The sequence below is a fragment of the Rhinolophus hipposideros genome (genome assembly GCF_964194185.1).
Source record: "Rhinolophus hipposideros genome assembly, chromosome: 9".
In the NCBI taxonomy this organism is placed as follows: Eukaryota; Metazoa; Chordata; class Mammalia; order Chiroptera; family Rhinolophidae; genus Rhinolophus; species Rhinolophus hipposideros.
In genome coordinates, this window is record NC_138055.1 from 18356932 (window position 1) to 18417879 (window position 60948).

The 60948-nt window shown below is 36.6% G+C and overlaps 1 protein-coding gene across 1 annotated transcript; it reads right to left on the reverse strand.

Annotated features, from left to right (window-relative positions):
• Positions 1-19328: 19328 nt before the first annotated feature.
• On the reverse strand, positions 19329-55977 carry GAS2L3 (growth arrest specific 2 like 3). The gene is made up of 9 exons (XM_081059233.1): positions 55547-55977; positions 44403-44449; positions 38888-39056; positions 37616-37731; positions 35592-35733; positions 30252-30315; positions 29438-29576; positions 25533-25640; positions 19329-24021 (listed from the first exon to the last, which is right to left on the reverse strand). The coding sequence occupies exons 2-9, from the start codon at positions 44418-44420 to the stop codon at positions 22720-22722; spliced, it is 2058 nt and encodes a 685-aa protein (XP_080915359.1). The 5' UTR covers positions 44421-44449; positions 55547-55977; the 3' UTR covers positions 19329-22719.
• Positions 55978-60948: the final 4971 nt, after the last annotated feature.

Genomic DNA, 60948 nt, shown 5'->3' on the forward strand with positions numbered 1-60948 from the left:
AAGAAAAATATTTTAAAGTTCATGTGAAGCAATCCACAAAGATGACTATAAAATAACTTTCACAAAGCAGTAGTAATATTGTTGGTGGGGTAGACAAATGGTGGTGAGCAGTGTTACATAGAAGATTCTAAAGCAATATTTGAAATAGTGTGGTAATTTAAGGACAGATCACCAGATTACAATAAACATAAAAGTTGTAGATTCTACTACATAGAAGAATTGAACATATGATTTTTCACAAAGGCAGTGCCAGATACTATAGAAGAGAAGAATAATTCAATTAATGGTGTTAGGAGAATTGGTTAGCAATTTGGCAGAAAAATCATTATTTAAACCTTTATCTCACATATGCATCTCAATACATTTCAAATGGATTAATTCCTCATTTATTAAAATCAAACCATAAAACAAGTAGAAGAAAAGAAAATATAGTTATCAAACTTTGGGGGGCAGTGCAACTTTACCAACTTGGAAGTGACTGAAGAAATCACAAGAGTGAGAGATTTCACTGCTTACATTTTAAAAATCTCTTCATATAAAAAATATCACCAAATGAAAGACAAACAGACTGTGAACACACACACACACACACACACACACACACACACACACACACACTCTAAGGCAGGGGATGTTTTTTACCGTTATATAATAACATTTATGCAAATCAGCCAAGAGACCACTAAGACTGAATGAGCAAAAGGACACTAATAGAAGAAATTGTTCAGTCAAAGAAATGAGAATGATAAGAACAACGAACTAGCATTTTCCATTTCTTAAGCTGGAAAAAAAAAACAGATTACTACCCAGAGTTAGAGAAGAGAGAGAAGTGCTGTGAAAGGTATGTTTTTATCGCTCTGGTGGCACTGGAAACCAAAAAAACATATGTGAAAAGCAGCTGGCAATATTCATTAAAAACTACAAAAACATTTGTTAACATTGGCTGGTAATTCTAATAAAATTAAGGCATTTCTGACAAGTGAAAATATTTTCAGATTAGTTGCACTAAAGGATTCTTCTTGTTTGTAGCCACTACCTATAAAGTAACCGTGCAAACTTTCTACCTATCTAGAAAAAACATTCCTGTTGCTGGAACTACTGTTCCTTATAGCACAACATTTTTGTTCCTCACATGAATGCATTTGTGGAGGATGTGAGCCTGAATGTAAATCAGAGTAATGAGGAAATCTCAAGGAGGCTTCAAGTTCTTTCCTTCCTCAGTTATATGACTAGTATTTCCCCTAGCAAGTATTTATTGAGCACAATCTGTATGCACACCATTGGGAGGGGTACATAGATTAATGAGACCCAATTCATGCCCCCACAGGAAGTTTTTGAGCCTGCTAAAAGAGCTTATACGGCATGGTTAGGAGCATCCAAGCAAAACACCAAAGTGGAAAGAAAAATTCACTATTAGAAGTACCAACTGTTTTGTAACACTTGTTTTTTAAAGTATCTAGCTAGGCACATCACACCCTCTTCAATGCAAGTTTCTAGAATGATATATGCAGTGCCAGTCTCATGTTACTTCATTAGTAAATGAAAAAGCAACCGAAACTCAGTAGAGATTCTTTGTAAAAGGCATCGTGACATGAACATGCTTGTCAGAGGCTCAGATATTGCGAGCGAAAATGAGCCATTGAACATGCACCCTGACAGTTCCAGGAGAGAAGCGGGAGATGTGGGAAGACCCAGACAGATACCAAGCTGCTCCCTTCCTTCTGGGATTCACCATGTGGCACCTATTCTGACCTGCACAGAAATGAGTTTTGTATTCTAGCATGTGAATCAGCAATCTACAAGACCCGGGATCTGCAAATACACATTCACAGGTTCCCCAGCCCTGGTCCAAAGTGTGTGTGGGGGGGTCTCCTTTTTTGATCATAAATTCATCTTTAGTTCCAAATGAGAAATTTGCTAAACTTCTTGCTTCGGTAAGGAATCGTATTCTGCTTTTACCTGTATATTTATGGACATATTTATGTTTAAGAAGGTATCTAACAGACAGTAAATCATTTTTAAAAATTGGGAGAGGTTCATCTTGGCAGGTTGCATTGAAAAAGTGAATCTTAAAATGATTTAAGGAAAGAAGCTTATGTATAAGACTATTTTATTTAAAAAATGGTTTCCCCCAAAGCTTAATGCTTCACCTTAGTTTTCATTTCTGATGCTTTTTTTTTAAAAGAACCACTGCATATTTGGTATATATTGATTTTAATTTTGTTTCTAGAGACTTCAGCAGTGAATAGAGGTTAATTTGTTTTCAGGGCCATTGATTTTTCTCCTAAAAGAATGGGTTTCATTTTCAGCATCTTCATCTGATACCACAAGTGGATTCTCCAAGCTAACTTTTGTTGATGTCTAATATATTTTCTGAGTCATGCAACATTCCTGTGGTTATTGTAGTATCTGGTCATGATTGTTTGATCTCACACTTCATTTTTATTTCCAAATCCTCTAGAATGTTGCAGATATGTAGGAAGTCTCTAGGGGACCCCTACCCCAATAAACAGTAACACTATTCTTTGTCTAGGCTCTGAGCAAGTTGAGAAATCAAATAATGAATAAAGATAGAAACCAAAATATTGACATTATTTGTAATAAAAGCTAAATGGGAAAGTAAAGTTTAGGATATTAACCAAATGGGCTTGCTAATGTGATTAGGCAAATTTAAGCACCAAATTCCAGACAAAAATGAACCAGAAAAGCTTCCCCATTCTCACTCACTCGCCCACCTTACAGAGCAGAGCAGAATTTTGTTCTGGGCAGGCATGCTCCTTCCCAAAAGAAATAAGGGGAGAAGTCTTCCTAAATTCACTAGTCAGATAAGTTACTACTACCTTTCCAGAGTGGAGTGAGGAAAGAGAAAGAGGCCAGGTGTTACATTGATTGAGCGTCCTTTATGGGAAGGAAACATTGGGAGAGATGGGAAGAAGGTTCCTCACTAATTAATGCATATTGAGAAGCAACAACAACAACTAGAAAGAGCAAGGAAACGGAAATCAAAATGTTTGCCATTCATTCTGATTTTGCATATTTTCTAGCCATGAGGACTTGAGCAAATAATAGCATCTCCCTGAGCCTCAGTTTTCTCATCTGTAAAATGGAGATGCTGTCTGTTCTTCCTATCCTCCAAGGTTTTTATAAGATGACATAAAATAATGCACAATAAAAAAACTGTTAAGCATGAGGGTATGATATTAGCAGATAAAAAAATTACACAAAATCCTAACTGAAAATCAGAGGATCCAGAGTTTGCTCTCTTACTGGATCGATTCTTTCTCTCAGTTTTCAGGCAGAGTGTGGCTATTTTTAGACTTGTTTCTCAAAATGCTCCTAAGTTCCTTCAACTTCCTTCTGTGAACTTCTTATTGTCACCCTAAGGTGATAAGAAATTCCCCAGGGACCTCCTGGGCATTTCCGACTCAGGCCCCCACATTTCATTCCCTGTACTGTATTAACACGCTGCTTTCCAGCAACCACAGTACAGATGAAAGCTTTGAAATGGTTGTCTAGCAAAGCAAATGATTAGGTCCCAGGAGGCCTGCTATATCTGACCCCTCACAATAGCTTGATCCTTCCTAATTGATGGGCAGGAAATCTGAGGCAAACCTGCCCCTCTTCCACGGGCCCTGTCTCCATCAGTAGCAGCAGCAACTTCTTAGTGGCTAAACCAGAAATCTGGGCTTCATGCTGGTTCCTCCAGCACCCTCCACATCCCAGGGGGAAAAAACAGTCATCATTTATTGTGACTTTGTATGAGTTACTGTGTTTCCCCAAAAATATGACCTAGCTGGACAATCAGCTCTAATACGTCTTTTGGAGCAAAAATTTATATGCGACCCAATCTTATTTTACTATAAGACCGAGTCATATACAATACAAAACAATACAATACAATACAATATAATACAATACAATACAGGGTCTTATATGAATTTTTGCTCCAAAAGATGCATTAGAGCTGATTGTTCGGCTAGGTCTCATTTTTGGGGAAACAGGGTAGGTGCACTTTTAAGTGCTTTGCATGTCTTACATTTTTAATACTAGATACAAACCCATGAGATAGGCCCTATTTTATTCGCAGTTTGATTTCATTGATGAGGAAGTTAAGGCCCTGAGAGGTTATACAACTTTTGTAAGTTCCACACCTGGTAAGGGGTCTTATTGGCACTTGAACTTCCACATTCTACCAACTGCCAGTCCTGCATATTTGATCTCCTGTTTTTCAGATCTATTCCCATCTCTTCATTCTTACCATATTTGTCTAGTTGAGTCCTTCATCATCTCTCCTCCAGACTGATGCAGCTTATAACTAAAATGCCTTTTCTCTTTCCTTGGTATCTGTATACCTCTTCAAATACATCTTCTCTAACTCTGCTCACTCTACATCTTGCACTCATCCTGAGTGTTTGCAGTTCCCAGAATATAATTTGTTGTTTCAAGTTTCCATGTCTTTGAACATGCTTTTCCATTTTTTCTAATGTTTTTACTTGGCAAACTTCTATTCAGTCTTCAAGACCCAGTTTACGTATCTTCTCTACAAAGGCTTCCCAGCCATCCCAAGCATGGATGAGCGATCCTTTTTTAAGTTTTATAAGTGTTTGTGTATTTAAGTATTTATCTGTTTGTCTTCCCAAATTGACACAATCTCTGTGGTGGAGGCAACTGATGGTATAAATAGTAAAACAGAAACTCCCATTTATTAGATGCCCACCATGTACCAGATGCTCTACTGGGCACTTATAATCTTCATCTCTACTCTTTACAGTGACCTCGTAATGTTTACACATGAAAATATTAAGACTTACTGGTCTTTGTATAACTATGCTTAGTACACTTCTGAGCAGAGGCATTCAATAATAGTTTGTTGAATCAACAAAAATGAATGAATTCACAATCCTCAATTATTTATCTTTGGAAAAACATTATATTTAAATACATATAATCCAAACAGAGATAGAATCTCAAGTCCATATAGAAATGTCTTAGAGCTATAATCTATCTGGAATTGGTTTCACTGTGCCCTATTTAACTCTATTTAAACGTATGTGACATATTTTCTTGCTTTATCTTTTCTCTCCGTCTTTGAATTTCAAAAATCAAATAAATTGATTTCCAGTCACAATAGAGAAGTAAGAGCACACAGAATTTTTCTTTCTAGCACAGCTACATCAAAATGATAGCTCATATATTTTAAAATTTAAAAACCTATAGTCACGAATTTTTTTAAAAGTTTCAATTGAACAGGAAAAGAGTCATCCATAGTTATAAGTGAGGGCTAAGGCCACAAACTTACAAATTTATGAGATAATACAAACCCATGAAAGATATCTAACAACCAAACAAACAGGAAAATTTTTACTCAAAGAAATAGAAATACAGCAATCCCCAAGGGTCTTTTAACTATGTTTAATATCTTGAAAGAGATCAAGGATAAAGGTTATAATCGAGAACAAAGAATTATAAAAAACTACCAACAAAAATTTTCTGGAAAATAAAAATTAATAATTGACATAAAAAGTATCAAAATTGACTGGATTCATTTAAAGAATCATTGATTGAAAGTGAGGACATCATCCATAATACAGCATAGAGAGATAAAATGACAGAAAATACGAAAATGAAGTGAAGAGACATGTATAATAAGATAGGTTATAATGCTCTGATGTAAGTCTTCAGAATAAAAAGTTATATCAAAAGTATATAAAAAGGTCTATCGAGGCATATCAAACATGACAACTTTTTAAACAAAATTTCCACTCTTGAATACCTTGTAGAAGCAGAACACCAAGAAAGAAAATTCTTAAAAGCCACCAGAGAGAAACTATAAAGAATGACAATCAGATGGATGCAAAACGTCTAATCAGCAAAAAGAGATGCCAGAATGGAGTCATATTTCCAAAGTGACAAGGAAAAGCAATACTCAATCTAGAATTCTATACTCAACAAAAATAACATTTAACTTACTTGAATTTTGTATTATGTGACAGTATTCCTTTTTCCCAAAGGTAAGTATAATTTAAGAAAAAGAGAGAGAAAGAATGGAATAGTTACTGTGAGGCAAAGACTAAACTGGTTTATTATCCAAAGATCTTCCCTGAAAAAAAATTACTAAAGGAAGAAGAAAAATAAATTGTGAGGAAGGTAAGGGATGCAATTATTGACTGGAAAATAGAAATAATTACTGGCTGCAAAACTAGAAATAATAATTATTTTTCCTGTTTAAAGACAAGATGGACCTAAAATCCTAGACAATAATACGAAAGATAGCGATAGGGGGGGTACAGAGAAAAGATAAACATGTTAAGTGCCTTGTTTTCTGTGATAGTTGTATTTTGTAAGCACATTAAAAATTTTAATGAAACCATTAACAAAAATAGAACGTTTGCACACTTGTAAAAAGAAGGGAGAAGAGAACAGAAGGCAGGAAAGGAGGACAAAGGAACAAAACAGAAAGTATGAAAATAGAAACTCACAGTAAAATAGCAGAGACAGTCCAAACACCTCAGGAACCACATCAAATATAGATATATTAAATTAAATTCACATAATAAAGAGACTTCTAGATTGAATAAAACAAGCAAATTAAGATACTTGCATGTGAAACACCTAAGTGAAATCATTCTTTTTCCTCTGAGCTGAGTGTGTCTGTGTGTGTGAGTGTGGTGTGTGTGTTGAGAGCTGGGGTGCTAATTCAGTGTACATTCTCTTTGTAAAAGATTGTGATGGCACTTAGAAGTTTTGGGGTCCAGTAGCACCATTTTAACTTTTGCATACATATTTTCACAGCATATAATTCAATTAAGATTTTTTTCACTGAAAGTTCTTCATCTGAAAAATACAGAATAGTAATATGAAGCAGATCATAATGAATATTCAAAGGGTGATATCTGTGAGAATTATGAAAGACACACCCCAAAATACCAGCTAGTTTATTCACTTTATCAGAAATAGGTCAACATTACTATTTTATTCTAAATGCAGCCATTAAAATCCCATGGAGGGAAAATTTCACATATTATTTCACTGATTATTTCACTGAAAATTTCACAGATTATTCTTTTGATCATTTTAGCCAGAAGACCTTCCTTCATTCTTTTCTGGGGCTTGTACAAATCAATTGCAATAAACTGTGCAATTACCATTCTTGCAACTGACTGCTTGTGGCACATTTAAATTCGGTTTTGCAAGAGAGCCAAACACTCTCCTTTGCCTCCTAAGCTCAAAAGCCATAAGGCAGCTGAAAAATGGACACTGCTTTGTTCTTGAATGGAGCTAATCACAGCTTGTCTGCAGCAGGATGGGTGCTAGGCAGTCAGTGTGTAAATAGAGACAATTAGACTCATTTTAAGCAGACATTACTTCTAAAAAAAGAAACAGAGCTTCAGATTTTAATTACTCTCATAGGATTTGTTACATTAAACAGAACCTGACCATTTTTCCCCCTCACAATTCAGTTTAACTGAATGTGGCAATTCTCTGTCAAAAGAATGTTCTAATTTTAACATTTCTACAGATGGTTTGGTAAGAATGTGAAGTTTATTCCTTCTTTCTGTCCTCACTAGATTTATTTTAATCCTGCATCACTGTCAGTTTAAAACAATTTGCATAGTATTGAAATATGTATGTTCCTGTACCTTCTTAGAATCATAATTTTTAAAATTCAACCAAGCAGCCATTTATTAAACCCTATATGTTTCCAAGCATTTCACTTAATGCTTCGGAAAGATTTTCTTGCTTAATCCTTATATCTACTTTATGAGGAATGTTATCCTCATTTTATAGTTGAGGAAACTGAGGTGTGGTTACTTGAACAAGGTCACACAGGTAGCTAATAAGTGGTGGAGCCGTGATTTAAATCTAGTTTACATCCAGAGCCCTTTCCTGCAAGCAGAAATCAGAAAGCGGTTCCAAATGGTGCCTGCCCCCAAGAAACTTGGCTCAACTACTGTAGGAATTTTGGCTATGTGTGTGGTGGTGGTGATGATGGTGGTGGTGGTGGTGGTGGTGGTGGTGGTGGTGGTGGTGGTGGTGGTGTGTGTCTTCTTGGGAGAGAGAGCCCACATTCTTGGAGTTTACAAGTTATCCAGATACAAGGTTATGGGGGTCAGGACTGGGAGAGGATGGTGGTGACAATAGACGGAAAACTGGTTCAAAGAAATGTCTCAGATGAGGAGGTCCTGTGCTCTTGTAAGTTTTTAGGCTATGGTCCAAGATGAAACGATTGACCTTTCTCCAAGATCTGTTAAGCTTATGGACAGATGACTGTTTTGAGACTCTCCTTTCTCTAATTTAGTTTTATTCTTCTGCATCAGCGTTCTGAACCTGGCCCCATTGCATTATCTCACTGATTGTCCTCTCCTGTTTTCCTATTTTCTTTCTCCTCTCTACTATCCATATTATATTACACAAGTTACTGATTCATTATGTTGTTTTAGACTCCGTTTATTTGTTTTCAGAATGACATACCTCAGCTCAGATAGAATCACCTGTCCTTAAATGACTTATTTGATAAGAACAACAAAGCCATGTGCCAGAATGTTCTCTAAATGACAAAATCGCTCCGTGGAAAAGAAAAATGTATCATTTTGTTGTTGTTCATTGAAAATTAATCAGTAATTCTTTTATTCTTTTTCATAGCCAGATCCTGTTTAGCCACGCCTTGTCACATAGCAATCACTCAGTACATGCTTGTTAACTTGATGATCAAATTCATTCTGTTCTATTTCGTGATAACGATTTCTTCCTTAAATATTTATGGAGGACCTAATAGTCATTATTAATGTATTCAACAAATCTTTATCAAGTACCTACCATGCTCTCAGCACCGTTTTAAGTGGGAGAATATAGCAGTGAAAGTATTAGACAAAAATCCAGGTTAATCTAGGGTTACGTACTTAGCTCCAAGCTGCAGCAGATGGAGATCCAGCAGATCAGTTAGGCAGGACAAAGTGGTCAGAGAACACTGTGTAAGGGAGATGACGCTTAAGGTAGCCTGGGAGGATGGTGCACGTAAGGTATCTGGTGGGAAGATGAAAGGGGCTGAGATGAAGGGAATGGACTGTTTGTGTAACAGTGAAGAGAGGAGTGAGTGTTCAGGAGCGTAGGAGGGATTTTAAAGTTCAAGCCATGGAGTAGACTCAATGAAAGGCCTTGGAAGGAAGTTTAAAAATTCATATTTGTAGAGTGAAAAACACTGACTCTAAAGTTTGGAAGCAAAGGAGCAACATGACAAAAGATCAGTTCAAAGAAGACAGCTGTGGTTGTGGCCTGCAGAATGTGTTTATCATGAAAAGTCTAGAGTCGGGGGTCAAATAGACACTGCTGCAAAAAGCCGGAAACCTGGGGGCCTCCTAAACTACACACACACACACACACTCTGACCTGCATCCAGGGATCCAGGGAGAGGCCAAGTTGCACTGATCCTGTCTCTTTCGTGGCTCCTGGAATCACAATGGTGGTAGATGGTTCCCTAAAAAGCAAACCCAACCATGTCATTCCTGTTTTATATCCATCAGCAGCCTCCATACACCTTACAATAAAATCCAAGCAACAAAATATGGTTCACAAGGCCCCACACGTCCCAGCTTTGCCCACCTGTGCCCCCACCCTCAGGACTCTGCTTTCCACGCCGTGAATGAGGTTTCACATTTCCACACCTCAGCATCCTGCCACTCTACCCACTCAAACATGTTTCCCTGAATGTCTGGAAACTCCTGTTCTCCCATCAAAATCCAGCTACTGCATTAGGTTCGTAGAGAAGCCTTTTCTGACGCTTAAGGGAAATCACCACTCATTCCCAATGAACATCTTCATATACTCCTCACACTGCGTGTGTCGTTATCCTTACAAGTGTGTCTTCCCTGCTAAAGAGTAGGCTTTTTGACAACATAATCGGTGTCAAACCACGTGCGTAGATCACACTTTCATTAGACTGCAAATTCTATAAGGGCTGGACCCATATCTATTTTGTGCATCGTTTTCAAGGCTGAGCACATACAAGCAATTAACAAATCTTTGTTGAATGTATGGAAGATAGCAAGTACTTAATAAGTGTTGAATGAATGAGTCGCAAACGTTAGGCCATTGGAGAGGAGTTGAGATAAAATTTCCATCCTCCTAGGGATTCATATTTTTTGACTCACTGCCTGTTGATTAAGAATTATAAAGCTAGCCACCTGCAGAACTCAGGTTATATAATACATAGTGTCCCCCTTGTGATCTGCGTACTGCTGCATGCCTCCCACTCAGGCATTTAGTTGGTACATTTAAATGTACATCTAAGATGTCATTAAGATGTTGCTGAAGATGGTGATGGTATCACAAAACAGCACGTGTCCTCAGTTAGTGATTCAAGAGCGGGAAGTATTAAAGGGCTTACTAACTACCTCAATCTCAAGCCCCAGAAGATACAAAATCTTCCAGTTTACTGCTCTCACCCAGAGGCTTTTTCCTTCTTAGCCAACACTTCTTTTTTTGTGCACATTTCATCAGTACCGGTTGCAAGCGAGGTCAAAGCCATTTAACTTCAAATAAAGCCAAGCCAGAGCATATGACATTGAGATTTAAAACCACAAAGGGAGTACAAAGTGAACAGTCATTTTATGTCCTTTCTGGACATCACAGATCTCTTTTCAGACCAAAGGTCATTCCATGGGGTGCTCTCCTGCAAGTTGAGAAGAAAAGGGAAACATTCGAAGAGCCCAACACCTCATTCATGTGGGCATGCTGTAAAACCCAGCAGTGTTCAGGCCCTACCAGGTCCTCACTTGAATGAACGAATGAATGTTCATTCCTAATTTCTGTTATGGTACCAAAGATGGCAACCACACAAAATTTAGGAGCAAAGCAACTCTTTTGTTGCTTTTATTCTTGAGAATTATTTCACATTGTAGCTTGATTTTGTTTGAAGAGAGTCCAAGCATTTCCTTCCTGTTTCTGATATTTTCATAGCTCTAAATAATACTTTAACTCCTCCTCTTCCTTCTATAACTTCCCTTTTGCTCCCTGAACAAGGGCCAGAATCTTGGCCAGGCCTTCAGGTTTTACGGTCTGAATACTTTCCCCACTCTGCAAGCACCTCACACCGCAGCCCAAGGGAACTCTCTGCTATCTCCACATGTTACAGAATGTCTCACCTGTGCCTTTCCTCACACGATGCCTCCAGCTGGAGCGTGCTTTTGTGCTGGCTACAGAACGGGGTAGCAGGATTCAGAGCTTCAGCTACGGTTCAAGACAGGCTCCACCACTTACTATGCTCGACTTGGAGGGAGTTACTTGTGCTGGTGGTTTGCTTGCTTGCTCCCAGACACACCCCTTTCCCTTCCCCTGCCCCCTCCCCTCTGAGTCCCACAGGCTGTGTTTTCCAGACTCAGGTCAGCCAATGGAAGGCACCAACCAGTGGGTCATTAGAGGACAGGAAAAGGAGAAGCCACAGTGTTCCTCCTTTCTCACTGCCTTGGGCAACGTCTCTGGCAGAAGCTGCATCACTTCCTTGGCTCCAGCTCTCGCCAGACAGGCCTGCTGTGGTTTCAACTTCCTGGGATGGGAAGACAGGGAAGGAGTCCCCAGGATCTCAGCTGAGCCCTGAATTCTGCTGTGCCTGAAGCAGTAGGATGTACCCTCTTCGATTCTCACTTACGTGGGCCAATACATTCTTCTAAGCTTCAGCTATTTGGCTTGGGTTTTTCCACCACTAGCGGCAAATAGTCTTCATTAGTTTAATCCCTCAAGTAAGAAGTAACTTCTCACTTACCAAGTAGGTAGGAAAAAAAACTGTTCTTAAATCACTATAAGGCAGGGTAGACAAAGACTACTTGGGGTAGGAGACAGAGAAGCGCAGAAGATGGAGGGTGACTTCCATCATGATGTGTGAAGAAACAGAGCCAAGGCATCTGGCTTTTATTCAGGTTAGAATGGGAAGCCAAGGAAGTTTTCTGAGCAGTGATGTATCAGGATTCAAGCTGAGCTGTAGGCAGATAACTATTGGCACAGTACGGGCTGCAGGGCCCCTGCACAACTCCAGGGGGAGCCATTTACCTAGAATACATCATGAATGGTGCTCTAGAGTTGTACAATGTGCAGCCTTTAGCCATGGTGAGAAGCTCAAAGTGTGGTCAAAGAGCTATCCGAGGCTATTGTCTTCCAGGAGAGAGGTTGAGAAGGCCTGAACTTGGGCAGTAACAGAGGAGAAGAGACGAATTTAAGACACATTCTAAACTAATTTGAAAGTTTCAATGAGGGGTGGAAGGGATGTCATCAGAAATATGGGAGACAGTGAGGAGACATTTTTCTAAAAAGGACATACAGAAGGCAAGAAGACATATGAAGAAATGCTCAACCTCACTAACCATCAGAGAAATGCAAATAAAAACCACAATGAGATACCACCTCACTCCAGTCAAAATGGCTATCATCAATAAATCAACAAACAACAAATGCTGGCGTGGATGTGGAGAAAAGGGAACGCTAGTGCACTGTTGGTGGGATTGCAGATTAGTGCAGCCACTATGGAAAACAGTATGGAGGTATCTCAGGAATCTGAAAATGGAACTACCCTATGATCCAGTAATTCCACTCCTAGGCATCTACCCGGAGAAATCCAAAACTCCAATTCAAAAATCTGTATGCACTCCTATGTTTATTGCAGCACTTTACACAATAGCCAAGATATGGAAACAACCGAAATGCCCATCGGTAGACGACTGGATTAAGAAGCTGTGGTATATTTATACAATGGAGTATTACACAGCCATAAAGAAGAAAGAAATCTTATCATTTGCAACAACATGGATGGATCTAGAGAACATTATGTTAAGTGAAATAAGTCAGAAAGAGAAAGACAAGTACCATATGATCTCACTTATATGCGGAATCTAAAGAAAAGAATATGTGAATGAACTAATCAGAGACAGTTTTGAGGACACAAAGAAAAAACCAAGAGTTGTTAGATGGGAGGGGGGGTGGAGGGTGGGGATAAGGGGAAAGGTGAAAGGATTAGGAAGCAGCTGGTAACCACAAGATGGCCTCGGGGTTTTTTGAAAATTAATTTGGGGAACTTATTCAATAACGTTGTAAAGATTTTGTTGGGTATCCGATGGACATGCGTCCTATTTGGGAGACCACCTCAGAGATACTGTGGATGCATTGTACACCAGAAGCTAAACATTAATGAATGCCAACTATAATTTTATATATATAATGTGATGGCTCGGTGTGAGGTCGGAGGGATAGTGGATGGGGGGAGGGGGTTCACAGTGTGAGGGATATAAATGATGAACGTCTAAGTATTACCTTGTCTTGTACACCTGAAACTAATAAAAATAAATAAATATGCTTAAAAAAAGAAATATGGGAGTCAGGAGGAAGAGCAGATTTTGTGAGGATGGAAAGTTCCTTTTCAGATAAGAGATTTTGAGGGAGTAACGGGAGAAAGCTGATTGCTGCTGACAATGGAACTGGAGCTTGGGGCAACAGAGCTGGAAAAAAAGATCTAGAAATCATTCACTCAGAAACGGTGCTGGAAAAGACAGTTTGGAAGAAATTGCACAGAGAGAAAATAGTTGTTAGAGAAAGCTGAGGAATGGTCCTTCAGAGTAGCTACGTGGAAAGGGCAGAGAACGAACACAAGTCAGACAACAGGAGTAAGGAGTGAGGGATCAGAGAACCATAAGAAAAATCAGAAGTATGTCAGGAGGATCAAGGGAGAGTTCAAAAAGGAGGGTTGGCCATTCTCACACCCCCTTCTCCCTCCACAGTAATCACTGAAGCATTTGTCAAGATGGAGCTTTCGTCAGCCTGGGTCCCTCTACAATGAGCAGACACCCAGGTGACTTGATGGACATCTAGAATGAAAGAGAGCAACGTTTTTTGCTGAGCCACGAAGAGTGTTTTATTGTTTCTGCAGCAAAGCCTAGCCCATCCTGACCAAATATATGTTGGCCACTTGGAGATGAGGAAGTGGGGAGAAAAAGAAAAGAGAATGTGTAATCAGAGACTTGAGCATGTTTGTAGGATAAGGGGGAAATCTGGGAAAGAGAGAAACTGAAGATGTAAGAGAGGGTGCAGTTGGTTGGTCTTGGCTCTGGGTGAGATCATGGCTGTGTTACACCTGTGCAGGTACACCAGCATACCACACACCAGGCCACCGGATATGTGGCCGACACCTAACTATGAGACATTCGTGATGGGCATCACCAGCACATTTTTCCGCCCTATGAATCACTTCTGTGGAAAGCTAAAGAGGTGATGATTACACATTTATCTAAGATGATTTATTATCAGGCCTTCTTTCACAAGCAGAGGGATGGAAGAAATATCTCAGTGCCTCAGCTTTGTCAACTGTAAAACAGGGATAGAGTTATTATATGCAAAGCACTTAGAACTTCGTCTGGCACAAAGTGAGTTCTATTTAAGTGTGATCTCAGAACCCCTTCAGGTTTTAGGAAGACGCTCTGAATATGGGGATGAAATCACTAGGAACTTTTTTCTTTTTAAATCAGGAAACACTGAAAAGCCAGCAAAGTTCTGCTGTCCTAGGAGGCACACAGGCGTGGTAAGCAATGAATATATTTGACACCTCTATCGGTTTCAAAGTCAGTGTTGTTAATCAGTCTTAATTTATCTTGTATACAGTTGTGCCATTTCATCTAATAGGAATTTCTTAGGAGGAAAAAAACAGATTTGGAACAGGTAAAAAGCCCGTGAACACTTTCAAGGAGTCATTGAAAGTCATATTGGGACAGAATTTCAGGGATAGGAATGATTATGGCTGATAACAGAAACTCTGGACGTTTCAGACTGTGTCTACAAAACACCAAAACTACCAACAGAAAAAGTCAGCCAATCTATTGTTTTATCCACATGTTTCCCAGGCACTGGTTTGACAAATCTTACTGAGCTAATTAAATCAATAGCTTATTTTAGCACTGTAACAGAATGGTTGGAATGGCTTCTCTAGAAATCGGGAGTGAGGGTCTAGAACGTTTTATCTCTCACTCACAAAAGGGCTTTGGGAGATCCCGAATGGGCCATTTCACGGAAGTCTCCAGGATCCAGGTATAAAACAAAACTCGCTGGTTTGGACATCATTGATATTCATCCTCAGTAACATCTAGTATTTGAGCATTTCCAGCCATCAAAATTGCAGATTTGGATTTGAAAGAACCCAGAGAACATATCTGCATCATATTAGTCTCAATGACCTTGAAAGAAAAGGTCAATGCTGGAAATTGATGGCTCCTTGATGCAAGACACCTCCCCAGGTAGCTCAGACCAAATTCAACCATATACTGGACTTGTTTTCCAAGAGTATTAGACAAATCAATCATGCGTAGCCTTTTAAGGAAAACTGCCTGGCTGCAGCTTCTGCTAAGAAAAGTGAACCAAGCTACTGCTTCCATCAAGGTAACCACGCTCTAGACCATGTGACTAATTTTTTCACCATGCTGATTGATCAAGGGGATGGACATGGGATCTAAGGGCAGCCAATTCATTGGCTAAGCCATAACGTGGGCAGTAGCCTAAAAAAAAATCTGCCTGAAAAGGAACAATGGTAATTAAATCAATCAAATTCTCTCTTGAGACTGAACTGACAAATAGTATTATGTAGTTTTGGGGGTAGGATGTAGGAGATGCAAGAAAACACCCAAAGAGAAGCAGAAAGTTGGAGGCTGGCTAGAGTACGTTCATGGCCGAGCACCAGAGTCAAAGGGTGGGAAATCAGGCTGCCGAAGGGAGATGAGATTAGCTCTTGTGAGCCTCACTGTACAGGTATTGCTGGGTTGCTGCCCGATTCCTGTTGTTCTTTTGGTTTTGTGTATCCCATGAAACAATCCATTATTAGAGAAAGTCGAAGTGACTCTGTCTCTCGCAATCCAAAGAGCCGACCTAACACACCAGATCTTCCTAGGATGCCTATGGGTCCCTTGGGGTTACAGGCCAGCCAGGCATAAGCTTCAAAGGTCCACAAGGTGTGTGACTCACTCAATGCTTTTCATAGGACAAGTTTTTGTTCTCTGCTGGAGCAGCAGGACAAGGCACTGAGATGTCAAACCACAGGGAGCACTTGCTCGAAGCTGTGCTCCTCCGACATAACTGAGGTGGCTGGAGGGAGACCAAATATTCTATAGAGCTAGGGAAGCAATCCTTATAGTAGAGACATGCATATCTTGATTTTTAAAGCAAAGGCTTATCCAAGAGAAAGCTGAGATGCCCTTGTTTCCAATCCCTTGTTTAGGATTTGATTCTTACTGCTCTGTTTTCTGAGTAACAATTGGTAGTAATTTCACTTTCTTTTATGAGCTCCTGATCTGAAGCAGTATGAGAAAAGACAAGCCGTTCTCATCAAGGTATTTTATGCCATGGGTAAAATCAATCACAAAGAAATGAATGGGCTACAAAGAGAACACCACACTTGCTTGTTTTTTAAAATCATTTGAATGAAGATTTTTCTCCTGGAGAGCGTGACCGGTCATACCACTGTATCCCTAGCACATAGCATAGTGGTTGTCACAGGGCCGGCACTCAGAAATATTGCTAGATGAGCAAATGAATGGATTGATGTTTCACTGCATTGTGGTCGTGTAGGTCACTTTAGAACCAATCACAAATACAGGCAATACATGGAATCTGCTGGGACAGACCCAATGCCTTTAGGACCCACTGGAGGCCAGCAACTGGGGCGAGTCACATGACCCCTGGGACAATTACCGCTACCATCCTGACTTCTCAGGGGGCTCAGAGGTGGGTTTTCACTCTGCAGCTAACAGGCTCCACCGACAAACTCCCTGGCCTGCGTTTCCTCGTCTCTTCGAAGTGAGGAATTAGGTAGCAGCAGGAGCCTTGCTAATAACCTAATTCTGTATGTCATGCTCTCACAACCCTGAAAATAATTATTTTACATCAAAAACATGGCTAGTAAGGGGACCTTTCTAACACTTGCTTCTGTAAAATTGCAGTATTCTCTGTTGTGTTAATGTAATAAAATAAATCCGTACCTTCAAGGCCGCTCTGCTCTGCTCGCCATTCCTCTCCAAAAATAAGGTCACGTTTGCAGGCTTCTTCAAACTCTTATATTTTTTCGGGAAAAGTCTTTTCACAGTACGGGGATCAACAAATTGAACTAGAAGTTCACTTTATATACACAGATGTTTATTTCCATCAGTAAAAGGCTTTTTTTCCTTCCCTCCTTCCACATTTAGGCATTAAATGCCGAAGATGCAATTGTGAACAAGTAAGACATAGAGTTCCCATCCTAGGTTTGGTGAGGGATTTAGGTAAGTAAATGGGAAATAGTTTTAGGTGCAATACAATGACAGGAAAAGTGTAAGTTGGGAAGAAAGTACACTGGAGGCATCCAACCCAGGCTTGGAGGGTCTGGAAAGTTTGAGTAAGTGATATCTAAGCTGTGACAGGAAAGGCACCTGTGAGCCAAGTGAAGGGATTGGGGATAGACAGGGTCAAGTCAGAATAGTGCCTCTGAGGACTCCAAACTCTTCTCCCTTCTTAACTTACCCTTTGAGCTCCACTGATTTCAAAAGCTGGAGTTCTCAGCAATGTTGACTTTTTTTTTTTTTAACCTGTAGGGAGACCTGGGACTTCATGAACTTCAAACATTGTTTTTGTTGATGTTTAAGGTAAATGCAAACTATTGCAAATTGCTGTTTAAAGGCACGTACCTTCATTTTACCTCAGTGCTTAGGATTACAACTTTAAATGTCACGTTCCACTCTTCCGATATACAGCAGTTTGGTCTATTCTTCCACAGCTGTGTTTTGGGTTCCCGAGCACCTAGCATGGTGTGATGGATTATTGGAGGGAGCTACATGATATACCTTTGTATCACATTTTCGGGGCTGTGTGAAAATAATTTCAATTTATTTATTCCTTTTGGAAGGAGCGTATGAACCTGCTCACTCAGAGGACAATCACTTACTTTTAAATGCTTTTGAAAATGGAGATTCTAGGGCCACCTACAGCAGTATCTTTTCCTGTTATCTATTTCCATTGCACTGTCAGGAAATTGCTTTTAATTGTTAACATAAGTATTATTTTGCAGTAGATTTAACTTCTTTTCCTCATTATTCATCCAGCAAACTCACAGAGCACTGTCCTGAGGACCGAATGTAATAATTCATTATTCCAAGAACAACACTTTGAACATAGGTAAGTGCTTTATAAACGTTAAACTAAAAACATAAGAATACACTAATCTCTAAATCAATTCAAGCTTAGAATATTTAAAATAAAGGGTAGTTCAAAAACAATTAAATCAAGCTTTTTCTCAGAAGAAATAAAGCAGCAGCAGGATGTGATACTCCCATGGAGTTTTAAAGTGATGCCACTCAGGTCCTATTTTCTTCATCATATTAACATGAAAAGCAGATCAAGTTTGTGTAAAAGGGAAACCTAAATTTATCCTTTAAACAAAATTCAATTAGTCAATCCTAGTAGGTAGTTTTTACTGTCAACTTTCTTGAGCATTCATTTCCTCATCTATTCAAAGGAGTTCATTCATTTATTAACAGATATTTACTGAATGCCTACTATGTTCCAGGCATTGGTTTAGGCTTTGGAAACACAGTGGTAAACAAAACAGATGCAATTTCAGTCTTTATGGTGCTTCTATGCTAATAAAGACAACACTATATCATGGAATTGTTCAGAAGATGGGATGTTAATATAATTGTTTTGTGAGCTGCAAAGTGCTAATATAAACCCAAGGTTCTTAAATGTGACAACTGTTTTACTCTTTTTTATCTCCCATAACTCAGTAGGTTTTAGTAAATCGTGATTTGAGTAGTGTTTCAACTCTGCTATGTTTGACCACTAGCGGGCCTCAACAGTCATACCCAACACGAATCCATTCTATTTATCATATTCTTTCATTCCAATATAGGTTGTGAGGTAATTTATCAAATGTCATTTAAGAAAGTTGGACATATTAAATAAAATGTATTATATGAAACTCTAAAAGAATAGCCACAAAAGGTTAATTATAATAGATAACACATACCATGTACCTACAAATCATGCAATAAGCATTGTGCTGTTCCTGGCAGAATACAGAAAACTAAGAAATACTATATATTAATGTTTTATCACTGTAGTCTCTCAAAACAAACCACTTCATCACCATCCATACTTCATTTATGATAAATCAATATCTACATCATTTTTAATGGCTGCCTGGCATTCCATTTTATGTTTATACAAATATTAATGATGTGCTGTGATTAACATCCTTTTAGCTAAATCTTTGCATGTGTTATTTCTTCAAGATCAAGTCTTATTGTGTTTTTCTACAAGAACAACACAGAATATTTGCAGGAAAACAATTCAAATTTAATATGTCTTTGTATCTTCAAATTTACCAGCAAATGTTTTGTTAATATTTTCAGAAAATTAGCCAAAATCTCAAAACATAAATTTAATTTAAAAATGTTACATTCACAAAGGTTAGGAAAAGTTAGTAAGAATTTTATCTAAGTGATACTTTTGTGTTTTCTTTTTTTTGGAAACATCACAGGCAGTACATATTGAACTAACTGCTTTTTATAATTGCCCTGATCATGTATATAGGAAAAATAGTTTTTCAAGAATATTCTAACTGTATTTAACTGTGAAATTAAAACAGAGTTAAAGAAATTGAAAATTCCTACTATCAGTAGCCTTCTGTGAACACAATACTTCTGTGATCTATAGAATTCTGCTTTAATAACTGATAAATTACTTGCATTATCTGACATTAAATATGAGTCTAGCCATACTAAGACAAATTTCTAGCAGATACAATAGCAATTTGGGGATCAAATACTGTTACTTAATAGCATAACCTTATAATATCCTGGGTGCAGTGAAATAAATTCCAAAAGTATAAAGAAGGCAATTTAAATAGTAATAAAATTAAAACTATTCTCCAATATGAATGCTTCATATATCCACTTTCTCACATGAACCAAGTGATCAGAACACACAGAAGAAACAAATTGAGAACTTGGTATATATGTTCAAATTTTAATACTTGAGAAAATATAAGTTAAAATCTGATGCAAACACTGCTGGCTCAAGAAAATATACACAAATTTGTATTCAAAGAGTCAGTATGTGAACCTGGATGTAAGAATGTATCATAACAGCCTGTTATGGAAGCCTTTTAAAGAAGCAATCGTTTTTTAAATCAGCAGAAATAGATTACAGAAGGAACAGTAACTTTTTTTCTCAAAATATTTCCTTTGTCAATAACTATAAACTCGGTGTGGAGAGGGAAGTTAGAGGTCACCTAATTTATCAAGGCATATTGAAAATATAAGCCTTAAACATCTAATGTAAGCCCAAACATTGTAAAAATAATCGGAATTTCATTTTCCTCTGGAAAGTAATTTGACATATTAGTTAACAATTATAGCAAAAACAAACAAAAAAAACAACCTTATTCCATTCTTTTTTGAAAGTACATATTATTTCCTCTGGTTACTTCAGTAATCTAAGCTTAATATTAACTTACTAAATATTAAACGAAAATCTTATATATTCTTGCACTAATATTCAGAAGTGAAAACATCTTTCCATCTTCAATATATTTTTAAAATTGTGAAAATGTTAGAGACACTAGCTCTTAACATTGCAAAGTACCTATCTTTCAGCCATTGTTTATTTTTTAAAAATGTATATTTTGGAAAGGTAATCTATACATAATTAAAAATTCATTCAACATAAATATAATTGGAGAAATCCCTACTGATGAAGAAATAAGGCTATTTATAAATTAATTTCCAATTTTTCAAAAAAAAAAAACAGTTCTTGGAATTTGTGCCAGATGTCTGTGGGATACTTTTGCTCCTGACGACTCTCAACACAAAAGTTATTGTTGACATACTGTAAAGTCTACTTGGATTCATAGATTGACTGTAGTATCATTTACTTTTAAGTTCTAGAAGTTACTGATAAAGAAGTATTGTTTCATCTCACAAGGGAATAAACACCTTCTTGAAGGTAAAATTCTTCTGCTTTGAAAGATACATTAAATATTTCTGACCACTAAAAATGTAAAGCTTCTAGCATTTCTCAAACATTGACTTCACTTTCCAAAGATGTTTGTATTATCTCTCAATGCCCAGATCAACAGTAGAACTAAACCAAGTATTTGGTTCTTTCAAGGGAAGCATCAATTATTCCAAAATCTGGCTTGCTTATATCTTTGATTTTAACTGTATTGCTCAGACAAAAGATCACTTAGTTTTATGTATTTTTCTTACTTTATAATCTATGGAACATTAGTAGTCAGCTTAAGATGCTTGTTCTATGATTGCACATTTGTGTAAACCATTTTTTTCTTTAGAAAACACACTGTAGCTTAAAATAGAGAAACACAAACCTCACTATTGAATATAACAACCTGTGATAACTGATAATACTGTAAAGTTATTAAATATACCCCTAAAACTTCTGAAAGTACATTAATAATTTTTTAAATAGTCACAATCTCTTAAAAAACAAATTATTTACAAACATCATCTTAGATCAATGGAATCTATGAAGTCACACATGATCTAGATATAGAAATGTTCCTCAGAGAATCTGCCCACAGATCAGAAAATGCTGCATATGTACTGTTCACTTGCCATTGAAAACTTGAAGGCAGCATGATTTTATAAAAGAAAATTACTGTTAGTTGGAAGAATCTAATTAAAACTGGTATTGTGCTATCTAAAGAAAAATAACCACCCGATAGAATTTTTATATAGCACCATTCTCAGATTATCACTGTAATTTTAAAATTGTTAAAATGTAATTCTGATTTAAAACATTAATGTAAAAATTCATATCTGCACTCATAGGAAACTGCATTATTGAAAAGTATTTTAATACGCTAAAGTTTCTAAATCAGTTTCCCCTTTCACATTGCACAATATCCATCCATCTAAAATATAAGGTGTAAATTCTGATAACTAATATATGAAAAATCTTGTTTACCAAATTTATTTACATTTCAATACCTTTTTTTCTTTCTTCTTTTTTTCTACCAAAAATGTTGGTAACAAAATACTACCAATGTTAATATAAACCAGTTGAAAAATCAGTTCCTTCTAATTTGGAAAGCTTAAAAAAAAGTAGTAAGAATTTTACCAAACCCAGAATAATACCAAGCTAATCTTCAGCAGCCACTGGTACTTGGTATTGTATGATCAGCAATCCTGATCAGAAACTTATATCAGGTGTCATGTGTAAAACAAGTGCCAAACCATTGCTAAACCGTTTTTACTAAAATGTAATAATTAATATTAAGAGCACCCGCAATGCTATTAGCAGGTATATCACCTACCTATATAAACCTTTACCTAATACAGATTCAAAAATACAGCAAATATAGTTATAGCTCTAGTAGTGTTATTTGACTACATTTCCCTTAAAGGGCAGATATTAATGAAGATTCTATGGAAGGAAAAACAGATAAACGTCTATAACCTTGTGGTGATTTTACAATTCACCACGGGCACCTCAAAAGGGTACCTTCTGGCAAAAACAGGTGTGTAAATCCTACTGAGCCCTCTCCTCACCCCAACTTCTATCCCCATGCCGACCCCCAACCCCCATACTATTGTACTTAATGTCTGAACTTATTTGGACAAACACAAATAGGAGAACCTTTTAAGGTGTGAGGCTAGCACAGTCACTTTTTTCCTTTCCTGTTTTCTTAAAATGGCACATTTGTATTTATTTTCTAGGTTTCTTACTTCCAGTCATAACAAAATAATGGTCATCGTCTTCCTTTTTCTTAGCAGTAGGTTTTTTGACTCCACTGACGGCGTCCTTACTAGATGAGGGTGATTTCCTGGTTGAAGCTGGGGCTTTGCCACTTTTGAGGGGCCCTTTGGCTGAATACTGGCTCTTAGTGGCAGTCTGTGCTGCCTTTGGTACAGTTTGTATTTTGGCAGAAGACTGAGGAAGACTCATGATGGACAGTGGGGTACGGCCAGGGGACTTGGAGGACCTGGGTCCTATATTCTGGGATGTACTTTGACTCTGAGGCTGCTTTTGTGAAACTATATTCTTATCTTTTGATTCCTCTACAGCTTTTGCAAGAGCAACTGAGGATACAGCAAGTGGCTGGTTGAATTTCAAGGCTGACTTGAGTTTCTGTGCTGGCACTGTCCCTGCTGGTGGAGCTCCATCAGATGGCTGAGACCGAGTTCCTAGACCTGTGGTTATGATTTTGGAACTGGATTGTGTCATTTTTGCAGGGGCCTGGGCAGAAGGAGAAAGTTTAGGTAACTCTGGACACTTTGATGATGAATTTAAATGTGCAGTTGAGTGAGATACTGCATTATCCCTGGAAGACATGTAATTGTGTTTCAAGTGCTTTGGTTCCGTTTTTCCAGAACACTTATTTGGCAAAAGTGTAGACTCAGGCACATCTCTTGACTTCTGGGCTGGAATAAACTTGGCCTTCCGAGTATTAGGTGATGAGATATCTTTTCTCAATGACACCGACACACAAGGTGCAGTTCTTGATAAAGCTGGTGAAGAAATGCTTTTACTTACTGGATTTAAAGAAGCAAGTGAAGATGATGCATTGTTTGGAGCTTGTGGTTTCTTTATTATGCCTTTTGAAGACTTGAGTTTGAGATGAGAAGGCACTGCTGGTGAACTTGGTATTTTGGAACGGACTGACACAGAGCCCAGATTACTTCCTTTCAGGGAAGGGGCTGGCAGCAACACACCTGGTGGACGTACCTGCTTTTCTTTGCTCCTTGTAATACCAACTGGCGCGCAGAGTCTTGGTTTTTGTTTTGGAAACATGCTGACTGCTGACAACGGATTCATTTCAGGCGGCTGAGGTGTTCTGGCAGGCGAATCAGGAGTACTTTCATTAGAAACTCCTTTTTGAAATGCTAGAATTTTTTGTTCTAGCGTAGCAAACTGCAGTATTCGACAGGGATCATATTTAAGCAAAAATCCTTGGAGAGTATCCCAGCCTCCACCAACACGGACCATGACATGTTTTCCATGAAGCATCTTTCCCCCAAAAGAAAGTGAAAAACAAAGATGTAAAACTGTAAGGTTCACAGTTACAATTCATTAGCAGTCACAATTTGTGATGTCTATGATCTGTGAAATTCAGAGTATCTTGCAACAGCTTTACTGTAAATTGACAGTCTCTTCCGTGTATTATTAAAATAAATATAATCCATATCGAATCATGTAACTAACAAAACAGTATCCTCCAATTTGTAAGAAAGATAGTTACACATGACTTGTATCCCAAAAAACCCAAATTACTAACATACAAAATTGCAAAGGCAATATTGTTCAAAAATTTGAATACTGAAGGAATAAAAGAGAGAGGAGAAATGGGGACTTACAGAACAAAAAAATGCCTCATAAAAGCAAATAATTATGAAAGACATAAAAATGACTAAAACTTGTACTTTACAATTTAATAAATTACTTTTATATGTGTTGTATCAATTTAATTTTTCAAAAACTTTGATATAATTTATTGCTAGTTCTTTGCAGATAAGAAAATGATGCCTCTGAGAGATTAAGAAAATTGTCCATCACGGAGCTTGGCCTGGCCTTACATACATCAGGCTGCCCCCACCCAAATGTTTTTGGGCAGGTAAGAAACATCCTGGGTCTGCCAGCACAGAACAAGCTGGATTTCAGGCCTCTATCCATTCAGCAGGCAAATCTGCACAATTGGATGAGACTGCCCTGAAAATTTTTATTCTAAATCCCATGTGCTATATACACTATTACTACAACATATTGTCGCAAAAAAAAGAAAGCTAATTAAGAAAGGTACAAGTAGATTTTCTGTGTGAATTGGGTAGAGTGTGGGGAGGTAATCACTATATATGAAATAAAAGAAAATATAAATGTTGAAATTACATTTTTAAATACTTTCTATTATATTCCTAAATTGGGAACAAAATAGCTCTTGTATCAGAAGTGGACAGAAAGCTGAACAGGTGAAACTTCAATCTCCTTATTAGCAAAGGAGACAATAAACTGCAAACTGCAGATGGGGCAAAGGAAGGAAATGAGTGTGCATGTATCTGCATGTTGGTATATGTACTGATGCATGTCAATGAAAAAAGGTTTTATACTTAAAACACAAAGTTTATGTTATTATAAACTGCAGTGTTTCTATTTCCTTTTTTTATTATTGATATTTAATGTTGTTAGGTGTATTTTTTATTATTCCTTTTTAGAAAACTTGAAAAATGGAATAAGTTACCTGAGGTATATAAAGATTTTTTTCCCAATTACATTCCGTGCCTAAATAGTCTTAGCTATCTCGTACTTAGTTGTTTGTTGTGTAAAAGGTGTTTACCTAAATTTGTTATATATTCACAAAAGCAAGTATTCTGTATTTTCCCCATACAGTGAAATTCTTTCATTAATAACACCCACTGGTCCATTTTTTTAAAAAAGTAAAAGGAGAGCAAAAGGAGGTTGGTAAAGCAACAACCCATTTTCAAAACAAGATCTGTATGTAAATAGGATGTAAATGGTAGACTTACTCTTATAAAGAGTATTTTATCCCCTAGTCGGTACCGTCCTTCAGATAAGTATTCAATAGAAAATCGATGAGAACAACTACAAGGAGGGTCTTCAGCAATATGTGTAACCTAAAATTAAAAAGAAGTAACAATGCTGTGACAAAAAGTATTTTGTTTAATGTTAAAATGCAAGGTTATTTGATAGCTGGGAAAATCAAACTCAAAAATTTCAAATCTGTTCAATTTTTTATTATCTTTTCTCCCTCACTTGTTGACAAATATTGAGATATTTTCTAATCTAATGAAACCAGCTGTGATGAAGCCGTGAGTGTCTCCCTCTTTCCCCCTATGCAATCAGGCTTGGAGTGAGGATATTCACTGACCACTGGAAAAACTCTGTGAATGTGTGAGGCAGTAAAGTCAATTAAAAACATTCCTTAAGTCACAGGAAACATGAGTTCATCATTAGTTTCAATTGTATTAAGCCCTGGATTAATATATCTGTGTCAAATCAAAGATAGGGTGAGTCAGATAAAGCTTACGTAAAAATTCTCACTTGTCCCTTAACACTGTGCTAAACTAATATTATGGGGGAATATCTAGATTTGTTCCAAAGTTACTGTCAAAATAGGCAGAGAGATTTATTCACCAAGATTCGGTAAAATTCTAAAAAATTCAAGAGGCACTTTTCCAAAAGTGCTCACTTTGCTTCAATTGTCTGCTAAGGGTTTTCTCCTCAAGAAGCTTACACAATTTTTAATTGCAGCAAATATCTATGAAATGGTAAAAACTAGAATAAACATACAAAGAAATTCAGGAATTCTATATTGAAAACATAGAAATTAAAATAAATTGGTTAAATGAAAATATCTGTTGAGATATATTTGACTGAAAAAGTCACATATCAGCCCCTATGAAAAGTATTTTGTTTCCCTAAAACTACATTTTGTAAAAAGGACCTGAGCATTTTTTCTCAATTACTTGTCACAGAGAGTATATCTAAACAAATTCATTTCACTGAACTTAAGTATGCTGTTAAAGAAAGTCTCTTCAGATGCCCACTTTAGATGAGCACTAATAGAAATTTATGATTGTCTTAATTACCCAAAATGAATGAACTTATATAGATTCACCAGGGCCTAATCGAAGGGTCCAGAATTTATCTCCCTACATCATTCATTTAACAAAACAACATGATCATAAATAGAACTGATTTTCATAAGCCATTCAATCAGATTTGTTCACTGCCTGGGTATATGTGCACATTCACACACACACACACACACACACACACACACACACACTTCTCACATGCATAAAATGCCTGAAAATAAACTAAAGTTGGGTAAAGAATTTACTATTGTTAGAACCACATACACATTAAGCAAAGTAATTTGAAAAAAGTTATTTATTTCCGTCACTACTTTCTAGCTGTAACGTTTCATGTACACAGAATCTCAGTGGTGTACTTTTTTAACAATACTCTAAATAATGAATCAGGTAATAACTGTTCCTTATTTTAAACAAGACCCCAAGATCTCTGTAGGTCACACTGAATATATTCATAGAGCATATATGTAGTTGGAGAAATGTGTTTCTTTTTCGTTTTCATAATAAGAATGCAGACATGAGAAGTCACTTATTTTCTTTGTTTAAAATATCCAAATACCACTTATCTTCAGCAGTAGAAATCAGCACTAACCCATTATCTAAATAAAGGAGGAACCTAAAAGAAATAAGTGCTGTAGATAAGAAATGTTCTCTCTGGTTTTATCTATTAACATTATGACACTAAAGGAAGTAGCTAAAGAAATTAAAAGCATCTGCAAAAGTGCTACCCTACTATTGATTATTTCCATTCTCCTTGTTCTTACGCAGTTTGTCTGTATATACATACTTCACACAAAATAAACATTTTTCTTGTTGCTATAGTCTTCATAATTATCCCATTAAATGATTGCTCTGCTAAGATAAGGAATCTTAATTTGCCTACCCATTGCCCTGTGTGAGAGTATTTACATTGCTTCCCATTTTCCACCATTTCACATAATAATGCAATAAACATTTTCATTCATGCTTTTTTCCCTCTTTAATTACAATAAAAATGAAAGAGGAACATTTTTATGGCCATTGATATCCATTAGTCAATTTGTTTTTCAAAAGTTTACATCATTTTCCATTGCCAATAGCAATCCCTAAGTATACTTTTACCACAATTTACCAGCACCAGGTTTCATAATTTTAAAATAATTTGCTAATGGGACAAATTGTGTATCTTATTTCTTTGAATATCAGCAAGTTTCAACACTGTATTTTATTCTTTTGTAAACAATAGTCCTTACCCATTTACCTACTGGAAATGTTTTTCTTATCAAACTGTATATGGTCTTTATATAAGGGGGAAATTAACACACTATATTTCCTATTTAATAAAAAATATTTTCCCAATGTTTTCCTTTTTATTTACCATTATTTTAGGTCATGCGAGATTTAAAATAAGTTTTATTTTTTACCTCTATATTATCACTGCATCACATATTGATATTATTGATTTATATGAATCAATAATATAATATAGCTAAATATATTTTGGCCTGATAAAGAGTTGCTTAGGTTGATAATTCTTAATCTCTTTCAAGGCTGTCCAAATGTTTTACTATAGATTTTTATTACAAAACAAAGTAACACTTTCTAAATGTTTATGAGTAATGCCTTATTTGTTATTTCTTATAGAATTTTGTATATTAAGCACTTTCATAAAATACTACAATCCAAAAAAGACCATGAATTCTAAGCAACAGTCTAAGCAGAAAAAATATTGGATACTCAGTTCACCTCCATCACTTATTATATTAACTTATTATATATGAACTTCCACATAATAATGAACAGTTAAAGTTCAGAAGACTTTCCAGTTGAGACCCACCATCTAACAAGTCTGCATATATTCTGTCGGGAGAAATGTTCAGAAAAGCCCCATCAATTTGCTGTCATTACTTTTCTTTCCCTTGCATTTTCCAAGCACCAGTACACCATTTACTTAGAAACCTTAGAAATCATCCTAGATTTTCTCCATCTTCACCAGAATTCGTATTCCTATAATTTCTACCTTCTAAATGTGTCATATGTTTGTTCCTCTTGCTTCGTTCCCACCACTAATGTTTGAGTTTAGGTTCTCATCATCTTATGCCTGGATTATTACAATATTACAATATTGTATATTACTATATATATACTATTACTATATATATAGTATATATACTATTGCTATTATATATACTATTATATATACTATATACTATTATATAGTATATAGTATATATAATAGTATAATATATATACTATTATATATTATATATAATATATAATACTATATATACTATATACATTATATATACTATATATGATATATATATATAATATATATCATATATAGTATATAGTATATATACTATATACTAATAGTATAATATATATACTAATAATATATATACTATATATACTATTATAATATATGTATACTATTACTATATTACTATATATATTACTATACAATATAATATTGTATATTACAATATTACAATAAATCAACATAACCTCTACATGACTGTGAGAGTAATCCTTACAATTTGCAAATCAGATTATAACACTACCACGTTTAAAAAAAGAATCAGTGAAATCTTGTGGCCTAGCCTAGGCTTCATGATAGATTCCAGCTTTTTTGCCCCAACACTCCTCAACTACCCACCCATTCCTCATTATACACAAGCAACAAAAAGTCACCTTTGTCATATAGTGCCTTGAACTCATCAGAGAGTGGAAATTAATATTGGTGTATATTCTAAATAAGAAACATTTTCTTTTAAACACGGCATCACCTGTAGCAAATTATGAAACTTTAACACATCAGGATGGCAACTACTTACAGCTTCATGTAGCTCTTCGTGTTGGCAGCACGATTTTGGAATGCTGATGGAATCTTCAGGCCCAGAAGTATTAAGTAAAGTCTCTTCTAATTCAATTTCTTTCTCAAGTTTTACTAATACTGGTGGCTCAACCCCATATCTGAAAACCAATCAGAAGACCTTATCATTCAAGCTAAGTCTGACCCAAGCACTTCCCTACACATCATAATAAGATATATTTTATTTTTAAATGAAATCTGTATGACTCTTTTCCACCAGTTGTTTCACTGGAATATCTGGAAATGCTTTTAAATGTCCCTCAGATTGCCAACAATTCAGATTATAATCTTCACATCATAGTATATATTTGAGTTACTGGATGCTTCCAGTATTCAACCAAGGATCCTGAAAGGCACTTTCAAAATCAGCTTGTGAGTAAAGATGGGGCTGAGCGAAGTGTGGAGGAAACCAAGCTTCGACCTTCTTATCAAATCCCCTTTCTGTCTGCAGGGCTCACCTCGTCTTAAACTGCTAACACTACATGCTCTTACTTTATTCTTAATCTAAAAAAATTTAGTAACCACTTTTACAGTTTAATACTAAATGAAGGCAAGCTATATGAGAAAGCAGACGCTGACACATGGCATTGGTCAGGCAAACAGAACAAAGTTAATAAAGAAACAGAAAGAAAGAAAAGGAAAAAACAGAAAATTAAGTTACTCTATTTCAATCAAAAAGTATTTCCTTTTACTTATAGAAAATAGTTTTAGCTAAAATAAAGTAGCTTAAAAAATATTTATGACATTGACATGCTGAAATAAGGTGAAATACATACCTTGACACAATTCGACCAATTTCAAGAAGACAAAGATACACCTGTCTTGGATCTTTATGTAAAACTATGAAAAATAAGACCACATATGTTATAGGGAAAAATTAAACAGGGAAATAGATTTCTGGCATGGGAAAAGTAAAAGAATATTGAAGACAGTGGGTTTACTTGTTTGGAGACTTCGAAAAGATATTTTAGTTTTTTTCTACATTATTATCATTTTCCATAAATTAAAAACAAACAACAACTGGCTAAGAAGAAGATGATGAAAACTTACCACGGACCCTTACTTGTATAGCATTTTCATTCTAAAGCACTAAGGGCTTAAGTAATATTAACTGACTTATATTTTAATTCTCTCTACCAGAGATACTATATGAAAAGATATATCACATCAATTTTATTCTAAATTATATTTAGCATAGGAGAATGTGTTAATAGTCTGCCCTACCTCTTCCAAAAATAGAAGAGAAGGGAGCATTTCCTAACTCATTCTATGAGGCCAATATCGCCGATACCAAAGCCAGACAATAACATCACGAGAAAACTAAAGACCAATACCCTTTTATGAATAGATATAAAAATCCTCAAGAAAATACTGGCAAACTGAATCCAGCAGCAAATGGGATTTATCCCAGAATGCAAGGTTTGTTCAACATATGAGAATCAAGCAATACAATACACCATTAATAGAATAAAGGAAAAGAAACACACAATTACTATATTTTGTTGTGTATAATGGGTTCCCATGTATAATGTGTACCCAGGTTTTCGTTCCAAACTTATAGGGGAAAAATCCTTTCATTTCAATCTTTATTTCAAATTTTTATTTGTTTACATTTAGGTTCTTGCTTGCTTTTTGTATTATAAAGGAATTTTAGCATTTATTTTTTAAAATATTATGGTACAAAATATTTTATGTAACAAGTAATTACAAAGCACAAGAACAAATACAAGGCACAAGAAATTTTATGTACCAGTAACAGAGTACCATATTTACACATCATAGAAGGCCAAGAACTCTTCATCGTTGCAAGTTTGTCATAAGTTCAACGAAACCGATTATTGTATTCCAAGGTATTATTTTGCATATGGACATTGTTATTGATTTCTAGAGTTACACTTTTAACTCATAAGCATAAATAAAATAATTAAAAATATGTATACTGATACGGAATTAGTACTACCCATGTATAATGTACATCCTTATTTTTCCCACAAATTTGGGCAAAAAAGTGAGCATTATACATGGCAAAATATGGTATCTCAGCAGACACGGAAAAAGCATGACAAAATCAAAGACCCTTTCATGATAAAAAAGACTCAACAAACTATAAATAGAAGGGAACTTTGTAAACAGAAAAATGGACATATATAAAAAGTCCACAGCTAACATCATTCTTAATGGTGAGACACTGAAAGTCTTCCTCCTAAGACCAGGGAAAAGACAAGAATGTCCACTTTCACTACTTCCATTCAACACTGTAGCTGAGGTTCCAGCTGGGGAATTTAAGCAAGAAAAATAAGATACCCAGATTGGAAAAGAGAAGGAAAACTATTTCTATTCACAGTCAACATAGTCTTTTGTATAGAAAACCCCAAAGAATCTAGGAAAAAAATGATTAGAGCTAATAAGCAAGTTCAGCAAAGTTGCAGTACACAAGACCAATACACAAAACTCATTGCAATTTATACACTAATAATAAACGATCTGAAAATGCAATGAAGAAATTAATGCCATTTATAATAGCTTTAAGAAGAATAAAGTACGTAGGAATAAATTGAACCAAAGAAGTGTTAGGACTTGCACACTGAAAACTACATAATGCTGAAAGCAATTAAAGAAGATATAAATAAATGGAAAGACACCCTGTGTTCATGAACTGGAAGACAATATTGTTAAGATGGCTCTCCAAACTGACCTATGGATTCAACCAATAAAATCTTATCAAAATGCCAACAGTCTTTTCTTCCAGAAATGGACAAGCAGATAATAAAATTCATATGGAATTGCAAGAGACATAGACTAGCCAAAACAATCTTGAAAAAGAACAGCTGAGAGATTCACAATTCCCAATTTCAAAACTTGCTAAAAAGATTCCTACTTACTCAGAAGATAGTGTGTTATTGGCATAAGGATAGGCCAATGGAATGGAACGGAGCATCCACAAATAAACTTGTATGTTCATGTTCAATTAATTTTCAACGAGGGTGTCAATAAGGGGGAAAAAAGTAATTTCAACAAATGGTACTAGAACAGCTGAATATTTACATGCAAAAGCATCATATTAGACCCCAACTTCACACCATATACAAAAAATAAACTCAAAAGGGATCAAAGACCTAAAAGTAAGAGCTAAAACTGTAAAACTCTTAGAAGGAAACATAGGTGAACATCTGTGTGACCTCATATTAGGCAATGTTTTTTTTCAGATATGACACCAAAAGCACAACAATCAAAGAAAAGGTAAATTGAACTTCACCACAATTCAAAATTCTATGCATCACAGAACACTCTCAAGAAAATGAAAAGACAACCTAAAGACTGGGAGAAAATATTTGCAAATCATACATCTGATAAGGGCCTAGTATCCACAATAAATAAATACATTTTATTTACTTAAATAAAATACAAATAAGTACAAGTCAACAAAAAAACAAATGACCCCCCAAAAAATGAATAAAAGATTTGAATAGACATTTCTCCAAAGTAGATATATATAAATGGACAACAAGCCCATGAAAAAGTACTCAACATCACTGGTCATTTAGGGAAATGAAAAATCAAAATGACAATGACATACCACTTGACACTCACTAGGATGATAATAATAATAATAGAACAATAACAAGTGTTGGCGAAACATGAAGAAATTGGAACCTATACGCATTGCTAGTGAGAATATAAAATGGTGTGGCCATTGTGAAAACAGTTTGGTAGTTCCTCAAAAAGACAAACAAAGAATTACTGTATGATTCAATAATTCAACTCCTATGTATATTCCTGAGAGAATTAAAAGAGCAGGTTTACTAAAAGAATTGTACACAAATATTCATAGCAGCATTATTCATAACCCAAAAGTAAAAATATTCAAAATGTCTATCAGCTAATAATGTATTTTAAAAATGTGTTCTATCCATAAAACGGAATGTCATTCACCACATAAAGGAATGAAGTACTGTTACATGCTACAACATAAATGAACCATTACGCTAACTGAAAGAAGCCACACACAAAAGGCCAATATTCTATGATTCCACTTATGTGAAATGTCCAGAATACTCATATGCAAATCCAGAGAGAAAGAAAGTAGATTAGTGGTTGGAGGATGGAGGTAGGGAATAGATAACTGGGACTAATTGCCAATAGGTATGGGTTTTTTTTTGAGAGTGATGGAAATGTTAATTAATTAGTGGTTATGATTGCACAACATAGTGAACAACATAGTAAAAACCACAGAAGTGTACATTTTGAAAGGGTTAATTTTATGGTACCTGAATGATAGCTTAATTTTTAAAAATGCTATAAATAAAAAGAAACCTCATATGCTTAAAAATAGTTAAGAGGATACATTTTGTTCTGTACATTTCACAATTAAATTTTTTTTAATTAAATAGGAACCCAAATGTTAAGCCTAACAGTTCAGAGATCCTTAAAAAGAATAAAACAAAGCAAAATAAAAAAAACCCTGATCATTAGAAATTGTGTTAAATGCACCAATACAGTAGTTGCGGATCATCTAACTTTCTTTTCCTGTCCTTAAGAGTTAAAAGTTCTAGAAAACCCCTAAGCCCTAATATAATAATGGTATGCGCGATAAATTGCATATACACTGCCTCCCCGAATGGAAATGACAGTTGTTCTTGGACTTACGAACAGCATCTATTATACACCCCAAGCACAACACAATAAAGGCTTATATTTGACTTTAAAATTCATACCAAAAGGCATTTATCCTGAAATTTTTATTAACCTTGTTTCTCTGAACACTTTGACATACCTTTAAATAGTGTATTTGTTTTTTTAATTGCTTTGACTTCCTACTAAAATGTAAAAACTGAAGAGGCTCATCTCAGAGACCTTTAGAAAGTGGCCTTTAGAAAACATCAGCTCATCAGTTCAATGCCTATAAACGAATTAATGTTATTGGCAGTGCTTTATTTAGTCCTATACGATCAGAACAGTCAGAAGATACCTTCTACTGAGAATGAGAAATATACAACTATCTTATGTCCTTTCAGAAATAATAAACCGGAAAATTCACAGCATTTCCTCTTCCCTTTGATTTCCAGCAGCTCTACACGCCACTAAGTCAACCACATGGTCAATAATGATCAGCACACCTGGATTAAAGCAGGATGTAAAGTGGGGGTCAAGGATCAGTCCATTACATTTTGTTTATTTTATACTGGATAGGAATATCCAGAGGCAGACGAAACGGGTAGCAGTGGGAGCACCCTACCCTGCACGCAGGCAACAAGGGTGTGTGCAAGGTCAGTAGAGACTTTTAAAATAATAAATAAAATCAACCAAAAGTCAGTTTGCTTTTTATCACCACCATGAACCAGCAATTCTAAACAATACTTCTCTCTACCTCGGCAGACTACTGCTCCCACGACCCCCACCCTGGGTATGCTACTGCTCCTATCAAAACATTTTCAATTCTGTGTGTGTGTGTACACCACACACATATACATAGATATACATATACATACATATACATATATGTATACACATACATAAATGCTTTGAGGAAATATATATATATAGTCTAACACTTAGCTTCCACGTTAGTCACAGCACAGATGCTTCTGTTGACTTAAAGGATATTAGAAAATATGTCAATATTCTTCAGTAGAGCATGACTTTTTTAAATAAATGGTCAAAAACATTAATCCATTTAGATAATCAAGTAGGCAGCTGCTGTTTACAAGGTAAATCAAAACAATGTGAACATACATCATTCAATCTTTTCTTATTTCTACAATTCTCTAGTTAAAGAGGAATTACTAATGATTTAGACTTGGTAGAGTAATTCTTAATGGAAACATTAATTAGTAAAGCATTAGTTCACAAACATCCCGTAGCCAACTCATTTAGGAAGTAAAATATTTCTAGGGCATTCCGGATATGTCAGATCTTTAATTATAAATAAAAAGCTGAATATATTTGATTTGGAATCAGATTCTCCAATTGTGTCGCATACATTTAAAGTATTAAATTTTTCAAGGAAAATGAGATGTGATACTTGAGTCCTTATTTGGAAAGAAAAATTAGAAGTGAGGCACAAAAAAATATATATCCTAATAAACATTAAACACAACAATGATGACAACACTTACCTAAACCTTCAGATTCAAAAAGGTAAGTCTCATCAACCCCAATGTGCCTGCACCAGTGAAGAAAGTTCGCGGTGTTGTCTCTAGCAAAGAACGAACCTGAGGCAGCATCTTTCTTACAGGGCACTTTTCTCATTGGAAAATTCTGGAAAAGACAAAAGAATAACTTCAAAAATGCATCAAGACATTTTCATTAGATACCCATTTTAATATTACTAAAGAAATGTTCAGTGCATTGAATGTAAATAAAAAGTATACGAGGGGGTGGGGTGGAAGGTATCTTCAAAATTATTTTATGTTACTCTCCTTTATGAAGTATATTTCAGAAAATGATTCCTAGGAAAACAATCTGGTCAAAATAAGCAATAGGATCATGCATTGCTAACCTCTCTTTGAAATGACACAAGAATCTTTTAAATTTAAATTTAAAGTAAAAAATGAGTCTACTAATTCCAAAATATATCTCTACAGTATGTCTTTGCGTATGTAGTTCAAAACAAACACAAAATTTACTGCTATGTTAAAGATTAACACACACTCATGTTTGCTTACTTCCTTATTTGCAGATTCATAAATGTGGTTCCAAGTTTCCTGAGGAGACTATCAAATAAGGAAGTAGTAACCCACTCCTAGTTCAAGTTCTCTGAAAATTGATGACCTAAGTTTTGTAGAATCTTAATTTTTTGACTATCTGGACCAAGAGTATCTAGATAATCCTGGTGAGGCTGGGAGGTTTTTAGTTTTATTTTAGTTTAAATGTTTTACTTGAATAAGCAATTCATGCATACGATTTTAAAAAATGCAATAGGCACAGCAGGGTATGTATGAGTCCTGCTCCCACCTCTACCCCTCAGTTCCTCTCCCCCTAGAGATAACCACTATTACCCGTTCCTTATATATCTTTCCTGTTGCTATTATTTTCCAAAATTAAAAGAGCTGTGTGAGTTTTTCTAATGTACACAGATTATATGATCATTGCAAAAATTTAAAAAACTAAAAATTAAACAATGCAGCCAAACAAGAAAATGGTTAGTACCAACCGAAATCCTCTCACCCACATTATAGCAAGACATCTGTAGGCACAAGTACACACTCGGTACATATCTGTACCTACAGCACGCTGCATAAACACACTATTCTGAAATCTGATTTGTGTGTGCATGTGCTCATGCACACTTAACAGGTTGTAAAATAGTTATTTTTAATGAGTGAATGGATAATATTACACTGAGTTAAGGTATCATAATTAATTTTTAACAACTTCTCTATTGATGAGCATTTACGTTTTTCCTAATTTTTTGCATAATAGTGTCTGTGAGTTTATGATTGTTTTCTTAGAACAAATTCCTGGAAGTAGAATTGTTACGTACCACAGGATGTGCTTTATTTTCAATATGATATATATCCCTCACTGTCCCCCAGAAAGATGATACTACTTTATACTTGCACCAACACTGTAAATGGCCAGACCCCGGGTGAAAACGCCCATGTTTGATGAAAAAAGAAAACCTTATCTACTTTAAATCACAACTTGAGGTTCAACAGAGAAAAACTAGCTAAAAAATGATTATTCATTCAACCAATATTTTTAGAACATACCCACCAAAACAACATATGAAGAACGTAAAGGTGATGATGATGGTGATGATGATAATAGCTCCTCCGTGCCAGGAACTTTCACAAGCTCTTTTCTCATTTAACTCTCACAACAATCCAATATTATTGTTCTCAAGACGAGCTAGCCACAGGATATTTACTATGCACTAGGCATTAAACTAAGCACCATCTATAGATTATCTCATTTAATTTCACTGAATCCTCGCAAATAATTCCTATAAGGTAAATGTTAATACTTCCATTTTACAAGTAAGAATATTTTTCTAGATTCTCAAAAAGATTAAGTAAATTATTCAAGGTCTTATAGATAGTTGGGGTGGAAGTTTACACCTTGTAGAGATAGGAAGAAACATACATAAATAAATTGGACGTACCAAGGTATAAAAATTACTAGTCAAATATCTACCTACCCCTGGTTCTTCAGAGTTGCATGTTTTCACCATGTTTTGAAGAACATCAATCAGTTGGCATAATAGTACTCCATTATCAAGTTCTTCCAATAATCTTTCTGCCTTAACTTCAATACCTAAAAACATATTTCAAAGTTAAGATTCTTCTAGAAACTGTAAATTCAAACAATAGTGTTAAAATTTTATTAAATGTTATCAGAGTAGGGCTGCAATACTAGACAAATATTAGATCAAACTATAATTATTTACTTAGAAGATACAGTAAAAACAGCAGAGAATTTCAAATTAAAAATAAAAGACAACTGCAACAGAAATATCTGTGATGTAAAAGTGCAGAAAAAAATAAAGAAAATAGATATGTACTTTATTTCATTTTAAAAAGACCGAAGCATTTTATATTTCAGTATTCACTATTGAGGTTAAGTTCTGATTCACTGCACATTACTACTGCTTAAACAAGAAAAATTCTCTATAAATATAATGGACTTTGTTTCATTTTAAAAATTAAAGACAGTAACATAACAAACACTCAGGGAATACCAACTTTTCACCTCTAAAATACCTTCTTCTTTGGAAACTTTATTACATAATAAACATTTAAAATATTTTTCCAAACCAAACTGATACCAAATATCTAACATTAGTGTTTGTTGTGTTTTTAATTGTCTTGGGAAGGCCAAAGATGAGCTTTATGTATTCCTTTTTACAAAAACCTTGCAATGCTACATGAACTTCTGTATTAAAGAGAGAATTTTCTTCTGCAGAGAAAGTTCAGAGCACTTATTATATTCTTTAACTGAGGAAAACGATATGATGCCAGACATTCTCTAACCTGTCATTTTTTCATATACCTCTACCCATTAATGCCTGAGGACAAGTAATCATTTTTAACTGCAGTATAAATTCCACTCAGAATCCCATGCCTCATACCAGAGTAAGGAAAACGAAATCAGTAAAATATAGATCCCAAAATAAGACCCACATACTTTTTAAAAAGATCTTAATATTAGCAGTGAAAATGTAATTATTCAAAGCTTAATGACCTCTTCCGTTAAAACTCAAACTTCTCTACTTTTCAAGTCCTGATGGTCAGGGTGACCCGGAATCTCCTCAGCTAGAATATAAGCGTTGTAAAAACAAGGACACTGAATATTTTCATTCACTGGACTATCATCAGCATCTAGAACAATCACTCCTTGACAAAGAATAAGGTTCTCAATCAGTATTTCCTGAATAAGACAATACAATTTTGAGTATCTTTTCAAGCCTTACCTAATAAACCAGATAACCAGATGGACAGGTCTTCTTGCATGGGCAACAGGGTGGCTTCGTGCCTCACAGCTATCCACTCATCATACTGACAAACGTCAGCCAAACCCGGCCCGTGTCTGGGGGTCAGAGGACTCCGTGGGCTTAGAGGCAGGTCTTCTCCAAACCATACCTAGAGAAAACCCCAGACAACTGAATGGAGGCAGAAATACATAAACCACAAGCAACCTATTAGTCTAGATACTTGAGAGATTTTCAACACTCAATACTGTGGCAAATGGTAAGTGAATCCCTAATTAATGAATAGATGCTACTATCAACCCAAGAGGATAGAAGTCAACAAATGATATTTTTACTTCACTTGTTAGATGAGTAAATTTAACAGATTACCTGACCAGAGTTTCAGCATCTTGGCTATCAAATGGGTTAATGACATTTGACTTACAAGATACATCTTTGTAACATCTAGTATTGGGCCTAGCAACATTTGTTAAATAATGGATAAATGATTGAATGAATGCATAAATGGCATTTCGTAAACTTTAAATCATAATAATAGTGCTATCTAAAAAAAGAAATCTAAATAATCTGGTTTGTCATCTGATGTTGTATGGCCCACACGCTAAGTACGGTTTTTACATTTTAAAATGAAATCATTTGTTATATAAGTACCTACATAATAGCCTCGATTTTGCCTATTGACTCATAAGCCAAAAATATTTACTATCTGGTCAATCCTTGGTTTAGAATAAAAATTGACATAAACATGTTATCAAACCAACAGTTGAAAATATTGGAATTTTGCAAAAGCTTGAAGAAGATTATTTAGAGAAAAGACTATCAATTCTCAATTCAGAAAGGGGTAATTAGAGCCCAAGTGAAGTGACGAGGGGTTTCTCGCAGGAGGATCCTTTGAAAGGAGGGTCAGAGCCTGAATGAGATGAGGACAGCCCTGTGCACGGTGTCAGCCCTTGCGTAGGATAAGGAGGGTTTCCCCTGGGGACGAAGGGGTAGTGTCCCTGTGCAGGGTGTCAAAGCTCAAGCGAGCCAGCAAGGGCTTCGTCAGCTCAGGGCGGGGGAGGCAACAACAGCGGAAGACTGGTTACAGACATGGAGATTTATCTCCATAACATGGGAGCCAGGTTTCTCACTGCCAAAGAAGAGAGGTGCAAATATGCAATGAGAGAAAATTAGAATGGAGCCTATGGTGTTAGAATGCAATTTCTTTTACGAGAACGCAAAGAAATTCTCCAAGAATGATGTGGACACGCCAAAAGGAAGGACACAGAAGCCAGCCTGAAATGACTTCTATTGGCTAAATCAAGAGCAACTTAAGCATCAAAATGATATAAATGGTAACACACTGAATAAAATAGACAACTATAAATCCAAAGATATAAACAAATAAACAAACTGGAATTTTGATCAGGACTGGAATTTTTACATAGTTTCAAAGTACTTCCTCATAAAATACTTATTACAAAGGGGAAAAAAAGAGTAATTTTACAATAGAGAAACCTGACAGACAGTCTCTTAACCAAGTGACGAAAGTGAACACTATCAATAATGACAAATCAAAATCCCATGCCACCTGACAGGATGCAGTGAGAAAACACAGAGGCCCTCTGGGATATTCCTGCCAAAGATGCCCAACCTGAATCTAATCATGAGAAAACGTCAGGTAAATCCACATTGAGGGACATTCGACAAAATAACCGATCTGTAATATTACAAAGGGTCATGGTCATTAAAGACAAAGCAAAGACTGGATATTGTTTCAGACTGAGAATGACAACACAATGAAAACCGTGATTCTGAACTGAACATTATTGGGACAACTGGCAATATCTGAATGTGGTCTGAGTATTACATGGTCGTATTATACCAATGTTAATATCCTGATTCTTATTATTGCATTGTGGTTGTGTAGGAAGATGTCCTTATTTGTGAGAAACACACCCTCAAGTATTTGGAGGTGATGAAACATCACATTGGCAACTTATTCTGAAATGACTCAGACAAACAGGTATCTCTGTACTATACTTAATTACTTTGTAGGCTTGTGATTGTTTTAAAATCAAATTTTAAAAAGTTTAAAAAAGAAAAGTGTAAAAACTAAGTAATACCAAGTATCCTTACTTACTTGATTTCTAAAAGTAGCTAACTTTCCCCCTAAAACATATTAAACTTACTGACGTTTATTGAGTTAAGTCTTACTACACCAAATCAAAAGCCACACCACCACCACAGTTAATCCAGAAAAACGCTGGAGAAAACAACTGTTTCTAATCTCCCATGAGAAATAAAGTTGCTTAAAAACAAAAATCTTAACATCCATAAATTTAAAAGGAAAAAAAAGGGCAAAGAAAGAACATAAATATGCAACACAAGAGACAAGCAGGAGTAGCAAAACTAAATAAAAATACCCAAAGAATAAGAGAAACAAAAGTCACTTGAAGGACATTATTTCAAGAATTGAGTATAGGAATTGGGGAATGAACTCCCAACTATATGAGAACCTATAAAGTTTTAGGAAAAAGACAAGATGTTATTTATTTCTCTGAATTCTCTTAAAATTTTTCAAAGGGAGTGTAGCAAAGATTTATTATCTAAACCTTTCCTTCATAAGCATGTTGTATTTGTTTGTAATCCCAGAACTCAGTATAATACTAGCACATGGTATTTAGCCAAAAATATTTGTTGGTATAACTAAGGAATAGATATTAGCAAATGATTTTGTACCACCAAAATCAAGATGCATCTTAAAATCAATAGTATGTTATAATCAGTGGAATATGGTTTTATTTGTCATTTAACCATTTTGCAGACCTGAAAAAAGGCAGAGCAAATGCAAATGTTTGTCAAGGAAAAATGTACATTAGTTAGAAGGTAGTTTTGAAAAAATTAAGTGTGAAAATGAAGAAGCTAACATTAATAAAGGTCATTCCAAATTCTTGCCACATTGGGGAGAAGAGTATTTAGATTGTCCTATTATTGGAAGCAGAAGACTATAATAACCTGGGTTAGTCAGGTAGCATATTAAGTTAGATATTAGTAACAAAAAATACATGTATAATGGTTGTTCTAAAACATGCTGAAAGCTGTCATACTGCAGAAATTCTCAATTTATAGGCAGTCTATACATGAACCTGAGCAGGTACATAAACTTGTTCATATTTACGGAAAATTTTATGCCTGTGTCCACATGGCCCTTTTCTGAGTTCATAGATTTTGTTAGATTCTCAAAAGGGGATTATGACCCAAAAGACGTTAGGAACTATTGTTCATTGGTTTTTAGACTGTATGTTTAGATACTAGTCAGAATGAAATACATAAAAAGGGCAAGTAAGATCTTAATGTAATAAATAAGAAACCAATTGATAACACCTATTTACTGGATGTATCCTCTCCGTAATGTACTTACAAATAACTAGATAAATGTCTAATATAGTTAGCTGAGAAAGAGGTAAAAATTCTGCGAAGTTCTCATAGTCATCAGGTAGAGAAGAAAAACTTCCATGGTAGGTGCTAAGGGTGCTCTTAGAGAAGAATCAATAAAGACAGATCTGTGGAATCTATATTAGGGAAGGTTTCATGGAACTATAAACAACACTATGAAAATAATCACCACGTTAAAAAAATATTAATGACCATTGTAGAAATGAGAAAAACATGGTCAATGTGGCAATGATAAACAGCACTCTATAACAAATCAAGAAAATATAATCTGTCGTCAACATGAAACTGATGACATTTCTGCGACCTGGTTAAAAAGAGAATACAAAGAAATGATCAGACAATGGTTTTGAGTAATAAATAAGTGCTGAGCATACTTAATATGGACTTGAGAAGACCCAAAGGGGAGGAATAAGACCTTCTGGGAAACTGCCAGGGACTCCCAAGTCCCAAAAGGAAAACAAAACAACAGAACTCTTTATTAGTAGAGTACCAGGATATAGCAGTATAGCATAGGAGGGAGTACATTCAGACCACATTCAGAGTTGTTCTTAACCACTGATAAATTCTCTTCTCTAAGCTATTACCCACTGTTAGCTTCATAAGCCATCTTGGATGGAAGGAAGGAAGGAAGGAAGGAAGGAAGGAAGGAAGGAAGGAAGGAAGGAAGGAAGGAAGGAAAGAAGGAAGGAAGGAAGGAAAAGAAGAAGGAAAGAAAAAAGAAAGACTTGCATGACACAGGTATAATCTCCAGTTTACATCTGGATAATTTTGTTGTATAAATGATACAACCAAATTTGTGAAGTGTTGTATAAATGATACAACCAAATTTATGCAATATACATTCTAGTAGGCACTTTGTGTGTGTTATCTCACCTTACCATGTTTCCCCGAAAATAAGACCTAGCCAGACCATCAGTTCTAATGCATCTTTTGGAGATAAAAATTAATACAAGACCCAGTATTATATTATATTATATAAGACCTGGTATTATATATTATATTGTATTGTATTGTATTGTATTAAAATAGGACCGAGCTTATTAATTTTTGCTCCAAAAGATGAATTAGAGCTGATGGTCTGGCTAGGTCTTATTTTCGGGAAAACATGGTAGAAGTATAGAAGCAGAGATTCAGAGAAGTAAAACAACTTGCCGGAATCTCACAATCAGATTGGCAAAACTAGATCAGAAATACAATCTGATTGATTCTAAAGTTCTCATTTTCCAAGACAAATTTTATCATCAGCTGCTTTCATCTTTCTTTCTAGGTAGAACTTCAATGTGATTTTTACCTTTAAGTTAATAGTCAACCATGTTCTATTCATAGCAAAGAAAGAAAACTTAAAAGGATGTAAGAATAATATAGCAAATACTGTACCAACTCTGGAGATCACTCACATGTAAGATTATTTAGGTTTGTCTCATTCCCATCTTGCCTCCCCCCACCAAAAAACAAAGCAACAGAAAAAGAAAAAAAACAAAAAACCACTCTTTAAATGTTAATAATTGTTTCTTTACAGGCATTATAGGACACATGTATAATTATCTAAAATAAAAAATTTAGATTTGTTTTCACAGAAAGCTTTTTAACTATAAATATATACTAAATTGTAATGAGGAAAACTACAAAATATTTCCAATTCTTTCCCCAGAGTCATATAAATCAAATGGACTCACCAACCTTAGGGTATTTTTGATTCTTACAAATATCCAATATGGTATTTGTGATTCCTACAAATATTCAACATAGGCCTAAAATTAAAATATTCTCAGAAATAGAGAGTCAAAATATAGTACTCCTGTTATGAAAATTTGGTGCTTTAAAAAACTAGTACATACAGTGCAATAAATAGATGTATTATAGAAACGTACATCTGAAACGTACATAATTTTACTTTTACTAACCAAAGTCACACCAATAAATTTAATACAAATTTTTAAAAACTGAAGAAAACTAGTACATAAAAATATTTTGATAATTTTAGTATTTTACTAATTATTACAATCGTATTATATTAATCTCACAATTTAAAAATATTTTTTCCAAGAAAAGCACTTACTTGAATTGCAGGCTGCATGGTCTCAATACTGAAATGAAACTGCTTTTCTGAAAAATAGAACAAAACATTAATATGCACACAATGACAGCTTTCTTATCCTTCTAACCCCTCAGATTACAAGGATTCTGATTTATTTGAACACCTGAAACTTTTTCTTCTAGTTGGAATAATTTGACTATAAAAGAATTCAATAATCACTCCTAGCTTCTTACTTCATAAAAGCACTCCTCATTTGAAACAGGAAAATGTGAAACACATTTTAATATGTAGTTTTTGGCACAGGTATCAAAGTAATTGTTTTTTCTAGGATAGAGAAGTGATACAATAGAGAGGTCTCTCTCTCTCTCTCTCTTTCTCTCTCTCTCTTCCTCCCTCCCTCTCTCTCTTCTTTAACTAATCTACCAAAAATGAAAATGCTGGTGGGACGTTTTACTAATTGTATGATTTCAAGCAAGCCAATTCTTGAAATATCTGGCTTCAAAGGAATTCTTGAAGTATTTGCCTATTAAAGTTAGCAATAAAACTTAGCCACATAAAAATCTCCAAGAAATTTCCCCTATAAACATAATGTAAATATAATATAAATACAAATATCACAATAACTGATACTAAAAGTCAAGTATCTCTCATCTGATCTTTACATAAGAAATCATAAAGTTCATCTGGACTTTGTATAAATTCACAAGCTTAACCATAAGCTTCTTTTGCCAGATGATACGGTAACAAACCAAACATCAATTTTAACTATGAAACAAAACTCAATGTCTTTCTATAATAATTTTTCATAAGTGATTTTCTCCACAAGGTGCTAAAGACAAAAACACAAAAGAAACAGCAGAATTTAGCTCTGAAGTAATAGTCTTGAAATCTACAAGGAAAACAACACACAACTTGGATTAATTAAGTTAGGTTAAATAATTCTTTAATGTACTTTCAGAGGAAAAAAAAGTGAAGAGTTTAAAAACACTCAAAATAATTAACATATATAAAACCTAGGATTTTTAATTGCTTATAGCAGCATAGTACAGTAGTTATTTTTTATTGTACACCACCATGAAGAGATTCTAAGAAAAAAAAATAAACAGTTTATAAGGCTAAAATGCTATCAGTTTCCAAAAGTTATTTTCTCCTCTAATATACCAGACATACCTCCTGCACAGTGCCAACTATATGTATTGCCTTCCTTTCAGGAACATTTCTCCTGGTACCAAAGTTGAACTTGAGCTAAACCCAACTAAAAAATCTAATATTACATCATATTTTCTTTGCAGGAAAGCAAAAGGACAGCAGAATGTCTTTTTTGATGTCATTTTCCCCTCTCTACCACAGCAAAAGGCCAAAGCACAACCGAGCATTACTAATGAGCTTGTTATGCTTCCCACGAGCTAAGTCCATGGGGAATACATTTTCCTTTAGCATAAATAATCCTTTGTCCCCAACAAAGATCCACAGTAAGGAGCTTCCGAAACCATTTTTTAAAAATGCAGCAAAGAAGCTGCTCCCATTAAAATAAGGAGTCCCACACAATCAGACAAGAGCTGGAACAGTTGGAACTGCCAACCCCAAACAAAAGAAGGCCGAAATTATAAGGCATGTGTGCACATCAAGAACAGTGACACTTTCACAAAGAAGCTATCACAAAAATGTTCAGTAGTTGCACTTTTTGTGGAAAATTCAACAAAATTAGTTTTATGAAAGAAATGAAGAATTTGTGTACAACATTCACTTAAACTTTAGCAGAAATGTTTTTTTATGTATAATTCTTGAATCATTCCTTCTTGTGCAATAGAAAGAACTGCTTTTAAGACGACAAAAAGAGAACCCATCTGGATTACCTTTAAAAAGAAATTTAAAGGTAAAAAGAAATTCTTTAATAAAATACTCAGGTAAGTACTCAGGTAAATTACAACGTAACTTCCTATGTGAGGAAAACCTATCATGTACATAAATACACGGTTTGACAGGAAAACTTTTATAAACTGATAAGATTGTATCAGTGAATCAATTAATTCATGAGTACTCATTGTGTCCCAAACACTAAGGGCCAGTTATTGATATTTTCTAGTCATTCACTATTTATTCTCTTTCTAAATCATTTTTGTGTCTCAGGCATTTAATCCCCAAAGTAGCATCTTTTCTATAGTTAGCCCCAGCCCTCAATCTGCATCACAATTCACAATGCTTGATTGCTTCAAACTCATTTTATTATGTATTTTCCTATTTCCTATCTTTCCCTGAAAGTCTCAGTCTCTATTCCCCTCCCCCCCACATCCCGTAAACCAATTATACTGAATCCGCAACACTTCATTTTTGAAGCTACATCTTAATTAGAAACTTGTTGGCTTTATTTTGTTTCTATTTTTGTCCTTCTCTTCTTGGAGATGTCTACTGCAAGTTTTGCCTACTTGAGGAAGTCTTTTCCCTTAGATTTGGAGGAAAAAAAGACCTCTCGTGACCACGTCCGGACTATACTCTTACCCAGCTGGGAATCTTGCACAAGACAAGGAGCTTACGCAGAGATCGTAAGTAAAGACTGCTCCACTTAATTTTCAAACCTGGGGGAAATGTGAGAAAGACAGAATGTGCTCATCCACCTGAAACTGGAACAGGCTCTGGGCCTAACCCACTCATCTTAAAAAGTTTCAGTCATGGGGTTCTCAGGGTTATTTTTGGTAAAGCTCTTCACACCCATGTGACTTCAGATCCCGATGGGAGAAAACGCCAATCTGTTGAACTGACCCTTTGCCTCACAGCTGTAGGCTCTGAAGCTGAGTACATTTTTACTCCTCACCCACATTACAGGACATGGTGGGGAGGGCAGAAGGTGGCATGGTTCAGTCCTGGTACAAATCGAGGGTCAACTTAGAAAAGAATAGCAAAAGAAGCTAAAAAATAAGGTAAGTTTCTTCAGAAAAGTAGTAGCATCAATGGCCATTGCAACACATACACGTTCAGCACGCGGCCGGTACACCCTAAATGCCAAAGCTGGGACAGTGGTTACTCCTGAGAAGCCGGTACACCCTAAATGCCAAAGCTGGGACAGTGGTTACTCCTGAGAAGCGGGAGGAAGAAGGGGTTGGGGAGGGATGGACAGAGGTACTAGTAAGACCTGATTCCGACGTAAGTGGTGAGAACACAGGTGTTGTTATACTAGTCTCTACATGCCTTTCTGTATGTCAAAGCACATTGGTTTTTTAATAAGCTATGGGAAAACTAGTTGAAGAAGATATCCTCTCTGATTTGTTCAAGGAAAAAAAAAAACAACTTTCTCAGCTTTAATTTTTTTTGAGTAAAATGTTTCCTGATTGCCTAACGGAAAGAAATAGAAATGCTATATCCATACTAAACATATTTCATATCTGTGCTAAAGTAACTCACCATAGAAACAGCACTGCGGTAGAAAGTAGCTGCCCAGCGCGTATTAGCTATAGGCCCTTGAGGTGGTTAACTTCTCTGGGCCTCAGTATTCCCATTTGCAAAATGGGATACCACCAACTCCCTCATTTGGTTGTCGTAAAGGCTAAATAGGATGATACAAATAAAGTACCTGACACACAGCTAGCACTTAACAAGTGAGTTGTTGTAATGAGACATAATTATAGTTCCTTTACTATAATTTATCAGTTTAAAAAGATAAGAAAACAAGGCTAATAATACTCAGAAAATATGAAATGTAATTTGGAAAGCTTCTTTCACTATCATAAAAATAAATATGATAGTGATCATATCAATGAAAGTAAAAGCTTTATCAAGGAAGGTTTTCAATGACAGTAAAAGCTTTACAATACCCACATCATAACTGGGGGGATACTGAGACATGAATTTGTGACGTCCAGTTCTCCTGCTAGAACAGAAGTCTCCGGGAGTTTATCCCACATAGGTGCTCTGCCCCAGTCAGCCTGTCTGTCCCCTCACTGTCCTCAGTTTTGCTCATTTCTGTGGCTCTATCACTGTTTGGGCTGCCTACTTTGTCATGTGGGGGGCACTCATTCATTTATTCAACAGCATTTACACCCTTTACTGAACTAGGCACACAAGCAAGAGACACAGTGATGTACATGACAGACATCTGGCTGCCTGTACGGAGCTAATGCATTCGTTTGTGTACGTAGGGAATACACACATGGAACACACAATGTTAAATCATAGTTGTGAAGGAAAGAACAGAGAAACATCAGGGGCCTACTTGACACTTAGAGTGGTGAGAAATGGTTTTGCTGGAGGGAAAACATGAATTTGAAGAATGGTAGGAATTGGCCAGAGAGAGAGAGAGGAGGAAGAGTTTTATGCATAGAGCATAATTTTTTGTAAAGACTCTGGACACAGAAAGAGTTTGGCACATTCCAAGAACGGAAAGAAGCCGGTATGGCGGAAGCATGGAGAATGTGTGGCTTAGGGCAGGGTTGAGAAGCTAGGCAGGGGCCCCCATCACACAGGGCCATGCTGAGGAAATTAGATTCCACGCGCAGCAGGAAGCCAAGGAAGAGTTTTCACCCAGGGAGAAACATAACCTAAAATTCATAGTGTTAAAAGAGCTGAGAGGGAAAGACAAGCATGGGAGTGAAATAGTGACGGGTTTAACAGACAGTGGAAGAAAACAGAAGGCTGAATAGAGATCTGGGAAAAAAGCACTATGGGAAACAGTGAGAAAAGGAGGAACCGTGAGAGCAAAAGAAACGAAGCATGTAGGAAATGAGCTGGACAGTAAGCCTGGCAGGGGAAGGGTTAGGAATCCACTGCAGAGTTCAGTGACAACTGATGGTGACTGAGCTTGAATGCTGACGTGTCTCCACTGCAGAGAAGTAGAGGGATGTAATATCTATTTTGGAGTGAAAAGCGAGGCTTGATAATGGTTAGCGATGGAGGGGTGAAAGAGAGGGATGTAAGAGCAGAGTGAAGTGTCAAGAATGATTCCCAGTTTTCTGGCTTAAGCAACTGAGCAAATAGACAGTGGTAGCAGTTACTGAGATAAGGATGATGGGAGTCTGAACAGACCGAAACGGGGCTGGCGGGGGTGGGTCAGGATAGACAGGTCAGAAGTGCTGTTTGGGTCATGTTTAATTTGATAAACCTTTAAAGACACTCAAGTGGCAATATCAGGTTGGCAGTTGGAAATAGTAATCTAGAGCTAAAAAGAAAGTTAAGGGAATAGAAATTGTCAGCAAATACTTGGGAGGTAAAGCCACTGGAAAGAATGAGATCACCTGAGAAAGAAATGAAGAAAGCAGTGCTTAAGGGTCTAAGAACAAGTCCTGTGAAAATCCAACATTTAGACCTAAGAGAAAGAGTCAGCAAAGGAGATAGGGAAGGAATAATTGAAGAGATCCCTCCTCTTCTCAACTAATCCAGGAATATAACTTCTTTGACTTACCTCTTCCCAGTAGCCCTCCCTGATCCACCCGAATTAATTCTATCTGTAGCTCTTGAAGTCACATAGCATTTCTCTCAATCACTTGCCTTTACAGTGAGTGCTTTATGTTATTTTGAGTTTTTTCTGTACATTGCTTGGCCAAGTACAAGTTCCTGGGCTGCTGTTGGACATAGTGTTGATAGAAGTATTTAAGCCTAAGAAGTTTAGGAAACATTTTGGTACGAGAAATGTGAAAATCTCTAGGAAACACTGGGTTTCTCCCTTCTCCACAGTGTTTCTGCCATAGAAGAAACATAACAGCAAAGCTTGGAGGCAGCCACATAGCAGATGAGTGTCTGAAAGGAGACTTTTTTTGGTATTATTATGTTTTATTTTTATTATGCAATCTGAATTGATCAATTGACTTTGCCTCTCACCCAACATGCCCAAGGAGAAATAGGTCAAGCAGGCTGCCTGATATACCAGCAGAATCACTAAGAAAAAAATTACTAAGACTGGGGTGGAAGCAGAGCGTCCAAGTACACAGGATAGAATAGCTGTGCCAAGGAGCAAGGATTCTGGGGACGGTGTGCTACTCAGGGATTCATACGACTGCCCCAGTGAGCAGCACATTTCTATTACACTTAAATAAAGTAACTCCATTTGTGGTAGACAATATAATGGTCCCCCAAGATGTCTGTGTCCTAATCCCCAGAACCTGTGAATATACTGCATTCGTGGGCAAAATGGACCTTGCAGATTGAGTCAATTAAGGACCTTAACATGGGAGATTATCCTGTGGGCCCAGTGTAATCACAAGAGTCCTTAGAAGAGAGATGGGGAAGCGTCAGAGTCAGAAGAGGCCATGTGAGAACAGAAGCAGAGAGAGAGAAAGTGATAGGTACCACGACGGAAGAGAGGCAGAGAAAGAGGGAGAGATTTGAGTGGTGATGCTGCTGGCTTTGAAGATGGAGGAAGGGGCCCAGGAATGCAGGTGCCCTCTGGAAAACGAAGAAGGGAAAGAAATGGACTCTCCCCTGGAGCCTCCAGAAGGAACACGGTCCTACCGACACCATTGTTTTTTTTAAGCTCATTTCAGATTTTTGTCCTCCCAAACTATAAGATAATAAATTTGTGTTGTTTTAAACCACTAAGTGTGTGGTTATGTGTTATAAGCAGTAATAGGAAACTAATAACACTTAAGTGAAGAAAGATTTGTCCAGAGGGTCAAGACATTTAACCTAACCTCAAGAAAGCAAAACATGATTAGAAGATACAGTGAGCCCAGTATGTTGAAGCAATGAGAAAAGGACACCAGTTTAAAAAAAGAACAGATGCAAAATTTACATGTAAAACCCACTGTGGGTGCTGTTTGCTATCATCACCACCATCACCACCATCATCAACATCAAAGGCTCCTGCCTTTGTGTACCTGAGATCACTAGTTCATTCATTCACTCATTTAAATATTTACAAAGGTTTCCTGTGTTTCCCACCTGGGGGAATGACACCAAGACTCACCCAGTTACCAGGGCACCCTTTATTCCTTCCTCTCTCACACCTCTACCTCTTCCTCCAGGGGTCCCTACCTCTCCTCAGCCGAAACAGTCAATGACCATATCTTGTTGCTTCTACTTCTAAATTTTCTCTTCAGTATCTATAACCACTCCTCTAATTCAAGCTGCCATCATCTTCCTCCAGGTTTACTGAAACAGCCTCCAACCAGTCACCCTTTCTCCAACCTTTTAAGCGTCCAACCTGTTCTTCATGTACTGCAGCCACAGCGATCCTTCACAAACTCCCACCTGAGGACGTTACTACTCTTCTGCTTAAAGCCCTAAATGCCTCTTCACTGCCTTTGAGATAAGGCCCATACTCCTTCACAAAGCTAACAAAGCCTTACAGATCCCCTCCAGCCTCATCTCTTGACCCTTACACGCCAGCCATATTGAACTTTGCTTAGACCACCATGCTCTCTCATTTCTGCGTCTTTGCACAAGCTGATCCATCTACGTGGAACACTCTCTTCCTCCTCTTCCAACTCGCTCCTACCTGTCCTTCACATTCAATTCCTCTAAAGAGTCCCCCTGAATCCCCTCCCCAATGTAGGTTATACAGTGAGATATGCTTCGATTTTACTGTACTCTACACTTCTTAAAATAAGATCCTCAAGGGTAACAGTCTCCATCTCTTCTACTTCCATGTAGAAGTCAATGCTAAAATTAATATTGGGATTACTCCTAAATACAATAAATATTGTATTTACAACTAAAAGAAATATGAAACAATAATGAAATAAATCTCTGGTATATTCATTTAAGGGAAAGGCAGCTTCTCAAGCCAGATGAAGACTTTTAAGAGAAAGAAATAAGACTGTTACAGTTTAATAAAACATCACATATTATTTGTAAAATATAGAGGCTGTTCATTTGCTGGGAGTCTTTGATTTTTTTTATTTGAAATTTTCCTCTTGCACTGTTTGGCAGAGATTCAACCTGAATAACTTAATTTTATATTAGACAGAATTATTAATTTATCATGAAATGTGCGATACAAAAATATTTAAAAGAACTTAAAATCAGTTTTCCTTTATATATCATAAACTAAAAGACTCTATGGAAAATACACACACACTAATATAAAGAAATGTAAACACGACAGTAAGTATCCATTTGCAGAAAACAGCTCAAATAACTTACAGGACATTCAGACAGTGGATTCAGTTAGCCATTTAAAAAATAAGGTAGAACTACATCTACTAAAATTAAAAGAGGTTTATTATATCTTATGCAACCAAAAGCAATCGGCAAGGCAGTATATATAATTGTTACTGGGATCACAATGTTTTCTAAATTGTGTTTGTGTGTGTATGTGTGTGTGTGTGTAAAAAAGAAAAACTTCTGAATGTATTTAAACCATTTCCCAACAGCCAATTTTGTTCTGGGAATCAAAAATATTAACAAGTCATCCATCAAGGGAAAACAAATGTTATTAGGTTTAAGACTACATAAAGTGAGCCCTTCACTATAGCTAATATTACACTTTTTTACAGAAGTTTATGTTATGTAATAATAGGCAGAAGTTTCTATCAGTCAGAACTACAGCAATATCCAGCATATTACTGATGGTTATAATCCGGTGAATTCCTATGACTCTTTCATCAACAAAGATGAAATTATGTTTAGCATATCTACTCCATTTTATTACATTCTAGTTCTTTGGAAATTAGTAGTAATTCATTTATGAAATACATGGTAACTTTCTGTTAAAACAACCTATTCTGTAACAATGTAATAATATGAGAAAACTTTTTGAATTTTGAGGAAAAAAACTAAAGAAATAATAATTTTGTGGCATTTCTCAATGGCAGTTAAACTTCAATTAAAAATAGGGAAACTCAAAGTGAAACAAGTTTCCTATTCTCACAAATCCCACGTACATCACATGGTTCATTAGGTATGTAAAGATGTATCAGATATCAAAGTATAAAAAGCAACAAATAATAAGTAAAACACACACACACCAGAAATACATACACAGACATGTTACTGTAAGAAATAAAATATAATAATACACAGTAACCTTAATCCCTTACTTTCCTCATTAACAGTTGGCTTGAAAAAAATTATTGAAATAACTGAACTTCCTTCTCTTATCTCCACAAACTTAAAATGAGAGTCACAGGGGGAGAAAAGATACTAGAAGAGTGCTGTTTAGTAAAAATATAGTGAACAAGCAAAAACTAAATGGAAAAATATAAATCAGGAAACATTACTTCAGAACTGACCAATTCTCGCCACACCAATTGGACTCATTTAGTTTTTTAGTAATATCATGTATATTGTTGACATTACTCTCTTATCACACACTTTGATTTACCATCACAAGTTATTTCTCAGTTTTTCAATTAACAAAATATTCAAAATAAATCCATACCCACAGCAGAAATGAACCTGGGTCCTACAAACAACTCTGCAGAGAAGTTGCTTAATGCTGGGAATATAAATGTAAGGACAGTGTGATACAAAGAAGAAACTGGATGTTGAGTGAGACAGTCTGGGCTGAATTCTGGTGGACCTCAGTAGGTTATTTCCTTTCTCTCAGCTTCAGTTTCCTCACCTATAACATGCAGGTAACACCAACTACACAGAATTACTAAGAGCTCTAAAAAGAACAGAAGTAAAGCACCTAGAACACAGAACCTGGCACATTCTAGACAATAATGTATTCCATAAGAGTGTTTAGTATGTGCCGGATACTGTTTTAAGTGCTTGGCATGTATTAACTTGATCAATGAATAATTACTATCACTACCTTTGGCACCACCTTCGCTTCTGCTCCTCTCCACCCTTTGGGGACAACTTGAAAATTTTAATCCAAATTAAACAGCACAGAAATAACAAAAGCTATGTTTCAGGCACTGTGCTAAACTAGTTACACAGATTATTCCATTTAATCCTCACAACAACCCTCACATCAATAAGGTAGAAACTATTATTAACCTTCTTTTAGAGATTAGGAAATTTAGGCTTAGAAAGAGTAAATAACTTGCTTAAGGTCACACACATAGCAAGTCTGATTTCAGAGCCTGCATGCTTAGCAACGCTGCTACACTAAAAAGAAATACAATGTTTAATTCAGTAATCTCAAAAGCGCAGGCACCTACTATTCACAGTCCATTAGTTTTCAATGAGTTTTTGAAACAAGAGTCAGACAAGACAATATGTTTCATTATCTACACTATCACCAGAGTTTCCACTTTTTCATTCAGATCTATTCCAATCTCCTCCCAAAGGGAATCTGAGCTGGCGAGAATTCCAATTCTCGCTCACTTAAGAGCCGAGAGAGGTGATCAGATGGCAGCAGTTCACAAACTGCTTATCTTGAGAGTAGTTATTAGCGCACACACGAAGCAAAACCTAAACTTCTGACCTTGACTGAGTCTGCGAAAAAACATCTCTTCACTTAGTAACGACTGAATCAGCTTCTCCACCCATACACACCACAAGTACTCTAAATCGTAAGATTCAATCCCTTGGTTTGAAAAGATTAGTTAGGAACCAGGGGTGACTGCAGGGGCAAGCATTCCCTTCAAAACTTTCCTTCCAATTCCAAGGCAATCTACAAGCCTTCCCTTTCTTTTGCAAGCACCCCCGCCCGCACCCCACGCAGCCCTGCAAACGCAGGAGTGTGGGTTGGAAAGCATCACGCGAACCTCCAGTTACATCTCCTTTTCTGCCCATTTGGGAAATCTGGGCCTCGCAAGGACTGGAGACGACAAATAGGGAAGAAAGTGTAGGAAGCAATGGCTGTGTCGTTCTCTTTCCAAGGTCGGTGACTTCATCAATTCTTCCCGAGGGTTTTTGTTGAAGAATCCAGTGACCCCAACGATGCTAGGCGCTCGGGGATGCTCCTGGAGGCCCTAAACTAGCTTCAGGCTCTGATCCCGCTTTGGGTTCTAACGCACGGACCGCAGCGGCTCAAAAAGCTCTCCCCCAGCCAAGCACGCCTGCACCTGCGTGCGGCCCGCCACGCCAAGCACACCTGTTGCCCCTCGCACAGCACTAGAGTGGGCAGGTAAAAGCAGGCATAACTGCACCTTGACCGCCCCAGGAACCAATCAGAGCACGCGGCTCCCGCCGCGGCCCAATCGCAGAGCGTCTGGGATTCCGCCGCTTGGGGTCCCAATCGACCTACGCGGGGGGTTCCACAAACCCTCAGGCTGAAGCACGGCAGCCCGGCGTAGGCGAGAAGAAATTCGCGGGGGAAAGAGAAGGCAAACGGAAATACTCACCCGCTCTGCCGCAGGAAGGTTACTTCTCCCTGTGGGACATCTCGGCTCAATCTGAGCGGTGTCTGCACGCCCCTGAACAACCGCCACCACCGCCTCAGCCTTAGGGTTTGCCGCAAAATCGCCGCCGCCTGTTTCGAAGGGACCAATCAGAAGGCGGAGAGTGGGCGTGGCTGGAGGCCCCGCCCCCGGGATCCGCCCGGGAAACACGCGCCTTGCGCGCGCGTCTCAGTCCGACGGGGGTGCCCCGCCTTCCGCCGCTCGGCGTCTCACATCTTTGGTGGCCACGCTTCTCTTTTTGCTGGGAGACTGAGTGGCTTGGTTACAGAGCAAGTCCTCCCATCTGGCCCCTCAGCGGCAGCCAACAGTCCATCCTATTAGTCCCCATAGGGAGGAGAGTTGCATCAACCTCCTATCCTGGAATGTTGTCCTGCAGAGGTCAAGGGCGTTGTCCTGTTTTATCCAGATCCGTTAAGAGCCCCTCCCAAACTTTAATCCACTCGCAATCTGGCTGTACTGAGGTCGCCATGGTTTCCGGAGACAAACTGTCACCCAGCAGGAATGGGAGTCCTGAGTAGAAACCTTTCAGAAGAAAGGCCCCTCTTCTCCTGATGGGTCGGGGTGAGGGATGGAGAGGAATCCAGTAACTCCAGGCCACAACTGAAAGCAAAAAAGGGATGTTGGCACTTCCTTAAGAAAACACAGGCGCCAGGGGAGAAAAACTAACCTCATCACAATGAGGTATGCTTACCAGCTCAGAGGGTTGAGATTAAAGTAGAGACTGGACTTAAATGTAACAATAGATAGGTCTGTAATAACTGTAAAGGTGGCTTGTTAATAGCAAAAAATAAAAAATGGCCAAAAGCCTGGATGTCTAGACCCTTCTATTGTTAAATTTTGTCAAATCATGTCACATCTCTGGGACTCCGTTTCCCATCTGTAAACTGTGGGGATTGACCTGGAATGATGGTCTCTCTCTAGCATTTATTCCATCATTCACTCATCAAAAACAGGGAAGAGGTACTGCTGCTTGCTGAAGAGACTAAAATGAAGAAGATGGTCCCTGCCTTCAACGTGCTCAGCAGCATGGTAGAGGCTCAATCAATGGAAGTCTGTGAAAGAGGGAACACCTAACAGTCTTGGAGGGTGATGGTCAGAGGTTTGAAAAGAGTTGAGTTTTGAAGAATGAACAGGAATTCGCTAAGAGGGAGTATAAGTGGGAGTAAGGAGTGTGTTCAAGGCACAGAGAACAAGGTTCCAGAGGTGTGGGAGTACCTGGAATGTTCTGGAAATAATAGAATTTGAATGACTGAAGTTTGGGGATCAGGAGATAGATGAGGCTAGAGGAGGACACACAGCTCAACGGCCTGGTAGGTGCTAAGGAGTTAGATTATTTCTTGCAGACAGTTGGGATTGATTCTAAAGAAGAAATGGTATAAATAGATTTGTGTTTTAGAAAAAATATCATTTTCAAGGATTTTTGAAGAAAGGAGTAAGACTGGCAGCAATTCCAAGACTTAAAAGATGACAATTACCTAAACTATCTCAGAAGGGATGGTGAGGAAGAGGTGTCTGGAGATACCTAAGAGGCTGACTTATCTGGACTTGGTTATTATGTAACAGTAATACCCATCTAAGGAATACAGAGAGAACAGCTTTGGGAGAAGAATAATGCATTTTGGTTTGGGGTATCTTCAGTTTGAATTGTGAGCGGCATGGATAGGTAGAGGTATTTTGAAGATATTTGGAAAGTTAGGTCTGAAGCTGATTAAATGGGTGCAAGAGATAACAGATTTGAGAAATCAATTCAACAAATACTATCGAGCACTAGCTAGCTCTTCACCAGACTCTACCTTGACACAGGGGTCCTGTCCTCACCAAGCTTACCTTCTGGGGTGGGTGGGTGAAGATAGTCATCAAAAGGTTGACATTTAAGTGGTAACTGAACCTGATGCCTGACAGTGACAGTGGTTGTTGCTTTTTCACAGAAGTCGATTCCAGAACACTTTGCTGCCCATGACTACAATAGAGGATTTTCACAGGACCGGTTGTTCCAATCAACCTGTTTTATAGTGTTTATATTTCAGACAAAAGGGCAATTGTCATAACCACTTCATTTAGCCAAATGTCAAGTAGAGTCGTGGCTTTAAATTGGATTTGTTGAGCCCTAATATCAAAATATGTACACTTCTCCACAGAACCTTGAAAATAAGTAAATTGTGTTACATAGATCTTGTTTCATGAGTCATTAGTTAACAGTTCTTTTATTCTTTCGTACATGCATACAATGTGCCTAAACATTTGAGTACCACTTATAAAAGTTGAAACTATGCTATATGAATTATGTACACAAACATTCCTCTCTCTCTCTCTCTCTCTCTCTCTCTCTCTCTCTCTCTGTCTCTCTGTCTCTCTCTCTCCATTCCCCACTACTTAATATTTCTAAACCACTTACTGTAACGTTAGCAATAGGGTATTTTATGGCTGATTTCTTATTTTCATTGTCTATTTGGTTTGTCTTGGTAACTTCTCTTCTTTATAAAGACACAAGACAGTATGTTGGAAAGTGAATTCAGAGCCAGTCTGTGCAAATCAATTCTCTTCTCTAAGCGCATATTCTTCACTAGTTAAATGTGGGGATTGGGTGAGGTGTTCCCTTCTAGATTCTTGGATTCTTATTGCTCTTCCCTTCTGTATAAAGAATAAAAAAGTTCTCTTTGTTGCTTTCCCAACCTCATTTTTACATTAATTCATAGTTATACCCTACTCCCAAAGTGCATTCACCGTCTTACCTACGTTGGTGTTAACACTGCAATTAGTAATTGAGGGTTCTACCTAATGAGCTACAATATACTTTCATGTGTAGATTTTCTAATTGGTAGTTAGGTTAATAACCATATTTTAGAGATTCTTGCTTTACTTGAAATTGACATGGTTATAACATGCAGAGCAAGCCTCATCAGTTTGCTTCCATCAGATGACAAAGTCTATTAGTTCTGACTTTCCCAGAATTGTGAAGATGCACCCCACTTTAAGAAAGTACTGTGCTCATAAATCTAAAATTCAAGTTATTACATTAGGAATAATCATTCATCTAACTAAACATCTCTACAGAATACAGAAGACTCTCTCATACTTATAAAACCCATGGATATTGAAATATGATTTGGCTCTTTCACAGTCCTACAGAAAAGCTCTACTGCTTAAAATATACCATAGCTGGAGGTATTTTATTTTTGCTTTTGATACGTTTATTAGTTGTTCTGTTCTACATTTTGCAGTTGCTGCTGTTGTTGTTTTTAATGCTTTTACATTATTGTTAATCTATGGATTGTGCCTTGAGTGATGTACTGATAAAATTTTGCGGCAATAGAGATCTTTATTCATCCATAATTAAACTACTCATTCTGCAGATAATCTATTGATAGCCAACCATATGAAAAACAATACTAAGCTCTATCTTAAAGGAATGTTACCAATTTATGTTAACAGATATATATGAGGTCTGACAATTAAGTTTGTGACCTCATCCTAGAAAAAGTGCTACATACCTTCTTGCTGAGTATCACTATGGTCACCTTAGAAGTACTCCTCTTGGGAAGCTATGCACTGATGTCAGCACCTAGTCCACCCTTTAAAGCAATTTTGGAACTCTTTTTCTGAAATGGCCATCAGAGCTGTCATCATGTTACGCTTAATGTCCTGAATGTCATCAAAATGTCTTCCTTTCAATATTTCCTTTATCTTTGGGTAAAGACAGAAGTCATTGGGAGCCAGACCATGAGTAGGGAGGGTGTTCCAATACAGTTATTTGTTTACTGGCTAAAAACTCCCTCACAGTAATGCCATGTGAGCTGTTGCACTGTCGTGATGCAAGAGGCATGAATTGTTGGCGAAAAGTTCAGGTTGATTTCATCTTTTTCATGCAGCATTTTCAGTATTTCCAAATAGTAAACTTGGTTAACCATTTGTCCAGTGGTACAAATTCATAATGAATGATCCCTCTGATATCAAAAAAGGCTAGCAACATCATTGCAACAAGTTCGGGAACCTAATTGTCAGACCTCATAAGTAATGCAATGATGTAAAATTTTATTATAGTTGTTATTAACACTAAAATATTAATATAGGTACGTAGTGGTTTGAATAGTATCCCCTCCAAAATTCATGTTCACCTGAAACCTCAGAACATGACCTTATTTGGAAATAAGATTTTTGCAAATGTAATTAAGGTAAGGGTCAAGATGAGATCATATTGGAATGGGGTGGGCCCTGAATATAATGAGAGTGTTCCTGTAAGAGATAAATTATATGTGCTAGAAAAAAAATTCTCAAATTGACTTATGAAAAGGGGGAATGATTGGCTCATGTAATTGAAATCCCTGGCTAGAACTACCTAAGCTTTAGGCAAAGCTCAATCTACAATTTCAAATAATGTAACCGGAATCCAGTCTCAAATGGATCTGCTTTTTATATTGGCTTTATTGAATTCAGATTCCCTCTGGTTACAAGATGGTTTCCAGCAGTTCAAGTTCTACATTCTCTTAGGTTTGAGTCTAACCGAAAAAAAGTGAGTACCTGTACAGGTACAGTTAGGCTCAAGTCAGAAAACATAACCCACTGTAGGTACTTCAAAAAGAGGGGATTTAACACAGGAATTTGTTTTCTGAAGAGATGGAAGAACTGAGACAATCAACAGCAGATGAGACAACCTAGAGATGAGCAACAGTAGGAAGCCACTACATCTAGGGCTTAGAGGGTCAAAAGAGGAGTCCAAAAGGCACGGCCACCAGCACTAAGGCAGGGTTTGCCCAGTAGGAGATGTAGTTGTTACTAGATATGCCATGTGAGGCAGAGAGAGCGAGAGAGAAATACCCCAGCTTTTGCCTTTCTGTCCTCCAATCTTCCACCAATTGCACCTAGCCAGAGCCAGCTGACAGAAGAACCTGCAAAATGCAGGGTTAGCCCTCCCTCCCAATATGAGCAGAGGCAAGGGGAGGAATGATCTGAACACAAATAGGATGTATTATTTAGGTTTTGGCTCTGATAATGCTATGTAATAAACAACTCCCAACTCTCAGTGGTTAACAATAACAAACATTGATTTTTCTTGTTTGTGGATCTGTAAGTTCATAGTCAAGGGAAAGGGCTCTGCTTAAAGCTGTATGTTGGGTCTAGGTCTGTTCCTTTTATCTCTCATTCTGGGACTTGCAGTTATCCAGGGCATCCTCTTAACAAGACAGATGGCAAAGTGTAAGAGCAGCAAGCAGAAAAAAACCATGTCATGTCTCTTAAGGACTCAGTTCAGAACTGGCATACTGTCAGTTCCACCCACATTCCATGGCCCAAAATGAGTCACATAGACAAGACCAACATTAATAAGCCTGGACAAATACTCTGTCTAC

What these genes read in the sequence shown, in the direction of transcription:
- GAS2L3 (XM_081059233.1), bottom strand. An exon ending in TTTTGAATCTGAAGGTTTAG is followed by an intron (nt 30,316 to 35,591) that starts GTAAGTGTTGTC and finishes TATTTTTCATAG; the next exon opens with TTTTACATAAAGATCCAAGA. An exon ending in ACGAAGAGCTACATGAAGCT is followed by an intron (nt 25,641 to 29,437) that starts GTAAGTAGTTGC and finishes TTTTAATTTTAG; the next exon opens with GTTACACATATTGCTGAAGA.